Consider the following 72089-nt stretch of genomic DNA (forward strand, 5'->3'; position numbering starts at 1 on the left):
CAAGGAAATTCCATGGAGGAAAATGTTCCTCAGGATGAGCCTCAAATGAGTGTGAAATCAACACCATGTTTGGAAGGTTCTGTTCGAGAGTGAAGATATCCTCTTCGAAACAGAAAACAAGTGGTAAAGTTAAATTTGTAAATGTGTATAAAAATGAAGTTATTTATGATGTTTGTTATGATGGTTTTTTCATGAAGGAGGGAGAAGTGTGATGTCTGTAAGTGCTGTAAGCTTTTAACGCTTGTAGCTCCATACTACGGATGTGGACGTATTGTGTACTGCAGTTGATGAGTTATAATAAACAGACAGACAGCTTCCGGTAGCTTCCGGACAGAGAGCCTGCCATCTTAAGAGCTGTGTGTGTGTGTTCTGTGAAGATATCACACTGATTAACAAGGGATTTCTCCCTCCCACTGTCTGGGGCTCTCTCTGTGTCCGGAGAGACAACAATGAAGATCCAATTCGCTCTCAATTCCCGTCTGAGTATCCGCCACTTCTGGAGAGGGACCGCCCACCGTGTGTGAGGTCACAGCCCCGCCCCTGTAACCCGGGCAACTATCATGTATCTGCCCGTCACTCACACACCGGCCCCGCCCCTGTAACCCGGGAAACCATCCTGTATCTGCCCGTCACACACACACCGGCCCCGACCCTGTAACCCGGGCACTGCCTGGGGCTCAGTGCGGGGCCTCACTCTGCCTCCCGCCGGGCACTGCCTGGAGCTCAGTGCGGGGCCTCACACCCCGGGCAGTTTGACGCCGCGAGCCCGGCAGTGCGTGGGACATGGTCCGCATACCGTGTGTGAGGTCAGGGCTCCGACCACACAGAGTGCGGAACATGGCCCCGCGGAATATAAAGGGTTCGTTTTTAAGAACAAGATTAAAACTGTGGTAAACAAACGTAGCCAAAATCAAAAGAAGGATATGTCGTAAGAAAAAGCCAAGCTGGCCGATTGGCTCTGTACAAAGATGTAAACAGAAATTTTCCATAAATTAAATAATTTAACCCTCAAATAAATTTGGTAAATACAAGGAACAACTAAAGAAAACGAAGGCTGCTATTTGATCAGCAAAAACGCTCTGGAAATAAAAGGATTGTAGACAACTGGCAGCCATGGGCAGACCGTTTTCAGTTAAATAGAGAGTCCGAGAACTATTAAAGTCAGTATTGGGCCACTGAAGGGTGCACAAGGACAGGTTACACAGGGCTCACTGTGTATGGCGGAAATATTAGTGAGTACTGTGCATCAGTCTTCACCTTTTAACATCATACTCAAATATTAGAATTTAATGATATTATTTTTATCAGCTACATTAACATAGATCAGCATGTTATTTTTGAAAGCATTCAGAACTTAAAAATAGATAGAGGAGCCGAGCCGGAGGATATCCACCCGACGGTCCTCCGGGAGATGGATCATGTGCTGTGTGAGGGTCCTCTGGGAGATGGGACATGTGCTGTGTGAGGGTCCTCCGGGAGATGGGACATGTGCTGTGTGAGGGTCCTCCGGGAGATGGGACATGTGCTGTGTGAGGGTCCTCCGGGAGATGGGACATGTGCTGAGTGAGCCCTCCGGGAGATGGGACATGTGCTGTGTGAGGGTCCTCCAGGAGATGTGACATGTGATGTGTGAGGGTCCTCCGGGAGATGGGACATGAGCTGTGTGAGCCCCTCCGGGAGATGGGACATGTGCTGTGTGAGCCCCTCCGGGAGATGGGACATGTGATGTGTGAGGGTCCTCCGGGAGATGGGACATGTGCTGAGTGAGCCCCTCCGGGAGATGGGACATGTGCTGTGTGAGCCCTTCCGGGAGATGGGACATGTGATGTGTGAGGGTCATCCGGGAGATGGGACATGTGCTGAGTGAGCCCCTCCAGGAGATGGGATATGTGCTGTGTGAGCCCCTCCGGGAGATGGGACATCTGCTGTGTGAGGGTCCTCCGGGAGATGGGACATGTGCTGAGTGAGCCCCTCCAGGAGATGGGACATGTGCTGAGTGAGCCCCTCCGGGAGATGGGACATGTGCTGTGTGAGTGTCCTCCGGGAGATGGGACATGTGCTGTGTGAGGGTCCTCTGGGAGATCGGACATGTGATGTGTGAGGGTCCTCCGGGAGATGGGACATGTGCTGTGTGAGGGTCCTCCGGGAGATGGGACATGTGCTTTGTGAGCCCCTCCGGGAGATGGGACATGTGCTGTGTGAGGGTCCTCCGGGAGATGGGACATGTGCTGTGTGAGGGTCCTCCGGGAGATGGGACATGTGCTGTGTGAGCCCCTCCGGGAGATGGGACATGTGCTGTGTGAGAGACACTCCGGGAGATCGGACATGTGATGTGTGAGGGTCCTCCGGGAGATGGGACATATGCTGTGTGAGCACCTCCGGGAGATGGGACATGTGCTGTGTGAGGTTCCTCTGGGAGACGGGACATGTGCTGTGTGAGGGTCCTCTGGGAGATGGAACATGTGCTATTTGAACCCCTCCGGGAGATGGGACATGTGCTGTGTGAGGGTCCTGCGGGAGATGGGACATGTGCTGTGTGAGCCCCTCCGGGAGTTGGGACATGTGCTGTGTGAGCGTCCTCTGGGAGATGGGACATGTGCTGTGTGAGAGTCCTCCAGCAGATGGGACATTTGCTGTGTGAGCCCCTGGCTTGTATCTTTAATAGCTCACTGCACTCTGGAATAGTTACTACACTTGGGAAGGAGGCTCAAGTTAAAAAAAGGTGACATGGCAGACCGGGGTAATGAGAGGCCTATCATTTTAACATCAGTAATAGGTGGATGCTTGAAAGAATCATAAGGGATGCAATATATGAACTTGGATACGGAGGGACATATAAGGGAACCCCAACATGGCTTCATAATGAAGAGTTCATGTCTTACAACTCTGATTGTATTTTTTGAAGAATTTACAAAGTTGGTGGATGAGGGAAGCCCAGTAGACATTATATTTCCAAAAACCTTAGAACAAGGTACCGTACAAGAGGCTTCTCTATAAGATCGGAGCCTCTGGTATTCGTGAAATATATTGAGCTGGATGCAGAACTGGCCGGCAGGATGTAGGTAAAGAGCAGTTATAGATGGATTTGGATCTGTTTGGAGACCGGTCACCAGTGGTGTCCTGCAGGGATCAGTGTGGGACCGTTGCTTTTCCCTATTTTTATTTATGAACTGGATTTTGGGGATGGGAGCAAAATTTGCAAATTTTGTAATGATAGCAAGATCTGTGCGAGTGCTCGAACTGTAGAAGAGGCTCGGCTGATTCAGGCAGATCTTAAAGTGTTGGGAGACAGGCCTCATGACTGGAAAATGATGTATAACTTAGATACGTTCAGTGTTATGCATGTGGGCTGGGCAAATACTCAACATTCGTACACCCCCCAGGGATAGGCATTAAAGCTGATGGAGATAGAAAGTGATTTGGGCGTTCTAGTGACTACATCCTTAACGGTTCACGAGTAATGCGGTGCAGTGACATTTCGAGCAAATCGGGTATCCATAGGACAATTGATTATAAGACGAGGCATATGGTTTTGTCCGAGTACAAGACTTTTGTCAGGCTGCACTTGGAATACTGTGTCCAGTTTTGGTCTGCTCACATGGTGGGTGATACTGAGATTCTGTAAATGGCCACTAGACTAATTCCAAGTCTAAAGCATCATAGTTACCAACGTAGGTTAAAAGAGTTGGGACTCTTTACCTTAGAGCAGTGAAGACTTAGGGCGATATGATTGCGGTTTTTTAAGATAATGAAGGTGAAAGAGAATGTTCCAGCTGACTGTTTATTTCAATTAAGTTAGGCAGGACCACGGACACAAATTTCAGTTGTACAAGGCTAGATCTAGGTTAGACATCAGGAGGTGGTTCTTTTCCCAGAGAACAGTAGACCTCTGGAACAAGCTGCCCTTTCATGTGGTGGATGCAGACTCATTGAATTCCTTCAAGTAAAAGCTGGATTTGTTTCTGGCTGCGGCGGAGATTGACATTACAGAAGGTAGGTACTGCAGAGTGTTCATAGTGATCAAGCGGCCCAGCGACGCCGTGCCTCGTCGAATTGGGAGCGGGCTGACACCGCCGCCGCTTTCCAACGAGGTATGGCCGACTGCGGTCCGACACGGGACGGCGGAGAAATCCGCATTTCGGCCCCGGCCGCATTAGACAGCCAGAACTGGCCGACCGAACTTTTCCACCCGATCAAGTCTGCTTCCGAAGAAAAGCGCTCGGCTTAACTGCCAGCCGGCCGGCCGGCCGGCCCCGCCCCCGGGCCATCCACCTGCACCGACTGGCCGGCACAGGTTACAAGCCGCACCACCAATAACGCAGCAGCCACGCAGTGATCCATCCGCACTCGACCAGCTTCATGCCGCCTCTCACGCCCGCCCAACAATGACGGCGAACAGCACGACGACAGCAACTCTCACCTGAAACCTCCGCCCTGTCGACATGAATTTCAGAGCAACGCCGAAAATGCACCCTCCTTCCCGGGCTGGCGACGCTGAGGACAACCCCATTGGCATGCTTAGCACAGCACCAGAAATCACTCCGCCCCGCCGAGACTGGCCGCCGCTTCACGGCACCATCCTCATACTTTCCACGGTAAATCCTCCTCCGACCCCGGGCCCCGCACCACCCGCGACCACGGAGTGATGGAAGATAAATGGGGGCAGAAGCAAAAGGATGAAAGGAGATAAGGAAAGGTGGGGACCAGAGAAATGAAAGGCAAAAATCATAAAGGGCAACATGAGAACATAATTCTAAAAGGAAATACATCCAGGAGTATTCAATATTCAGGAAGGATAGACAGAAAGGAAAAGGAGATAGGGTAGCATTGCTGGTTACAGAGGAGATTAATGCAAATAGTAAGGAAGGACATTAGCTTGGATGTTGAAACTGTATGGGTTGAGCTGCGGAACACCAAAGGGCAGAAAACGCTAGTGGGATTTGTGTACAGACCATCAAACAGTAGTCGTGAGGTTTGGGATGGCATCAACCAGGAAATTAGGGATGCGTGCAATAAAGGTACAGCAGTTATCATGAGTGACTTTAATCTAAATATAGATTGGGCTAACCAAACTTGTTACAACACGGTGGAGGAGGATTTCTTGGAGTGTATAAGGGATGGTTTTCTAGACCAACATGTCGACGAACGAACTAGAGAACCAGCCACACTAGACTGGGTCTTGTGTAATGAGAGAATTAATTAGCAATCTTGTTGTGCGAGGCCCCTTGGGGAAGAGTGACCATAATATGGTAGAATTCTTCATTAAGATGGAGAGTGACATAGGTAATTCGGAGACGAGGGTCCTGAACTTAAAGAAAGGTAACTTCGATGGTATGGGATGTGAATTGGCTAGGATAGACTGGAAAATTATACTTAAAGGGGTGACGGTAGATAAGCAATGGCAGGCATTTAAAGATCACATGGATGAATTTCAACAATTGTACATCCCTGTCTGGAGTAAAAATAAAATGGTGAAGTTGGTTCAACTGTGGTGAACAAGGGAAATTAGGGATAGTATTAAATCCAAGGAAGAGGCATATAAAGTGACCAGAAAAAGCAGCAAACCCGAAGACTGGGAGAAATTTGGAATTCAGCAGAGGAGGACAAAGGGTTTAATTTGGAGGGGGAAAATTGAGTATGAGAGTAAGCTTGCAGGGAACATAAAAACGGATTGCAAAAGCTTCTATAGATATGTGAATAGAAAACGATTCATGAAGACAAATGTAGGTCCCTTGCAGCCAGAGTCAGGTGAATTTATAATGGGGAACATATAAATGGCAGACCAATTGAACAAATACTTTGGTTCTTTCTTCACTAAGGAAGACACAAATAACCTTCCGGAAATACTAGGGGACCAAGGTTCTAGCGGGAAGGAGGAACTGAAGGAAATCCTTATTAGTCAGGAAATTCAGTTAGGGAAATTGATGGGATTGAAGGCCCATAAATTCCCACCGTCTGGTAGTGTGCATCCCAGAGTACTTAAGGAAGTGGCTCTAGAAATAGTGGATGTATTAGTGGTCATTTTCCAACATTCTATAGACTCGGGATCAGTTCCTATGGATTGGAGGGCAGCGAATGTAACACCACTTTTTAAAAAAGGGAGAGAAAACCGTGAATATTGGACCAGTTCGCCTGACAGCGGTAGTGGGAAAAATGTTGGATTCAATTATTAAAGACTTAATAGCGGGGCATTTGGAAAGCAGTGACAGGATCGGTCCAAGTCAGCATGGATTTATGAAAAGGAAATCATGCTTGACAAATCTTTCAGAAGTTTTTCAGGATGTAACTAGTAGAGTGGACAAGGGAGAACCAGTAGATGTGGTGTATTTGGACTTTCAAAAGGCTTTTGACAAGATCCGACACAAGAGCTTAGATTGCAAAATTAAAGCACATGATATTGGGGGTAATGTATTGACGTGGATAGAGAATGGGTTGGCAGACAGGAAGCAAAGAGTAGGAATAAACGGGTCCTTTTCAGAATGGCAGGCAGTGACTAGTGTGGTGCCACAATGTTCAGTGCTGGGACCCCAGCTATTTACAATATACATTAATGATTTGGATGAAGGAATTGAATGTAATATCTCCAAGTTTGCAGATGATATTAAGCTGGGTGGCAGTGTGCGCTGTGAGGAGGATGCTTGGACAGGTTTGGTGAGTGGCCAAATGCATGGCGGATGCAGTATAATGTGGATAAATGTGAGGTTATCCACTTTGGTTGCAAAAACAGGGAGGCAGAATATTACCTGGTGACAGATTAGGCAAAGGAGAGGTGCAACGAGATCTGGGTGTCATGGTACATCAGTCATTGAAAGTTGGTATGCAGGTACAGCAGACGGTGAAGGCGGCAAATGGCATGTTGGCCTTCGTAGCGAGAGGAATTGAGTACAGGAGCAGGGAGGTCTTGCTGCTGTTGTACACGGCCTTGGTGAGGCTACACCTTGAATATTGTGTACAGTTTTGGTCTCCGAATCTGAGGAAGGACATTCTTGCTATTGAGGGAATGCAGCGAAGGTTCATCAGACTGATTTCCGGGATGACAGGACTGACATATGAGGAGAGACTTGATCAACTAGGCTTATCTTCACTGGAATTTAGAAGAATGAGAGAGGATCTCATAGAAACATGTACAATTCTGATGGTATTGGACAGGTTAGATGCAGGAAGAATATTCCCGATGTTGAGGAAGTCCCGATCCATTGGTCACAGTCTAAGGAAAAGGGGTAGGACATTTAGGACCGAGATGAGGCAAAAGTTCTTCACTCAGAGAGTTGTGAACATGTGGAATTCTCTTCCACAGAAAGTTGTTGAGGTCAGTTCGTTAGATTATATTCAAAAGGGAGTTAGATGTGGCCCTTATGGCGATTCGGATCAAGGGGTATGGAGAGAAAGCAGGAATGGTGTACTGAAGTTGCATGATCAGCCATGATCATATTGAATGGTGGTGCTGGCTCAAAGGGCCGAATGGTCTATTGTTGCACTTATTTTCTATGTTTCTTTGTTTCTTTGATGATGATGACCCAGAATTGGACATAATACTCCAGTTGAGGCCGAACCAGTGTTTTATGCTGGTTTACCCTAATATCCACACTTCTGTATTCTATATCTCAATTCATGATCCCGTAAGTCTTTGTAACTGCTTTCTCAACCAGCGCTGCAACCTTCAGCAAATGGTGCACATATACTCCTGGGTCTCTCTGTTCACGCACCTCTTTACAATTGTACCCTTTAGTTTCTATTTCCTCTACTCTTTCTTCCGACCAAAATGTATCAATTTTGAACTTTTCTACGTTAACTTTCATCTGCCGCATGTCTGCCCATTCCATCAGCGTGTCTATGTCTTTCTGAAGTCTATCACCATCCTCCTCACTGTTCACTGTACTTCCAAGTTTTGTGTCATCTGCAAATTTGGAAATTGTGCCCTGTACACCCAAGTCTAATCATTAATATAGATCAGGAAAAGCAGTGGCCCCAGTACCGACCCCTGGGGAACACCACTCCTCCAGTCTGAAAAATAACCGTTCACCACTACTCTGTTTGTGTCAGTTAGCCACTTTCATATCCATGCTGCCACTGTCCCCGTTATTCCATGGGCTTCGATTTTGCTGGTATTGGTAACACGCCTGGGATCAGTAAACACAAAACCCAGTCTATTAATCACTTTCAGCTACTGGAATTAGCATGTACCCCACAGCATCTCTTCTACCTTCAATATGTGAACAGAGCATCACACCTGCAAAACTGGTTTAAGTTTATATCCACTTAGCAAATCTAATTAAGAAAAGCCTGCAGGCCAATGAGACACTGTTAAGGTGCCAGTGTGCTGCTGGTTTGCTTGGCATTTTGCCTGCAATGGACTCCGTATTTTGGTCTCCATATTTACGAAAGGATTTACTTGCATTGGAGGCTGTTCAGTGAAGGTTCACTAGGTTGATTCCAGAGATGAGAGGATTGACTTATGAAGATAGGTCGATTAGATTGGGCCTAAACACACTGGAGTTCAGATGAATGAGAGGTGATTTTATCGAAACATAAGATAATGGAGGGTGCTCGACAAGGTGGATGCAGAGAGGATATTTCCACCCATAGGGGAAACTAAAACTTGGGGACATAGTCTTAGAATAAGGGGTCACCCAATTAAAACTGAGACGAGGAATTTCTTCTCTGAGGGTTGTAAATCTGTGGAATTCTCTGCCCAGGAGAGCTGTGGAGGCTGGGTCTTTGAATATATTTAAGGCGGAGATAGACAGATTTTTGAGCGATTAAGGTAATAAAGCATTTTGGGGAGCGAGCAGGGAAGTGGAACTCATGCCATGATCAGATCAGCCATGATCTTATTGAATGGCGGAGCAGGCCCGGTGGGTTAAATGGCATACTCCGGCTCATATTTATTATGTTCTCATGTTGTAACTGAACATTTCTCCCAGTGTAACCTTGTCTATAATGAAATATGCGTCATTTACTAAGCCTCAGGTCCTTGCTCATGTCTGCTGCAGATTCCAGAGTTGATTCCGGAGATGAGGGGATTGACTTATGAAGATAGGTTGAGTAGCTTGGGCTTATACACATTGGAGTTCAGGAGAATGAGGTGAGCTCTGTGTGGCCCTGAAAGACTGTGTCCAGGCTGAAGTTCTGTTCCCCCTGTAAGATCCTCCCCACAGATTGTCCTTTCTCAGCTCCAGTCAGGTGATGCCAAACCCTCAGGTGGGAAAGACAAAAATCCACAGCAATGTGTTGAAAGCAACACTAATTTATGTGTCTCTATCTCAAATATTAAACTCCAATCCAGTTACAGGAGTTATTACCATCAGAGTTACAGGATTTATAAATCCCAACTGTCAGAATGAACACAATGCAGTCCAGGATATGATTACCAGCACAATAACAACAGAATCCAACCCTTGCAGTCACTTGTGAACACGCTGGTGTCTCAGCAGGTTGACTGACAGAGAGAATCCCTTCCCACACTCAGAGCAGGTGAATGGCCTCTCCCCAGTGTGAACTCGCTGGTGGCTCAGCAGGTGGGATGACTGAGTGAATCCCTTCCCACACTCAGAGCAGGTGAACGGCCTCTCCCCAGTGTGAACGCGCTGGTGTGTTAGGAGGTCGGATGAGGTCGTGAATCTCTTTCCACAGTCAGAGCAAGGGAACGGCCTCTCTCCAGTGTGGAATCGCTGGTGTCTCAGCAGGTGGGATGATTGAATGAATCCCTTCCCACACTCAGAGTAGGTGTACGGCCTCACCGCAGTGTGAAATCGCTGGTGTGTCAGCAGGGGGGATGAATTAGTGAATCCCTTCCCACATTCAGAACAGCTGAACGGCCTCTGCCCAGTGTGAACTTGCTGGTGTATCAGGAGCTGGTGTTTGTTTTTAAAACTCTTCTCACAGTCAGAACATTGAAAAGGTCTCTTCCCAGTGTGAACTCGCTAATGTATCAGCAGGTGCTGTTTTCCATTAAAACTCTTCTCACAGTCTAAATATTTAAAATGTCTCTCCGCAGTGTGAACTCGCTGGTGTGTCAGCAGGCTGGATGATGCAATGAATCCCTTCCCACAGTCGGAGCAGGTGAATGGCCTCTCCCCAGTGTGAACTCGCTGGTGTATCAGCAGGTGGGATAACTGAGTGAATCCCTTCCCACAGTCGGAGCAGGTGAACGGCCTCTCCCCAGTGTGAACTCACTGGTGTATCAGCAGGTGGGATAACTGAGTGAATCCCTTCCCACAGTCGGAGCAGGTGAACGGCCTCTCCCCAGTGTGAACTCACTGGTGTATCAGCAGGTGGGATAACTGAGTGAATCCCTTCCCACAGTCGGAGCAGGTGAACGGCCTCTCCCCAGTGTGAACTCACTGGTGTATCAGCAGGTTGGATGATGTAATGAATCCCTTCCCACAGTCGGAGCAGGTGAACGGCCTCTCCCCAGTGTGAACTCGCCGATGTGTTTCCAGCTGGGACAGGTCGTTGAAACGTTTCCCACAATCCCCACATTTACACGTTTTCTCCCCAGTGTGACTGCACTTGTGTCTCTCCAGTTTGGATGATCGACTGAAGCCTTAACCACACACAGAGCACGTGTACCGTTTCTCCCCACTGTGAACGGTGCCTTCTGCTTCCATGGTCAAAAGCTGATGATATTCCAGTCCCGATGTACCGAGTGACTGTCAGATCTTGAGGTGATGTTTGGTTTGAGCTTCGAGTCTACAAATCCTCCCCTTTTAACATCCTGCAAAGTGAATTTCAAACAGGAAAACGTGAGTGTGAGAGAGAACCCACAAAAACACAAAGGCAGGTTGTGAAATGGAGCTTAATGAATCTGGTCATTTGTGGGGCCGGCACTAGAAATAAGTGACCATGAAAGCTGCTGGATTGTCATAAAAACACATCTGGGTCAGTACTGTCCTTCAGGGAAGGGAACCCACCTCCCTGGACAGGCCCACATGGGAAATTGTTGTTCCCACTGGGCCCAGAAGTACTGGGGGTGAAACCCAGCAGATTCTCCCCCCTCTCCATCCAGCTCAAACTGATGTAACCAACAGACCCACACAGGAGGCCAGTGAGTGACTTCCACATCCAGCGCCCACCTGATACAGAGCGGCTGGGAATTGCTGGGCCTGCTGTATAAATGTAAGTTGTTGTTTTCCTGGTGTGGGGGAGGTGCTGCCTCCGGAGGTTGCAGGGGCAGGGCCCGGTGGCTCTGACTCAGGCTCCGAGAGCCGCACTCGGTGTTGCCCGGGGACTGAGAGCCACACTCGGTGTTACCCGGGGACTGAGAGCCACACGCGGTGTTGCCCGGGGACTGAGAGCCGCACTCGGTGTTGCCCAGGGACTGAGAGCCAAACTCGGTGTTGCCCGGGGACTGAGAGCTGCACTCGGTGTTGCCCGGGGACTGAGAGCCGCACTCGGTGTTGCCCGGGGACTGAGAGCCATTCTCGGTGTTGCCCGGGGACTGAGAGCCGCACTCGGTGTTGCCCGGGGGCCGAGAGCCGCACTCGGTGTTGCCCGGGGACTGAGAGCCATACTCGGTGTTGCCCGGGAGCCACACTCGGTGTTGCCCGGGGACTGAGAGCCGTTCTCGGTGTTGCCCGGGGACTGAGAGCCGCACTTGGTTAAAAAGGAGGCAGACAAAAAGCAGGAAACTATAGACCAGTTCGCCTAACATCTGTGGTTGGGAAAATGTTGAAGAGTGCATTCTTAAAGAAGCATTAGCACGACATTTGGAAAAGTATAATTCGGTCAGGCAGTCAGCATGGATTTATGAAGGGGAAGTTAAGTTTGACAAATTTGCTGGAATTCTTTGAGCATGTAGCTAACAGGGTGGATAAATTGGGTGTGGTGTACTTGGACTCCCAGAAGGCATTTGACAAGGTGCCACATAAAAGATTACTGCACAAGATAAAAGTTCACGGGGTTGGGGGTAATATATTAGCATGGATAGAGGATTGGCTAACTAACAGAAAACAGAGAGTCGGGATAAATGTTCATTCTTGTGTTGGCAATCAGTAACTAGTGGGGTGCCGCAGGGATCAGTGCTGGGACCCCAACTATTTACAATCTGTATTAACGACTTGGAAGAAGGGATCGACTGTAACGTAGCCAAATTTGCTGACGATATAAAGATGGGAGGAAAAGCAATGTGTGAGGAGGACACAAATAATCTGTAAAAGTACACAGATAGACTAAGTGAGTGGGCAAAAATTTGGCAGATGGTGTATAATGTTGGGAAGTGTGAGGTCATGCACTATGGCAGAAAAAAAATCAAAGAGCAAGTTATTATTTAAATGGAGAAAGATTGCAAAGTGCTGCAGTACGGCGGGACTTGGGGGTACTTGTATATGAAACACAAAAGGATAGTATGCAGTTACAGCAAGTGATCAGGAAGGCCAACAGAATCTTGGCCTTTATTGCAAAGGGAATGGAGTATAAAAGCAGGGAAGTCTTGCTACAGTTATACAAGTTATTGGTGAGGCCACACCTGGAATACTGCGTGCAGTTTTGGTTTCAATATTTATGAAAGGATATACTTGCTTTGGAGGAAGTTGAGAGAAGGTTCACTAGGTTGATTCCGGAGATGAGGGGTTGACTTATGAGAAAAGGTTGAGGAGGTTGGGCCTCTACTCATTGAATTCAGAAGAATGAATGACAGGTGATTTATCAAAACGTATAAGATAATGAGGCAGCTTGACAAGGTGGTAGCAGAGAGGATGTTTTCACTGATCGGGGAGAATAGAACTAGGGGGCATAATCTTCGAATAAGGGGCCCCCATTTAAAACTGAGGTGAGGAGGAATTTTTTATCACAGGGTTGTAAATCTGTGGAATTCGCTGCCTCAGAGAGCTGTGGAAGCTGGGACATTGAATATATTTCAGACAGAGATAGACAGTGTCTTAACCGATAAGGGAATAAGGGGTTATCGGGAGCGGGCAGGGAAGTGGACCTGGGTCCATGATCGGATCAGCCATGATCGTATTAAATGGTGGAGCAGGCTCGAGGGGCCGTATGGCCTACTCCTGCTCCTATTTATTTTGTTCTTATTTTCTTACATGGTGGGTGTCTGGTACAGGAGTGTGGATTTGACTCTGTATCTGTCCATCTCTGGTATGTGGATGAGGGTTTTACTCTGTATGTTAGTTTCTGATACGAGAGCATGGATTTTATCCTGTACCTGTCAAATTCTGGTAATTGTCTGTGGGTTTCATTCTGTATCAAAAAGGGCCACATTAAAACATAATTCTTAAAGGACAAGGATTGTTAAAAAAAACAAGCCTGAAGGCTCTGAGACTCAAAACGAGGATCATTCGTAATAAGGTGGACGAATTAACTGCACAGATAGCTGTTAACGATATGATGTAATTGGGATTACTGAGACATGGCTCCAGGGTAACCAAGGCTGGGAATATAACATCCAGGGGTATTCAATATTCATGAAGGATAGCCAGAAATGAAAAGGAGGTGGGGTAGTGTTAATGGTTAAAGAGGAGGTTAATGCAAGAGTAAGGAAGGACATTAGCTGGAATGATGTGGAACTTATATGGGTCGAGCTGCGAAACACCAAAGGGCAGAAAACGTTCGTTGGGGTTGTGTACAGACCATCAAACAATAGTAGGGAGGTTGGGGATGGCATCAAACAGGAAATTAGTGACGCGTGCAATAAGTGTACAGCAGTTATCATGGGTGACTTTAACTTACATATTGATTGGGCTAACCAAACTTGCAGCAATACTGTGGAGGAGGATTTTCTGGAGTGTGTAAGGGATGGTTTTCTAGACCAATATGTCGAGGAATCAACTGGAGAGCTGGCCATCCTAGACTGGGTCTTGTGTAACGAGAGTGGATTAATTAGCAATCTGGTCGTGCGTGACCCCTTGGGAAAAGTGACCATAATATGGTAGAATTCTTCATTGAGCTGGAGAGCGACACAGTTAACTCAGAGACTAGGGTCCTGAACTTAAAGGAAACTTCGATGGTATGAGATGTGATTTGGCTAGGATAAACTGGCGAATGATACTTAAAGGGTTGACGCTGGATAGGCAATGGCAGACATTTAAAGATCACATGGATAAATTACAACTATTGTACATCCCTGTCTGGCATAAAAATAAAACCGAAAAGGTGGCTCAACCGTGGCTAACAAGGGAAATTAGGGACAGTTTTAAATCCAAGGAACAGGCATATAAATTGGCCTGAAAAAGCAGCAAACCTGAGGACTGGGAGAAATTTAGAATTCAGCAGAGGAGGACTAAGGGTCTAATTAGGAGGGGGAAAATAGACTATGAGAGTAAGCTTGCAGGGAACATTAAAAACTGACTGCAAAAGCTTCAAGAGGTATGTGAAGAGAAAAAGATTAATGCAGACAAACGTGGTCCCTTGCAGTCAGAATCAGGTGAATTCATAATGGGAAACAAGGAAATGGCAGACCATTTGAACAAATACTTTGGTTCTGTCTTAACTAAGGAAGACACGAATAACCTCCCGAGGATCTAGCGGGAAGGAGGAACTGAGGGAAATCCTTATTAGTCAGGAAATGTTTGCAGGGAAACTGATGGGACTGAAGGCCGATAAATCCCCAGGGCCTGATAGTCTGTATCCCAGAGTAGTTAAAGAAGTGGCCCTGGAAATAGTAGATGCATTGGTGGTCATTTTCCAGAATTCTATGGACTGTGGAGGGTAGCTAATGTAACGCCACTTTTTTAGAAAAGGAGGGGGAGAGAAAACAGGGAATTATAGACCGGTTAGCCTGACATCGGTGGTGGGGAAAATACTGGAATCAATTATTAAAGATATAATAGCAGATCATTTGTAAAGCAATGTCAGGATTGGTCCAAGTCAGCTTGGATTTATGAAAGGGAAATCATGCTTGACAAATCTTCTAGAGTTTTGTGAGGATGTAACTAGTAGAGTGGATAAGGGAGAACCAGTGGATGTGGTGTATTTGGAATTTCAAAAAACTTTTGAATAGGTCCCACACAAGAGATTAGTGTGCAAAATTAAAGCACATGGTATTGGGGGTAATGTATTGAGGTGGATAGAGAATCAGTTGGCAGACAGGAAGCAAAGAGTAGGAATAAACGGGTCTTTTTCAGAATGGCAGGCAGTGACTAGTGGGGTGCTGCAAGGTTCAGTGCTGGGATCCCATATATTTACAGTATATATTAATGATTTAGATGATGGAATTTGTTGTAGAGAGTGGAAAGATATATATAGACTTAGGCATTAGGCACCAGCTGGATATTTAAAACTCACATAAGCTTAAATGGACACACACATAAAATGGCTGCCCAGGCATGATGGGAAATCAGGTAGTCAAGCTGTGAACTGTTGAACGTTCACTGACCGAGCAATAACCCTGTGAGGCCCACTGTAGGAATGCCTGGGAAGACAGAGATAAGAAGGAAACCATCTCCTGTGAACAAGGTCATAAACCAATTAATTCCCCAGGAAGAAAGATAAGAGGGAAACCATTTGCTGTAAACAAGGCTATAAACCAATTATTTCTCCCAGATGAAAGAACTAGGGAGAGAACCTATAAAGTCATCGATCAGCCCAAGCTGACAATAACCGAACATATGGTTCCCTGGATACTAGGGGAATTCTATTGGGTTAAAAGAACCTATATGTAATCTATAATCGTTGTGATTGGCTTGTGTCCAGCCGTGATGGGCTGTGTAGCTGTAGTAAACTGTTTTGTAGCTGTAGTAAACTGTTTTGTAACTGTTGTGAAACATATAAAGGTACATGTAACCCTTTGTTCTGTGGAGAGAAACCTGGATACGGTCCTGAGTGTTTCCTCCCCGCTGAGCGTTATAAAAGCTGCATCAGCATTGGAACCGACTCTGAGTGTTGAGTGATTCTTCTGAGAAAACACTAACGCTAACAGAATTGAAGGTAATATCTCCAAGTTTGCAGATGACACTAAGCTGGGTAGCAGTGTGAGCTGTGAGTAGGATGCTCAGAGGCTGCAGGGTGATTTGGACAGGTTAGGTGAATGGACAAATGCAAGGCAGATGCAGTATAATGTGGATAAATTGAGGTTATCCACTTTGGTGGCAAAAACAGGAAGGCAGATTATTATCTGAATGGTGACAGATTAGTAAAATGGGAGGTGCAAAGAGACCTGGATGTCATGGTACATCAAGTCACTGAAGGTAGGCATGCAGGTGCAGCAGGCAGCAAAGAAAGCAACTGGCATGCTGGCCTTCATCGTGAGAGGATTTGAGTCGAGGAGTCGGGAAGTCTTACTACAGTTCTACAGGGCCTTGGTGAGACCACACCTTGAGTACTGTGTGCAGGTTTGGTCTCTTAATCTGAGCAAGGACGTGCTTGCTATTGAGGGAGTGCAGCGAAGGTTCACCAGACTGATTCCCGGGATGGCAGAACTGACATATGACGAAAGACTGGATCGGCTAGGCTAACACTCACTGGAATTTAGAAGAATGAGAAGGGATCTCATAGAAAGATATAAAACTATGACAGGACGGGACAGGTTAGATGCAGGAGAATGTTCTCGATGATGGGGAAGTCCAGAATCAGGGGTCACAGTCTAAGGATAAGGGGTAAGTCATATCGGACTGAAATGAGGAGAAACCTTTTCACCCAGAGAGTGGTAAACCTGTGCAATTCTCTACCACAGAAAGTTGTGGAGTCCAGTTCGTTGGATATATTCAAGAGGGAGTTAGATGAGGTCTTTACGGCGAAGGGGATCAGGGGTATGGAAAGAAAGCGGGAGTGGGGTACTGATGTTGCATGATCAGCCATGATCATATTGATTGGCAGTGCAGGCTCGAAGGGCCGAATGACCTGCTCCTGCACCTATTTTCTATGTTTCTATGTTTCTTTCCATTCCTGGTGTGTGAGTGTGTGTTCTGTGCTGTATCTGTCCATCTCTGTTATGTGAATGTGAGCTCTACTCCATACCCGGCATTCTCCAGTCTGTTGATATTGTTTTACTGTGCACCAGCAATTCCTGATAGAGTATTGGTTTTACTTTCTAACTATCAATTTGTGTTATGGAGGTGAGTTTTATGCTGAATCTGTCGGTCCTGGTAAATGAATCAGAGTTTTACTCTGTATCTCTCTGTCTCTGGTATGTGAGTGTGGGCCTTTCTCTGTATCTCTCCATTTCTGTTATGGGAGCCTGGGTTTTATTTTGTACCCGTCAAGTTCTGACATGTGATTGTGGGCCTTACTCTATAACTGTTAGTTTCTGTTTAATTGTGAGTGGACTTTCCTTTGTACCTGTCAGTTTCTGGAATGAAAGAGAGGTCTTTACCCTGTACCTGTCAATTACTGGTTCGTGAGTATGGGCATGTCACTGTATGTCAATTTATGTTATGGGAATATGGATTTTAATATGTCAGCCTCTGATATGTGAGTATGGGTTTTATACTGTATCTCTCAGTCTCTGATATGCAAGTGTGTGTATTTTTCTGTAACTGTCAGGTTTTGGTGTGTGGTGAGGTTTAATCTGTGCCTCTCAGGTTCTGCGATGGTAGTCTGGGTTTAATCTGTATTTGCCAGTCTCTGGTATGTGAACGTGAGAATCAATTTAACTTTTTAACCTGTATTTCTCTGATATATGAATGAAGATTTTGCCTTCCCCGTGTCATTTTTCAGATGTGTGGGTGTTGGTTTTACTCTGCCCCGATCAGTTTCTGCGATGCAAGTAACAATTTTACTTACTGTCTTTCAGTTTTCCGATATGTGCCCATGGGATTTACACTTCACCTGTCACTCTCTGGTATGTAAGTGGGGATTTTATTCTGTTACTGTCACTTTCATATATGTGGTGTGTGTTGTATACTGTATCTGTCAGTCTATGGTCTGGGAATGTGGGTTTTATTCTGCACGTGTCATCTTCTGGTATGTTCGGGGGGGTTAAATACTGAATCCGTCAATTTCTGAAACACAAATATGGCTTTTGCTCTGTACCCATCAGCTTCTGATATGCGAGTGTGGTTTATACTACCTGTTTGACATTTTTTCTGATCGATGATTGTATTTTATTCTCGACCTGCCAGTTTCTGGCAAGTGAGTGTGGGTGTTTAATGTACCTGTCAGTGTGATCTGTTTCAATGGTGAAACAGCATCTGATTCTACTGCTCCATGTGGCTGTAAGATTCACAATGTATCTCTGCCACTTCGGATCACTGTGGGACTGACAGCTTCTGCTGTCTGTGACAATAGGATTGAGGCCAGTTCTGTGTGTCTGCGCTCTGTGAGTGATAATCTACTTACTGTGTGTGAGAAGGAGCTGCCTGCACTGTTCCTTGTGTTCCGGGTGGAGGAAAGATCACATTTGGTTTGGCTGAAGAATTTTGCTCTGAGATTAATAATACGAGAACATTATTAGTTCTAAGATATGGATGCGGGGACAATACGATGTATCTGAGGGAGTGACAATGTATCTCTCGACCATCAGCAACATGGTTCTGGGGAACTCAGCTCATCGAAACAATATAACCCGTCTTTAAAATATCTTCCTCCACACTCCTTTCCTGATGCCTGCAATAGATGCACTTTGTGAAACTCCTCACATCCTCACTGTCAGGCTGTGTTTCCACTGCTCACTGCCCAAGAACAACAGACACGGTAAGATTGGAACTGAATCAGGAACATTCACTACTGATTTGGGGAAAGAAAGCAGCAATGATTGGAAAGAGCGAGGTTGTTTACTTTCTCTGTTACCTTACACTGTCCACACACAACCCGAGAATGGCCTCTTCCTTCCCCCACTCACATCATGTCCCGGAACTAGTTCCTGCTCCACTCTGCCTCTTACACACAGCCCCCAATGGATCTAAACCAGGAACGTTCACTACTGGTTTGGCGAGAGAAAGCAGCAGATTGTAAATTGATAATTCTGAACATTCTGTCTCTCTTACCCTGGACACACACTGTCCACACACAGCCCAAGAATGGCCTCTCCCTTCCCTGACTCATACCACGCACTGACACTGGTTCTTGGTCAACTCTGCCTCTTACACACAGCTCTCGACTCCCCCTGAACTCCCCGTGGACTCAATGCCGATCTCTGAGCCCATCTGCGGACACGCTCCCAAAGCGCTGCGCTGCTGTAAGGAGGCTGCTGCTCGCTGCCTTACCCCGGGGTCACGGTATCTCCATTCCTGGCTGTTTTAAACCATCTTCTTCCACTCACTGAGTGAAAGGTGATCACAGGCAGGGCTGGGGTAGGGGAGGGCGCATGTGCTCTTCTGCTCACTTGAAATTGACACAGGGGGCTGGGCTGAACAGCGCATGCGCAGCTCTCTGCAATAATTCAGCCTGCAAAAATCAAAGTGCACTTTTCCCAATTTACTTTTATCAGAATCTGAGCAAAGGAACTGGGCCTGGGGGGAAAGGACAGATAATGATTAAAGATGGGAGCGTTGTCCCTTGGAGATGCTCAATTTGGGATCATTCCGTGCAGGGTGTTTCTCTCCATGAGCCCGTCTTCACAAAGCAATTCTGCAGAAACATCAGAGGGACGAGGGAGTGGGACTGTTTGCTGGGACCGTGCAGGAGTTAATATCTGACAGAAACAATCTGAGATCAGTTTAATTACAGTAAAACACTCGGTCACTGAGAGTAACACTGAAGTGGATAATCAAGGGGCTATAGTGTGGGAGTAACTTAATACAATCACTATTCATAATAGTACTCAGAAAAATAATGGGACTAAAGGCAGACAAGTCAACTTGCCCTGATGGATAACCTCGTAGGGTCTTAAGAGAAGTGGCTGTAGAGATAGTGGACACATTGGTTGTAATCTATCAAAATTCCCTGGATTCTGGGGCGGTCCCAACAGATTGGAAAACCGAAAATATAACGCTTCTATTTAAAAAAGGAGGCAGACAATAAGCAGGAAACTATAGACCAGTTAGCCTAACATCTGTCATTGGGAAAGTGCTGGAGACCATTATTAAGGAAGTAGTCGTGGGACATTTGGAAAAGCGTGATTCAATCAAGCAGAGTCAGCATGGCTTCATGAAAGGGAACTCATGTTTGATAAATTTGCTGGAGTTCTTTGAGCATATATTGAGTAGGATGGATAAGGCAGAACCAGTGGATGTGGTGTATTTGGATTTCCAGAAGGCATTTGATAAGATGGCAGATAAGAGGTTACTGCACAAGATAAAAGCTCACTGGGTTGGGGGCAGTATATTAGCATGGATAGAGGATAGGTTAACTAATAGAAAACAGAGAGTCGGGATAAATTGGTCTTTTTCTGGTTGGGAAATGCTGACTAGTGGGATGCCGCAGGAATCAGTGCTAGGTCCTCAACTATTTACAATCTATATTAATGACTTGGAGAAAAGGAACGAGTGTAATGTAGCCAAGTTTGCTGATGATACAAAGGTGAGTGAGAAAGAAAATTGAGAACACAAAAAATCTGCAAAGGGATATAGACAGGCTCAATGAGTGGGCAAAAATTTGTCAGATGTAGTATAATATGGGAAAATGTGAGGTTATCCACTTTGGCAAAATAATAGAAAAGAAAATTATAATTTAAATGGAGAAAAATTTCAAGTGCTACAGGACAGAGAGACCTGAGGCTGTTTGTGCATAAAACACAAGTATGCATGTCCAGCAAGTAATCAGGAAGGCAAATGGAATGTTGGCATTTATTGCAAGGGGGATAAAGTAAAAAAGCAGAGAAGTCCTGCTACAACTGTACAGGGTATTGGTGAGACCACACCTGGAATACTGCATGCACTTTTGGTCTGCGTATTTAAGGAAGGATATACTTGCATTGGAGGCTGTTCAGAGGTTAATTCTGGCGATGAGGGGGTTGTCTGATGAGGATATGTTGAGAAGGTTGGGCCGATGCACATTGGAGTTCAAAAGAATGAGAGCTGATCTTATTGAAACATATGATAATGAGGGGACTGGACAAGGTGGATCCAGAGAGGATATTGCTACTCATAGGGTAAACTAAAGCTAGGGTGTATAGTCTCAGAATAAGGGGCCACCCATTTAAAACTGAGATGAGGAGAAATTTCTTCGCTCAGAGGGTTGTAAATCTGTGGAATTCTCGGCCCGAGAGCTGTGGAGGCTGGGTCATTGAATATAGTTAAGCCAGAGATAGACAGATTTTTGAGCGATAAGGGATTAAAGGGTTATGGGGAGCGGGCAGGGAAGGAGGTGAGTCTATGATCAGATCAGCCATGATCTTATTGAATGTCAGAGTAGGATCCAAGGGCAAAATGATCCACTCCTGCTCCTATTTATTATGTTATTCTGTTCTTTTGAGATAATAACCCTGGGACTGTACATGGGGACTTTAACCCTGGGAGTGAACATGGGGACTCTAACCCTGGGACTGTACATGGGGACTCTGACCCTGGGACTGTACATGGGGACTCTAACCCTGGGACTGTACATGGGGACTCTAACCCTGGGAGTGAACAGCTCTGGGCCTTTCCTGTTACAATTGTCTGGGATGTAACCAGAAGCTTAGCACTGAGCAGCGCCTCTCGGAGATGGTGAGAAATACGAGGTGTCGAGAATAAAATAACTCAGCTGTTACTTTACCAAGATGGCCGCGCATGCGCTTTGCTTCTCACTGAACCAAGATGGCGGAGGACTGACCCTGACTTCCTGTACAAATATGGCCGCCGTTACCCTGGGCCTGTGACCGGGAGAAAGCCTCGAGGCTGCAGTCGCCGATATTCCGGTTGTTATTCCAAGCTTCCGGCGGGCACCAGTTGTTTATGAAGCCACGGCGCCTATCCGCTGGTCCATTACTCACCTCCGCCCCGCTGAAATTGTGCTGTTTTGCGGAGCACATTTCACGATCCCTGCTCCGCCATTACACGCACCACGCATGCTCCGATTACAGCCATTCCCGCGCCTGCGCACTGGGCCCCTGTTGTCTGGGGTCGGCACATTCTCCTTCGCGGGGAATTCTGGGTAAATACCCAAAATCACTTCAATGAATGGGACAGGATTTACTGGGCCCCCATTGGGCACTGAACCATGTTCATTCTGGCACTTAGACTTTGTTTCTGCTGCTCTGAATAACCCTGTACCTGAGCTGGAGATTAATGTCTGCAAAAATATTGAATAAATTAGCTTGTTTCAAACACCGTGTGTCGAATGTTTGATTTCTCCCTAACCATCATCATCATAGGCAGTCCCTGGAAACAAGGATGACTTGCTTCCACGCCAAAAAGGAATGAGTTCACAGGTGTTTTAATGAAGGACCCAGTATTCCAGATTCCGAGCTACATCTTGAAGGGTGGAAGATGCCTACGATTGGATTTTTTTAACGTGTGATGGCCGTTGCACACCAGCCACCACACTGGCTTGACAGAGCTCGGTCTTGGTCCAGTGACAAGGATTACCCCAGACGACTGGAGACCAGCTCTGCTGTACGGACTGAGCACATCCAAAAAGCAGTCTGGGCTGGCCCATGCCGCCCCCTCGGCCCTTGCCCCTTCTGGGTCCCAGACTCATGCCTCTCCTGGGCCCCGGTCATGTCCTTCTATAATCTCTTGCCGCTCCTTCGCCCCTCCTGCTGTGCCTGCCCACACTGCAATTAGCGACGTGACTTTGCAGCCGTCACCATCGTACAATGGAATGCCACCGCCGCACACTGCTCCCTCTGATGGCCGCGACCTGCTGATGGTCATATAGGCCGGGACCGTGCCGCTGCACGGGAGACTAATTCATGTTCCCTTCCCTTCCATTTTGGGACTTTTCTTACTCTAGATCATTTCACTTCTCAAGCAGTTCATCTTTTGCCACATCAAATCCCAAGCTTTTTTCGTTTGAGAATACGGCTTGTGGCTGTCATACACTGAACCGGCGTGCCTCACTTTACACACATTTGACGTTCATTGAAATAACTATCTTGCTTAAGACTGAAACTCTCTTATTTTCTATATTGTTTAACGATTTTTGAATGTGGTTAATAGATCTCCACACATAATGCATGTGATCGCCTTTGAAATGTTCTGGTCTTTGTAACTGTCTTTGCTAATTTTGATGGATTAGTTGATTATAATCACTTGTTACAAGCATACGTTGCAGCATTTTTTTGCATCAAAACAATTGTTTAAATACTTCCTTTATCAGGTCTTCAGCTTCCCCACTGATCTCTGTTTCCTCTTGTGGGGGGAATCTAGAACTAGGTGGCAAAGTCTGAGCATAAGGTGTCACCCATTTTAAACGGAAATGAGCAGGAATTTCTTCTCTCAGAGGGTTGTGAATCTTTGAAAGTCTCTGCCCCAGAGAGCAACGGAGGCTGGATCATTGAATATACTTAAGTTGCAGATAGACTGAATTTTGAAAGGTAGGGGAGTCAAGGGTTATGCGGAGAGGGCAGGGAAGTGGAATTGAGTCCACGATCAGATCAGCCATGATATTATTGAATGGCAGAGCGGGCTTAAGGGGCTCGATGACCTACTTCTGCTCCTATTTCTTATGTTCTTATCGTTGGTTAGGGGCTCGGTTTAGATGTAGGTTTAGTGGTTAGTGGGTGTGTTTTGTGGTTATTTGTTAGGATCGGGATTAGTGATTGGGATAGTCAATAGGGAATTCGGCTTAGGATATAGTGATTAATGTAGAAAGCATGATTGGCAATGTAAGTGTCACTGAACTTGCCCTTTTCCATTTCATGTTTTTAACCTCACAGAGACGAGTCACGGCCTGACAATGTTTTAATTCAAGGAACCTTCATTGCTGCGCAAGCCTCATTTCCTCCCTTCTTTTACATCTCGACATTTCTCACAGAAAAATGTATTAATAACGTTAGATTTCGGGATTTTGTGACAATAACAGATGGATGCAGTTGTTGCGCTGGTTACCTCTAATCATCAGCCTGCTTGAAAAGGGTTTTTGACAATAATCTGTCACCAGACCTCACCAGTCGCAGTCTGATTCCACCATCATATATTCATTCATTACCAACCTTTCGCCCTAACTAGAGCTGCTTTCACCGGCATGGCCATTCCCCATACTGAAGCTCTCTAATTACCGAGCAGAGCATGAACACCGGCATGGACTGATTAGTCCAAATGGCCCATTTCTGTGCCCTATATCTGATGTAATTTTATAGTCTCAGTGTAAGTGGTCCAAGGATTTGGTGCCTCAGTGTTACTGGTCCCTGGATTGTTGTCACAGTATTAGTAATCCCTCAATTTGGTATCACGATGTAATTCATCATGGATTTGATGTTTCATTGTAACTGGTCCCTGGATTTGGTGCCTCAGTGTAAGGGGACCCTAGATTTGATGTCTCAATGTAAGTTGTCCCTGGATTTGATGCTTCAGTGTAAGGGGTCCCTGGATTTGATGCTTCAGTGTAAGGGCTCCCTGGATTTGATGCTTTAGTGTAAGGGGTCCCTGGATTTGATGCCTCAGTGTAAGGGGTCCCTGCATTTGATGCTTCAGTGTAAGTCGTCACTGAATTTGAAGCCTCAATGCAAGTTGTCCCTGGATTTGTAGTCACAATGTATGTGGTCCCTGGATTTGGTGTCACAATGTAAGTTGTCCCTGGATTTGTAGTCACAATGTATATGGTCCCTGGATTTGGGTGTCACAATGTAAGTGTCCCTGGATTTGGTGTCAACAACACTCGTCACTGGGACTGAAGTCAAACCCACCGCCCAGCCACGCATTCAGCACAGAATGATCCCACTCAAATCTATTCCCAATTAACATTGCCTACATTAATTCACCAATCCAGTGCCTGCAAGGAACTGCAGCCCCACGTGTAACTTCAATGAAACACACTATACAAAACATTTTAAAGGAAAAATAAACCCCATCAGAGTTCAACAAAGGGCTGTAAATCCCACTCACTCATACAACTTCTTCGCCCCTAATCGCCACCTCCCCCTCCCCCTCCCCAACTACTCTTTCAAACCAAATCTCGAACCCCTCACTCCAACTCATCTATCACCGCATTTCTCTCATACCCTCACCTCAACTTCTCTTTCAACCAAACTCTCCAACCCCTCACCCCAACTCATCTATCACCGCATTTCTCTCATACCCTAAGGTCTGAGGATAAGGGGTAAGCCATTTAGGACCGAGATGAGGAGAAACTTCTTCACCCAGAGAGTGGTGAACCTGTGGAATTCTCTACCACAGAAAGTAGTTGAGGCCAATTCACTAAATATATTCAAAAGGGAGTTAGATGAAGTCCTTACTACTCGGGGGATCAAGGGTTATGGCGAGAAAGCAGGAAGGGGGTACTGAAGTTTCATGTTCAGCCATGAACTCATTGAATGGCGGTGCAGGCTAGAAGGGCTGAATGGCCTGCTCCTGCACCTATTTTCTATGTTTCTATGTTTCCACAGTCAAAGGCCGATGATGTTCATCATTTCCAGCTTACATGTTTGGGTTCAGACCTGCACCCGCTGTGTGCAGAGTGAGAATAAAATCAATGCGATGATGATTTTCTCTGCTGGTCACTGGCCCTTTTGTGCCGGCCCAATAGGGTGAGCCTGAGCTGGCCCAATAGGGTGAGACCGGGCTGGCACAATAGGATCAATACTGTGCTGGCCCAGAAGGTTGAGCCCGGGCTGACACAATAGGATCAGTCGGGCTGGCCCAATAGGGTGAGACCCGGCTGGCCCAATAGCGTGAGCCTGTGCTGGCCCAATAGGATCAGCCTGTGCTGGCCCAATAAGGTAAGCCTGGGCTGGCCCAAAAAGTTGAGCTCGGGCTGACCCAATAGGATCAGTCGGGCTGGCCAAATAGGGGTCAGACCCAGCTGGCACAATAGCGTGAGCCTGTGTTGGCCCAATAGGCTGAGCCCAGGCTGGCCCAATAGAGTGAGCCTGTGCTGGCCTGACAGGGAGAGCCTGGGCTGTCCCAATAGGATGAGCCCGGACCCAGTGTTACCAGACAAAAATCAGAACAACAACACTCCCTTTCAGGGGTCACTGACCTGGGCACAAACATGTGACCAATCAAACCGAAAGACACCCTTAAGTCCCGCCCACACTTTGTCCCTGCCCAAAGAGCCCTGCATGTGCCGGCAGACGCGTACTGACCTAGTTGGCGGGAGCTGAGCCCGTTCCCCTGGGCGCCCTGCCCAAGATGGAAGCCATTGAGCCTTCTCCCACCGGCGGGGAAAACATTTACGGCCAAGAAAGGCGCCAAGTGTCCACCAGTGTCTGCACCCACTCCTCCCTCAGTGTCTGCACCTCCCCTCCCCCAGTGTCTGCACTCACCCCTCCCCCAGTGTCTGCATCCACCCTCCACCAGTGTCGGCAGCCACACTTCCCACAGTGTCTGCACCCACTCCTCACCCAGTGTCTGTACCCACCCTTCCCCCACTGTCTGCACTCACCCCTCCCCCAGTGTCTGCATCCACCATCCCCCACTGTCAGCAGCCACACTTCCCACATCGTCTTCACACACCCCATCCCAAATCTCTGCTCCCTCAAGCCCCCGTGTCTTCACCCACCCCTCCTCCTGTTTCTGCACCAAGCCCTCCCCCAGTGTCTGCACCCACCCATCCCCCAGTGTCTGCACCCACCCTTCCCCCAGTGTCTACACCCACCCCTCCTCCAGTGTCGGCACCCATCGTTTCCCAGTTTCTGCACCCACTCCTCCCCGAGTGTCTGCACCCACTCCTCCCCGAGTGTCTGCAGCCAACCCTCCCCCAAGTTGCTGCACCCAAACCTCCCCCAGTATCTGCATCTACCCTTCCCCAGTTTCGTCACCCCTCTTCCCCCAGCTTTTGCACCCACCCCTCCCCCACTTTCTGCACCCATCCCTCCCCCTGTTTCTGCACCCACCACTCCCCCAGTTTCTGCACCCATCCCTCCCCAGTTTCTGCACCCACCACTCCCCCAGTTTCTGCACCCATCCCTCCCCAGTTTCTGCACCCACACCTCCCCCAGTTTCTGCACCCACACCTCCCACAGAATGAGTGACCTACAAGATTAGGGACAGAAGAGTGGGCGGTTTGGGATTAAGCACAGCCGCTGTGTCAAAGAGCCAGCAGAGGCACAATTGGCGTTCGGCTGCAACTTGGTGGTTTTTGAGGAGATCTGTCCTCTGTGGCATTTGAATTCAAAATGGATCGAGTTACACTTTGGAAATCCTTGGGGTGGTTCCAGTTACACATTCCAGATGAACTACTGGGTGTGGCTCAATCCTCCAAGGCGACCAATCAGCAATAGATCATGTGATAATGGAGAGCCAATCAGAGAAACGGCTGCCTTTTTCAGTTAGGACAAATAAATGCATCAGTCAGAAAAAGCCTCCCGCCAAGAAGACCAAGGCCCCCCAAAAGACCAACGCTGTAACGTTAAATGCCAAAGCCTCAGAAAGCAGCCAGAAGCCCCAGAAAGAAGTAAAATAAAAGATCGCAACTTGCAAACACCTGAACTGAAACGTTCTTTTCAGAGCCACCAAAGCCTCTCTGGAAAGAGCGGAGACAGAGCCGGGCTCCTTCTCCACAGAAATCAGTCACAAATAAAGAGACGAGGATGTCTGGCAGAGTCAGTGTGAGACGCTGCAGCGGATCTCGGGCCTGATCTACGAGGAGACCCGCGGGGTGCTGAAGGTTTTCCTGGAAAATGTGATCAGGGACCCGGTCACCTACACCGAGCCCGCCGAGGGCAAGGCAGTCACTCTCCTGGATGTGGTGTACACTCTGAAACTCTCTATGGATTCTGCGGCTGAACAACTCGATGCTTTCGCGCAGAACACAACAGCCACCCACCGCCTCACAGAGAGAGCAGTGACCTGGGACCGGGGATAGAGTGTGGATACACGTTGTGTTGGGTTTTGATATTTTAGTACAAAGTTGCACTGGGTGTGGAGTAGAGAGCGCCTACTTTATGCTCTGAATAACTATATGGCCTTGCTAGACTGAGAGAGGATGATAGGCGCTCTCGGTTTTTATGATGGTGGCAGGATGCTTAGGGAGTATAGAGGGAGGGTGGACCAATTGGTGGGTTTATGATGATTAAAGGTGTTGATGTGGTAGATACAATTTCCTCGGATTGTGGAGTACAGAACCTGCAGGCATAACCTTAAGAGCCCGTTGATGCGGTGAGGGGTCCCGAGGATTCTGTGGGAGGAAGGGTTAGACAGCAGTGGCCCCATCTCTCTATATTGATACATGTTCAATGTTTTTGTTAAATCGGTCAGTCCTGCAATGAAATTGACAGATTTTTAAAAATGATGCTCAATCTCAGCTCAGCCAATCAGAGGCCAGTACTTTCCACCGCTTCGTTCCCTCATATTTGATTGGATTGAAGCTGGACGGGCGTCCGGCGCCAGCCAATCACTGCTTGAGGCGGTCCCTCACAGTTTAAAATGGCAGGGTTTGATCCAGATTTAAATGTGAATGGGATGCCCAATATACCGATAGCTCCCGCCCAATGTGGGCGGAAACTATCAGTGGGATATCTGATCGTGAATTGATCCCACTGCACATATCTAAATTCTGTATCTCACCTTTAACTCAGCTAATTGGGGGACAAGTGGGATACTCTTTGGAATATTTTGAATTAACCAGAGCTGCAATTCTGGTTCCCTCCTGTATGCAAATTCAACGGCGAAAAGTCTGCATGGGTCACTGTGTTCAGGATGTATATCCTTCAGCCTATGGAATTACTTCCCCAATAATGGACGGAGAGCCCATTAACCGTTCATTCCCTTTATACTCGGCTCTTAACATCCGTTCATATTCGGCTCTCCCAACAACGTGCTCAATGACGGGCGGTCTCATGTTCAGGTCCTGCCGGTTGTGTTTTCCTGAAGCCAGTCCCTCTCTATATTGATTCACTGATCTGAAGATCCGCTGCAGTGTTTGGCGATCTAGATTTCTACATTTTCATCACGTTTATAACTGTGATTATCTGTGGCTAATTTCTGATCAAGAAATTCTCGGCGTAATTACAGAGATATAATATGTTAAATTAAATCTGGGACAACTGAGATGCATAGAACAGTAACCAGCCCTTTCACAGATATTGTTAGAGACTTTGAAAAGAGCCTTTGGGTTATTAGATTAAATCCTGTCCGCTTTATTTGCTCTTGGACACACTGGTGGTTTCTGTGGGCAGCAGCACAGCCTGGATATTAGGCAGCATCCCGCCCTGAGTGATGGTCACCTTTCTCAGCAGCTAGTTGAGCGCCTGGTCGTTGCGGATGGCCAGCTACAGGTGTCTGGGGATGGTGCGGGTCTTCTTATTGTCGAGGGCCGCTTGGCCGGCTAGCTCCAGGATTTCAGCCGGTCAGATATTCGAGCACAGCAGCCATGTAGACCGGGGCTCCGGCACCCACACGCTCAGCGTAGTTCCCCTTCCGCAGGAGCCTGTGAACACGGCCCACAGGGAACTGCAGTTCGGCCCGGGAGGAGCGAACTTGGCTTTGGCCCGAGCTTTGCCGCCGGTTTTTCCTCTTCCAAACATTTGTACAATCTACACGTTCAGAGAAAGAATGAGAAATTCCTCCCACATCTGCCATTCTTATACCGTACATCAGCAGGCCTGGACCATTAGATGGAGCAGCGTGCGGGGGCATCCCACTGCAGGGAGCAGCGCTTGCTGCTGCAGGAGGGCTGCTGTGAAGCCAGGTCGCTGATTGCAGTGTGGGCAGGTACAGCAGGAGGGACAAAGGAGTGGCCAGAGATTGTAGAGGCTTGTGATCGGGACCTGGGAGAGACATAAGCTCAGGGCCCAGAAGAGCCGAAGGCCCAGGGGCAGCACGGGCCAGCCCACAGTGAGATAAGTGTGCGCACTAGGTCTGTGCAGCAGAGCTGCTCTCCAGGTAGTCTTGGGTAATCGTTGCCACTGGACCAAGACCTAGTTCTGTCAAGCCCGTGTGGTGGCTGGTGTACAATGGTCACCACACGTTCAATTAATCCACGCACAGGCATCTTCACCCTTCAAGATGTAGTTCGTAATCTGGAATATTAGGTCCTTCATTGAAACACCTGGCAATTTTTCCGATGACCAATTACTATCTCCAACAGTCAGAAGCCAACGTATTTTTAATTTCAAAAAACCCGCCAAGAAATAGCGGATTAATAAAGTCAAGATTAGTCAAAGAATTCGCAACACGTTTTAATTCCTTTTTATTCCATACTTCCCTTGCAAGTTCCTGGCTGTTACAATCAGGATTATATTCTACTTCAACCTATCTCTAATGGGCGGGAATCAATTCCCACTGATTCTGTAATGGGACACATTCCAGCTCAATCTTTCTAAAAGTGGGCTTTCATAGATTATCGATCGATCCCCCGGAAAGGCGGGAGTGAGAGCAGAACTGGGTGTCCTTCTGTGAAAAGGGAAGAACGACAGAGTGTTCAAACTGTCCCGGTTCTGGTCTTTGTAAGAACTCTCATTTTGGTTTGTTACACTGCGGGGAGTGTCGGGTTAATAAATGGTTTGACCTCTAATAAGAATTTGTTTAAATTAAAGGGGGCATGAGAGAATGATATGGCTAAAGTCTTGGGTCTCGCCCCTAAAACAAGCTCTGAATTCACCGGCAGGCGGTGTAAATGAATGGGTCTGAGAGCAAAGGGAAAGCGCGAGCAGGGACCATGTTTGTAGTTTGGTGGGAAATACAACAGCGACGCTAAGATCGACCTGGACAGTGAAGCTGCTGATCTGATAATTCAAATCTACAGCTGGAACTTCAAAGATTGTCAAATACACTTGCTCGGTAAATAATTATTGTAAATCGATTTCAAAGGTTGTGGTAGTTCATGTTTGGGGGGTTTGATCTCTCAGGACAGCGTGTAGTTTTACTTGGAGCTAATCTACCAAAATTCTCTGGACTCTGGGGAAGTACCATCGGATTAGAAAGCAGCTAATGTAACACCTCTGTTTAAAAAAGGGGCAGACAAAAGGCAGGTAACTAAAGGCCGGTTAGTTTAACATCTGTAGTGGGGAAAATGCTTGAAGCTATCATTAAGGAAGAAATAGCGGGACATCTACATAGGAATAGTAAAATCAAGCAGACGCAACATGGATTCATGAAGGGGAAATCATGTTTAACTAATTTACTGGAATTCTTTGAGGATATAACGAGCATGGTGGATAGAGGTGTACTGATGGATATGGCGTATTTAGATTTCCAGAAGGCATTCGATAACGTGCCACACAAAAGGTTACTGCAGAAGATAAAGGTACGCGGAGTCAGAGGAAATGTATTAGCAAGGATCGATAATTGGCTGGCTAACAGAAAGCAGAGAGTCGGGATAAATGGGTACTTTTCGTGTTGGAAATCGGTGGTTAGTGGTGTGCCACAGGGATCGGTGCTGGGACCACAACTGTTTACAATATACATAGATAACCTGGAAGAGGGGACTAAGTGTAGTGTAACACAATTAGCAGATGACACAAAGATTAGTGGGAAAGCGGGTTGTGTAGAGGACACAGAGAGGCTGCAAAGAGATTTAGATAGGTTAAGCGAATGGGCTAAGGTTTGGCAGATGGAATACAATGTTGGAAAATGTGAGGTCATCCACCTTGGGACAAAAAAACAGTAAAAGGGAATATTATTTGAATGGGGAGAAATTACAACATGCTGAGGTGCAGAGGGACCTGGGGGTCCTTGTGCATGAAACTCTTTTTGGGAGTAAACAAAAAACATTAAACGGTGCACCCCCCAAACTGGGGGAAACACCAACCATTTACAAGGCTTCTTTTTTTCCTTTTTTTCTTCCTCCAAGTTCCCCCTATCAAAGGGGAGGGGGACACTAAAAGCACCGGCAATTAAAACAAATTAACTTAAAAACATAAAATCAAGTTAAAATTTGGTTGCCGGGCCCACCTCTCGCGGAAGGCCGTGAGCGTACCGGTGGACACCGCGTGCTCCATCTCCAAGGACACCCTGGACCGGATGTATGCGCGGAAGAGAGGCAGGCAGTCTGGCTGAACGATCCCCTCGACCGCCCGCTGCCTGGACCGGCTGATGGCCCCCATGGCCGTGCCCAGGAGCAGTCCTACGAGGAGGCCCTCGGACCTACCCGCTCCCCTCCGCACAGGGTGCCCGAAGATCAGGAGTGTGGGACTGAAGTGCAGCCAGAATTTCAGTAGCAGCCCCTTTAAATAACAAAACAGGGGCTGCAACCTCGTGCATTCAATAAAAACATGGAACACGTACTCTTCCAGACCGCAGAAATTGCAGGCGGCCTGGGAGCTCGTGAACCTGCTTAAATATTTATTGCACGGCACTGCTCCATGCACCACCCCCCAGGCCAAGTCCCTGATAAATAGAGGGAGGACCCTGCGTAGAGTGCCCTCCATCGGGGTCCCCCGTCTCCTCCGGACGGCAATATGGTACGCCATGGCATGTCCGGATGGCAGGCGAGGATGGCAAAGTTGAGAGTGTGCAGGAGCAGCCCGTACAGGAAACCCCTCCGCACGGAACTGAAAGGCACGGAGGGGATATCCCCGAGGCGGCTCAGGTTGTGAGGCGCCGGCCCCCGAGGGAGGTTCCAGGGTTTGGCGAAGATGAGGAATTCCGTCCGGACGGGGGTCATTTCGGACGGGATCTCCCCACGTGCTTGAGCCTCCTCGATGCACCCAACGGAGTCGGGGCCCAGAGCTCTTTTTAGCGACTCGATGGCATCGGCCACGTGGCGGACGTTGGCAGAATTTAGGCGCTGCGCCAGCGTGTCTGGCGCCATCCAGCCCACTCCTCCACCATCGAGCAGGTCCCTGACCCTGGTCACCTCACCAGCCACAGCCCTCTCGTCCGACCGCCACAAAAAACCTCAGTCATGGAGGTACGGATTCCCGAGCAGCGGCTCCTGCAGGACGGCCGCCACTCCAGCCGGTGGAGAGCTGCGCTTGGTGGAGACGTTGTTCCAGACCCTGATGAGTTCCTTGTAAAAGGCAGGCAGCTCCCGGAGGGCGGTCCTGACGCCCCCCCCAAGCTCATAAACAGGTGCTGCGTGTCGTAGTTGCGGCAGTGCTGCTGGCATAAGAAGTATATCGCCAGAGCATGCCACCTAGGAGGGGGCTCGACATAACGGTATGTCTGCAGGGTCTGAAGACGGAAAGTCGCGATCTGGGCGCTGACGCACACCAACGACTGACCGACCTCCCCAAGCGGGAGACTCAAGACCGCGGCAGAGACCCAGTGCTTCCTGTTGTTCCAGAAGAAGTCCACCAGCTTCTTCTGTATCTTGACGACAAACGCAGGGGGAGGGGTCAAAGTGACCAGCCGGTACCACAACATTGCGGCCACCAGCTGGTTTATGACTAGCGCTCGACCCCTGTAGGACAGCACGCGGAGCAGTCCTGTCCAGCGGCCTAGGCGAGCGGCGACCTTGGCATCCAGCTCCTGCCAGTTCGCAGGCCAGGCTTCCTCGTCGGGGCTAAGTTAGACTCCCAGATAGAGGAGATGGGTCGGGCTCCAGGCAAAAGGCCTGAGCTCCTATGGCAGGGAGTCCACCCGCCACTGACCCACCAAGAGTCCTGAACATTTCTCCCAGTTGATTCTGGCGGATGATGCGGCCGAGTAAATCTCCTGGCACTCACGCATCCTCCGTAGGTCAGCGGGATCCTCTACCGCGAGGAGCACGTCATCGGCGTAAGCCAAGAGGACGACCTCCACGCCCGGCCCTTGCAGAGCCAGTCCCGTCAACCTCGTCTGCAGGAGGCGCAGGCAAGGCTCCACGCAGACGGCATATAACTGGCCGGACATGGGGCATCCCTGGCGTACACCTCTCCCAAAGCGAAAGGCCGCCATCAAGGACCTGTTAACCTTAATCAGACACTCCGCAGCGGTGTACAAAAGTCGGATCCGGGCGACGAAATGCGTCCCGAACCCGAAAGCGCGCAGAGTTCCGAGCACAGTCGTGATTCACCCTGTCGAACGCCTTCTCTTGATCGAGGGATAGGAAGGTGACCGACAGACCAGCCTCCTGGGAGTAATGGATGAGGTCCGGGACTAGATGGATGTTATCGTGGATTGTCCGGCCCGGGACCCTGTAGGACTGGTCGGGGTGGATCATGTGGTCCAGCACGGCGCCAATGCGAGCAGACATCGTCGTGGCGAAGATTTTGTAGTCCGTGCTGAGGAGGGAGACCGGGCGGCAGTTCTTAAGGAGGCGGAGATCGCCCTTCTTAGGCAGCAGGACGATGACTGCCCTGCGCCAAGAGAGGGGCATCTCCCCGGTCGCCAGACTTTCCCCCAGGACCCGCGCGTAGTCGCCCTCAGAACGTCCCAGAACGCCCTGTGGAACTCCACGGTAAGCCCGTCCAGCCCCGGGGCTTTTCCCCTCGAGAGCCGGTCGAGGGCGCCGGTCAGCTCTGCCAGGCTTAGCGGAACTTCCAGATTTTCGGCGCCATCTGGGCTGACCTTCGGCAGGTCCTCCCACAAAACTCTATGCGCTTCCTCGCTGGACGGCTCCGGAGAGAACAGAGCCTCGTAATATTCACGGGCCCTGTTGTTGACGCCCCCTGGATCCGAGATGAGAGAGCCGTCGTCGGCCAGCAGCGTCAAGAGCTGCTTACGGACACTATTCCTTTTTTGCAGCGAGTAGAAGGGGGAGCCGCGGTCCAGATCCCGCAGGAACCGGATCCGCGACCTCACAAATGCGCCTCGTGACCTGACGAGCTGCAGGTCCTTTAGCGCGGCCTTCTTCGCTTCGTACACCGTCCGCAGGGCCGGGTCCCCGACGACTTGCCAGAGTCGGGACTCCTGGTCGAGCAACTCTTTTTCTAGGCGCCCGACCCTGGCCGCCCGCCTCTTGGTCGACCCCCTCGCGTACTCTTGACAGAAGACGCGGACGTGAGCCTTGCCCACGTCCCACCATTGCCTCAAGGAGGGGAAGCCTCCCTGCTTCCTTTTCCAGTCGGCCGAGAAACGATGGAACGAGTCCTGGAACCGCACGTTCTCCAGCAGCTGGTTGTTAAAATGCCAGTACGCGGACCCCGTCCTCGCGCGGAGCGAAGCGAGCTCCGCCCACACCAGGTGGTGGTCCGAACACGGCACCGGCCGCATGGAGGCCGCCGGGACGCAGGAAACGTACGCCCGAGACAAGTAAAGGCGGTCGACTCTGGACCATCCTACTCCAGGCCTCACCCAAGTAAAGGCGCTGGAGTCGGGATGGAGATTTCGCCAGACGTCCACCAAGTCGAAGGACCCGACCAGGTCCCTCAACTTCTCCATTGCCGTCATGCTCTGCGGGGCACCGGAGCGGTCCCTCGCCTCGAGGGTTCAGTTAAATTCCCCCCCGAGGACAATGCAGTCGCTGACGTTGACGGAGCCAAGAAGAGCGGACACCTCTTCGAAGAAGCGCGTTTGCTGCGGGCCGGGCTGAGGGGCATACACGTTTACGAGATGGAGCGGCACGTCCCCCAGGCGAACCGTGACGTGCAGCAAGCGGCCTGGCATGGGCTCCTCGGCCCCCAAGATCTCCGGCTGAAAATGCGGGGCCAGCAAGATGGCCACCCCACTAGAATTGGCGGTGAGGTGGCTCATGCGGACCTCTCCTTGCCATTCCAGGAGCCACGTGGCTTCGTCTCCTGGAACGGTGTGGGTTTCTTGCAGGAAGGACGCCGCATATTTCCCCTAATGCAGGAGCGAAAAATTGTTAAATCTATGTTGTGCCTCTCTGCCGCCGTTGATGCTGAGGCTGGCTATGGTTATCTTCATGACAAGAGCATAGTGCAACCTCTACCTAACCTATTGTGGCGGGCGGAGTGGAGTCGTTTGTTGACTTCCACTCCTTCAGCAGCCCAGCGAGGAACTTTTTGAGCCGGCGCAGCTCAAAGCCTTGCGCCTTTGATAAGGGCCCGCCCGCGGCCATGGTTTTAGCGGCAGCGCGGACGGAAGCGACGAGCAACACCGGCTCAGACCATCTTTCCAGGGCCAGACGGGCTTGGTCGCCGCGACCCCGGCTCTGGACAAAAAGTCCCAGAGTTCCTTTGCAGGAATGAGGAGGGTCTCAGCAGCGGACGCGAGTAGATCCACCGCCTCACTGGCGGTGGACTCTAGATCTTCTCCCGCGTCCCCCACCGAGTCCCCGTCCTCCCCCGGGAGGTCACCGCTAGCAGCTGGCCCGTCGACCGCACGAGGTACGGCAAACGGCCCGGCCAACAGCCCGGCCGCTCCATCCGGCCCTGGCTCTGCGCTGATCCCACCCCGAAGATCGGCGGCAGAGGAGTCCCCACTGGGCTCTTTTAAAAGTGGTGCTGGGTCAGGAAGCGACAGCGGAAGGGGTCCCTCCTCCACCCCAGGAGCCGGGGAACACGGAGAGACCAGGTTTACGAAATTCTCCAGGTCCACCAAGTCCCTCAGCTCCAAAGTAGGGGGCGAGGGTTGTTGTTCTTCCCCCTCCCCTCCGCCACCCCCCGGCCCAGCGTGTGGATGTTCTGTGGATTTAATCATATTTTCAGTTTCCGCCGAGTCGAACAAATCCTGGGGGAAGTTGGATATTGGCTGGGCGGGCTCAGGTTCGGCCTTTTCGGCCCCGCCCGCCTCAGTCCCCGAGACGCTCGACCCGGTGGCTACCCATTCTTCCGCTGGCCCCGCGCCCCCCACGACAGGCAGATCTTTCACGCCATCCCCGGGAGGCAGCGGCTGGGCAGCCTCGACTGCCTCACCCTCCCCGGGGACAGATTCCTCCCGCCTACAGCGCAGTTTGGGGGCGCTGGTGGGAGACGCGGGACATGCGGCGGGCACCGACTACTCCGCGGAGGGATGTTGTTCCCCCTCCGCCTCATTGGAGCGGCGCCTCCTTTTGTTCCTGGGGGTGCGCGGAGACAGGGAGACCCCCATGTCTGCCGAGGCCTCCCGCTCCGCCCCCCCTTTTTCTTATCGTGCCCGCGCCCGAGCCCCTCTGCAGTACTGGTCACGGGCTCGGGCACGGGCTCAGGGCACCCCGCGCTCGCCGATGACTGGGTTGGGCTGAGCGCGTTGGTCAAACTTTCTGGTGCACTGAGGGGACCCGCCTCGAGATGATTCGCCTTCCTCCGCGCCTTCTTTCCGATCGGACGCTCTCCCTCCCCTCCGCCAGAGGCTGTGAAAACAAAGGCCCCCGACGATGCCCGCGCACCTACGGTTCCCGGCACACGGACACTACTCGGGGGAGGGGTGGCGGCGGCGCCAGCCTTGGCCGCCCTCGGTGGTTTGGCGGCCTTGGAGTCGGGTTAGTTCTTGCGAACGTGCCCCACCTCCCTACAGGCATGGCACTGCACGGCGTCCGACGTCCAGAAGTCAAGATAGGCAATCCCCTCGTGCACCACATTAAAATTGCCCTCCGTCGTCTCCTCCCGCGCCAGCCGGACAAAGAGCTGGTGGCGGAAGGAGAACACATGGCGCTGGCTGTTCTCCCTGAGGCCGAGCGGTATGGGGTTAATCCCCGACCTTACCTCCCCCAGTCATGTAGGTGAGGGAGGAGCAGCTCAGCGGGAACAAAGGGCGGGATGTTAGATATGATGACCCTCTGCGCAGTGGCCTCGAGAGGGTCAACCTGCAGGAACGCCCCGCCCACCGTGAGCCACTTTTCAATGGCCAGGGACACCGCTCGCTCCGACCCCAGGAAGAACACGGCCTTCCCAGACATCTTGGAGGCTGCGACAATGGCCGAGGGGCTGACTACCCCAGCCATCGCCCGCACGCACTCCTCGATGCTCATTGTGGGGTGAGTGTAGCCCTTGACCCCGTTTTTCTTAGTAATTAGTTTGAATGGTGGCAGGGCAGCAGGAGGCGCAGGAGATGTGGACACCGCCTGCGCATAAGTCCTAGCTGGGCCTGCCACCGGCGTGGATGGAGTCGCCATCACGGGGTCCCTTTAAGGGCTACAACCACCCCAGAGTCACAGGCCTTAATGATCTTAAATTGGCCTCGTTTGAATTTATGAGCAGAGGGAGCTCTTAATGGGGCACACCTCTCCCATAGTTAACGAATGGTGAGGGGCCTTGTTCCATCTGCTCAGTTGTCTTAATTAATTTTAATTTAAGAGGAAAGGGGCTCTCAGAGAGAGAGGGGAGAGACAGAGAGAGTGAGCGAGAGAGAGTGAGCGAGAGAGAGTGGGGTGGGAAAGAGGGAAGCTGCGATGGCAGGTCTCCTCTCACAGCGATGTTTGGGCGTTTTTCTGCGGTGCACTCCCCAGATGATGGAAAAAAAAACAAGACACAGTCCTTGGAGATGGTCTTCGGGTGGGGGGAGATGTCTTCACCTGGGGCAGCTGGACCCACCTGGGCACAAACTCCCAACGATCTTAAATAAGGTGATTAGTAATACTTCAGCCAGGTAGCTCCAGCTATCCCAGGCTAGGCAAGGGGGGAGGGGTGTTTCAGTGGTGTGTGGGGTCTAGCTGTAAGCAAGACCTCCACACACACTTCCAGACACACACACCCCCCGCGATATTCCGGCCCTCAAGATGGTCTTCTTTCCTCCCCCCACCGATACAACAAAGTCTTTCGGGGAATGCACCCAAACACACCCACCTGTCGAAGATTGTAGAAATGGCTCTCCCTCCTTCCACACTGGATGGTGTTTTCTCAGATTATTATTTTACTCCTCTCTCCAACTCTTTGTAAAAGTAATAATGATGTTGAATTTTCTGCTCTCCTCCTCTCCCTCTGGATGAATTGGAATTGTAGTAAGCCCCTTCCTCCTCTTCCTGGGCTGTTTCACAGTGCTCACTCCAGGTCTTCCAGGCAGCAGCAACAGCAGGGAGATTCTTCTATCACTGTTCCAGGCTCCAAATGATCATGCCACGCCTCCAAAGCTCCACCATTGGTCCACAGATCCCTGAAAGTAGCAGGCTTGGTGGATAAGGTGGTTAAGAAGACAGACTGAATACTTGCCTTTATTGGCCAAAGCACAGAATACAAGAGCAGGGAGGTTATGCTTCAATTGTATAATACTCTGGTTAGACCACAGCTGGAGTTCTGTTGTGTATTATAGGAAGGATGTGATTGTACCAGAGAGGGTGCAGAGATTTACTAGGATGCTGCCTGGAATGCAGCATCTTAGCTGTGAGAACAGATTGGATAGGCTGGGTTTGCTCTCATTGGAACAGTGGAGGCTGAGAGGAGACCTTATTGAGGTGACAACATTTTGAGAGGCCTGGATATAGTGGATAGCAAGGGTCTATTTCCCTTGGTGGAGGGGTCAATTACGAGGGGGCATGGTTTTAAGGTGGTTGGTGGAAGGCTCAGAGGGGATTTGAGGGGAGGTTTCTTCACACAGAGGGTTGTGTGGGTCTGGAACTCACTGCCTGGAAACATGGTGGATGCGGAAACGCTCACCACATTTAAAAATGCTTGGATGGGCACTTGAAGTGTCGTAATCTGCGGCGTTATGGCCCTCGAGCTGGTAATTGGAATTTGACTGGATAACCTCCTGTTGGCTGGCGCAGATACGATGCTATGTACTGCAGCGAATCGAGTATGGCCAGGGTAATCTCCTGGACTAGTTTCGATCGCTGAAAGGGTCAGAGAGGAATTTTTCCAGATTTTTTTCCCCCAATTGGCCTGGGTTTTTATCTGTTTTTTGCCTCTCCCAGGAGATCACATGGCTCCGGTTGGGGTGGAGTGTAGAATGTTTCAGTGTAAGGGGTGCCGCAGTTGTTTGAGGCGGACTGGTTGTCCCGGGTGCTCTTTACCTTTCCGCCATTGTTCATTGCTCATAGGTTTTAAATTTAACCTTCAGGGCTGCTGACCGAGGGCCATGCGGCTCTTTATCGGTCGGCGTGGACATGATGGGCCGAAATGGCCTCCTGCGCTATAAATTTCTACGTTTCTACCAATTACTTTAAATCTATGCCCCTAGTTATTGACCCCTCTGCTAAGGGGAATAGGTCCCTCCTATCCACTCCATCTAGGCTCCACATCATTTTTATAAACCTCAATAAGGTCTCCCCTCAGCCTCCTCTGTTGTAAAGAAAACAACCCCAGCCTATCCAATCTTTCTTTATATCTAAAATTCTCCAGTCCAGGCAACATCCTGGTAAATCTCTTCTATACCCTCTCTTTTCTGTAATGTGATGACCAGAATTGCATACAGTATTCTAGCTGTCGCCTAATTAGTGTTTTATCCAGTTCAAGCTCTTCTATTCTAAGCCTCGGCTAATAAAGTCTAGTATCCCGTATGCCTTCTTAAGCACTTTATCGACCTGTCCTGCTACCTTCAGGGATCTGTGGACAAGCATTCCAAGGTCCCTCTGTTCCTTTACACTTCTCAGTGTCCTACCATCTATTGTGTATTTCCTTTCCTTGTTAGCCCTCACCAAATGCATTACCTCACACTTCTGCGGATTGAATTATATTTGCCACTGCTCTGCCCACCTGACAGGTCCATTGATACCTTCCTGCAGTTTACAGCTTTCTTCTTCATTAAACCACACGGATAATTTTCGTATCATCTGCAAACTTCGTGGTCATACCCCTTACATTCAAGTCTAAATCATTGATGTATCCCAGAAACATCCTTCCAGTCACTAAAACACCCATTGACCATTAACCTTTGCTTCCTACCTCAGCCAATTTTGGATCCGAGTTGCCACTTTGCCTTGTATCCCATGGGCTGTGACTTTCATGAGCAGTCTGCCATGTGGGACCTTATCAAAAGCCTTGCTAAAATCCATATACACAAAATGTCAAACACAACACCGTCATCGACCCTCCGTGTGACCTCCTCAAAAAATGCAATCAGATTAGTCAGACACGACCTTCCATTAACAAATCCGTATTAAATGTCCCTGATTAATCCCGGTCTTTCTGAATGAAGGTTTATCCTGTCCCTCAGAATTTGTTCCATTAATTCAAAGTCCAAATTGGGGGAACTGAATTTTATTTTGTCATGCTATTGAGATTGGGGCCAGAGGGACAATAAATAATAACAAATAAATTATTTTAAAAATCGGTGATCAGACCTGCATTGTGATCAAAATCTCCAGATGACGCCAAAAATGGGGAGCGTGGGCTCTGTGAAGAGGACTGTAAGTGAGCTCAGTCTGAATGCATATGTTTGTAAATGGGCTGGACGGATGGCAGATGCAATTTAGTGCAGAGAAATCTGATGCAAAACATTTTGGAAGAAAAATGGAGGAAAAGTACTTTATATGGTAACATTTTAAAAGGAGTGGAGGGGTAGAGAGATTTGGGGATGTAAAAGTCGAGCTAATCCCTTGTCTTATTAATTTGCAAGTTCCAGAGTCCAGTGTCACGAACTTTAATACCTTAATAAGAAATATAAGATGAGCAGTTTCTCCGTCATCCACCGTATCTTATACTGATCCACCAATCAGAGTAAAGATGCAAGTCCCGCGTGTCCACAGTAACTGACACCAGGTCAGCCCACTGGATGGAACCACGGGCGCCCTGAGCTTGATCTCCGGTGTCTCCAGTCGCCACTGCCCCCTTACATCAGTCTCCCCTCACTTTTATACCTTGCACTGATCCACCTCTGTCACCGGACTCTTCTTTGTCTTCCCTGCTGGGTTTGGGCAGGAAGTGAGGAAAAGACAGCTGGAATTTCTCTAATCTGTGATTTACAAGGACACTTACCCTGGTTCCCAGAAGTTACTTTTCTTCAGTAATTTTCTCATTCTCCCTAAACTCTCCTGCTTCCTGTTAGTTCTTATAGTTTCACAATAATCGGTACAAATATCTCACATTATAACCTAATCTATTCTATTACTCACACTGGTTTAAGCTTGGAAGAAGCACTGAGGGTAGCAAGGGCACAGAATGCACTCTGAGTGGAGAACTTCAATGTCCATCACCAAGTGTAACTCGGTAGTACCACTACTGACTGAGCTTACTGAGTCCTGAAGGACATATCTGCCAGACTGGGCCTGCAGCAGATGGTGAGAGAACCAACAAGAGGAAAAAACCTACTTGACCTGGTCCTCACCAATCTACCTGTCGCAGATACGAACAATGACGGACAGGTAAAGACCATCGGGTACATCAAGCCTGTCCCACAAGGAGCTGCATCTTTCTATGACAGCATTGGTAGCAGTGACCACCGCACACAGTCATTGTGGAGACAAAGTCACACCGAACACACTCTCAAATGTGTTGTGTGGCACCATCACCGTGCTAAACGGGATAGATGCAGAACAGATCGAGCAGCTGAAAACGGGGCATCCTTAGGGTGCTGTGGGCCATCAGCAGCAGCAGCATTGTATTCCACCACAATCTGTAACCTCATGGTCTGGCATATCCCTCACTCTAACTTTACCATCAAGACTGGTTCAATTAGGAGTGCAGAAGAGCATGGCAGGAGCAGCACCAGGCGTACCGAGAAATGAGGTACCAGCCTGGGGAAGCTGCAAAACAGGGCTACATGCATACTGAGCAGTGGAAGTAGCATGGTATAAACAGGGCTAAGCAATCCCAAAATCAATGCATCAGATCAGAGCTCTGCAGTCCTGCCACATCCAGTCGTGAATGAACACAAGAACATATATAAAAACTAGGAGCAGGAGTAGGTCATTCGGCCCCTCGAGCCTGCTCCGCTTTCAATAAGATCACGTCTGAGTTTCTACCACAGCTCAAATTTCCTGCACTATCCCCATATCCCTCGATTCCCTTAATATCCTATGCTGGGTTCAGTTCTACACTCACTGGTTCTCCTCCCTAGAAGGTATTGTCTCTGGCTGGGTTCAGTTCTACACTCACTGGTTCTCCTCCCTAGAAGGTATTGTCTCTGGCTGGGTTCAGTTCTACACTCACTGGTTCCCCTCCCTCTCCTCCCCTGAAGGTACTGACTCTGGCTGGGTTCAGTTCTACACTCATTGGTTCCCCTCCCTCTCCTCCCCTGAAGGTGCTGACTCTGGCTGGGTTCAGTTCTACACTCACTGGTTTCTCTTCCTCTCCTCCCCTGAAGGTGCTGACTCTGGTTGGGTTCAGTTCTACACTCACTGGTTCCCTTCCCCTGAAGATACTGACTCTGGCTGGGTTCAGTTCTACACTGACTGGTTCCCTTCCCCTGAAGATACTGACTCTGGCTGGGTTCAGTTCTACACTCACTGGTTCCCCTCCCCTGAAGGTGCTGACTCTGGCTGGGTTCAGTTCTACACTCACTGGTTCCCCTCTCCTGAAGATACTGACTCTGGCTGGGTTCAGTTCTACAATCAGCAGTTTCTCTCCAATGTGTGACCCATGTGCCCAAACGCCATGTTTGAACCTCGACAGTGAGTGTCGACTGGCTATTCCACTGTCCTCACCCGAGGCCTCACACGTGCATTTTCCAGCAGGGCCACCGGACCCTCCTCCCAATGGCTCAGTGGATAAAGGCATGTAGGATCTATTCCCCACCCCACCTCCCCAACTGTAAAATGGATTGTGGAATGGAATATAAAAGCTACAGATGGTGGGAGGGGTTAATAAAAAACAAACCTCAGTACAAACACCGAGAGGGTGGGCTATACAGTAAGGGGTTCATTCAAACATTGCAGCAAAACGATCACTCATTGAGAGACTGGAAGGACATCCTCACAGACAATGATACAGGATACCTGCCATCGATCTAATCAACACAGGCAATAGCACCAGACGCCGGCCATGGACACCTTGAATGGTCCCTGGTCCCTGTCAAGAAGGAAGAGGGACATTCACACATTCCTCAACTGTGGAGCCACATCTGTTCCCAAGGAAGGTTTGCATTGTACTACACAGCAGGAGAGCTGATCGCGTCCCTGTCTGGGCCAGGGAGTGGAATACACTGATGATCAAGAGGTTATTGACCATCGGAAGAGTCGACAGGGGAACAGCAGGAAATATGTTTGATGCTGTGATTATGAAGCCCCATAAAAAGAGGACTACTTCGGAGCGAAGGCAGTGCAGTGAAGGAGGATGCAGGGTGGTCACCTGGTCCCGGCCTACAATCCACACCACAACCACCAACTGTGTGGGTGATTATAAGTTTCAGGCAAACCGTCAGGGAATTTGTCCGAGTCGTTTTATAATCGCAATCAAATTGCGGAAGGGTGTCAAACTGTGACATTTCCTGTTAGGTTTCAGGTAACCTTGTGCAGGTGGTTTGTATTATGGGTTCGGTGTTATTCCGGTCGGAATCTCTGGGAGGTTGTGTACTGGGGAATAACACAAATTCAATAAACATACAAGTTTAAGGTTGAGCCAAAAACCTGTGCCGAGTGTATTTTGTTCTTATAAACGCTGAAGTCAAGAACTGTTGGTGAGGGTTTACCGAATCTCTCACAGGCACCACCCAGTGTGACTGAGTCATAGTTCCACCATTCAATTAGATCGTGACTGATCAGTATCTTTACTCCGTCTACCTGCCTTGGTTCCATCACTCTTAATACCCTTGCCCAAGAAGAATCTATCAATCACAGTTTTGGAATTTTCAATTGGGCCCCAGCCTCAGTTTTATGGGGAACAGAGTTCCAGATTTCCACAACCTTTAAGAACATAAGAAACAGGAGCAGGAGTAAGCCATACGGCCCCTGGAGCCTGCTGCACCATTCAATAAGATCCAGGATGATCTTGTACTTCAGCTCCACTTTCCCGCACTATCCTCATATCCCTCGATTCCTTTAGTGTCCAAACAGCTTTCTATCTCAACTCTGAATATACTCAATGACTCAGCATCCACAGTCCTCTGGGGGAGAGAATTATAAAGATTCACGACTCTCTGAGTGCAAACATTTCTCATAAGCTCAGTCCTAAATGGCCGAGCCCGTATCCTGAGACAGTAACCCTTAGTTCTAGACTCTCGAGCCAAGAGAAACAGATTCTCACCATTTGTGTGAGGAAGTGCTTCCTGACATCACCCCGGAACCTGTGGAGGGAAAATTATTGGAAACAAATCCTGAGGGACAGGATAAATCTTCACTTGGAAACACATGGATTAATTAAGGACAGTCAGCATGGATTTGTTGAGGGAAGGTCGTGTCTGACTAACTTGATTGAATTTTGAGAGGAAGTAACCTTGAGGGTCGATGAGGGTAGTGTGTAGGATGCAGTGTATATGGATTTCAGCAATGCTTTTGATAAAGTCCCACATGGCAGACTGGTCACAAAAGTAAAAGCCCATGGGATCCAGGGCTAATTGGCAAGTTGGAACCAAACTTGGCTCAGGCTAGAAGCAAAAAGGTCATGGTACATGGGTGTTTTTGTGACTGGAAGGCTGTTTCCAGTGGGGTTCTGCAGGGCTCAGTGCTGGGTCCCTTGTTTTTTGTGGTATATAATCAATGACTTGGATTTTAATGTTGGAGGCATGATTAAGGAGTTTGTAGATGACACTAAAATAGGCTGTGTGGTTGAGAATTAAGAAGAAAGCTGAGGACTGTAGGAAGATATCAATGTACTGGTCAGGTGCGCAGTAAAGTGGCAAATGGAATTCAATCCGAATAAGTGTGAGGTAATGCATTTGGGGGATCCAACAAGGCAAGGGAATATACATTAAATGGTACAACACTGAAAATTGTAGAGGATCAAAGGGACCTTGGAGTGTAAGTCCACAGATCCCTGAAGGTCGCAGGCAGGTAGATAAGATGGTTAAGAAGGTATATGGAATACTTACCTTTATTAGTTGAGGCATGGAATACAAGATCTGGGAGGTTATGCTTGAACTGGTTAGGCCACAGTTGGAATACTGTGTGCAGTTCTGGTCACCACATTACAGGAAAAATGTGATTGTACTGGAAAGGGTTTCGAGGAGATTTACAAGCATGTTACCTGGACTGGAGAATTTTGGCTCTGAGGAAAGATTGGAGATGCTGGGTCTATTTTCTTTGGAACAGAGGACACTGAGGGGAGACCTGATGGAACTCTATAAAATTATGAGGGGCCTGGATAGAGTGGATAGGAAGGACCTGTTTCCCTTGGCAGAGGGGTCAACAAGGGGGCACAGATTTAAAGTAATTGGTTTAGAGGAGATGTGAAGGGAAATTCCTTCACCCAGAGGTTTGTGGGGGTCTGGAACTCACTGTCTGAAAGGGTGGTCGAGGCTGAAACGCTCACCACATTTGAAAAATACTTGGATGTGCACTTAAAGTGACATCACCTACAGGGCTACGGACCAAGAGCTGGAGAGTGGGGTTCGGCTGGATAGCTGTTTGTCACCCGCTTCGGACACGGTGGGCTGAAATGGTCTCCTGCCATGCTGTAAATTCCGATGATTTTATGATTAATGACCTAGATGAAGGGACCGAGTATAATGTATCCAAATTTGCTGATTATACAAAACTAGGTGGGGCAATAAGCAGGGAGAACACAAGAGTCTGCAAGATATATATAGATAGACTATGAGTGGGCAATAAGGTGGCATCTGGAGTATAATGTAGGGAAATGTGAGGTTATTCACTTTGGTCGGAATAATTTAAAAAAGCAGAATATCTTTTAAATGATGAGAAACTTTTAAACATCGGTGTTCAGAGAGATTTGGGATGTCCTCGTGCAAGACACACAGAAAGTGAGCATGCAGGTACGCAAGCAATAAGGAAGGCAAATGGTTTGTCCTTTATTGCAAGGGGGTTGGAGTATAAGAGTAAGGAGGTCTTGCTACAATTGCACAGGGCCTTGGTGAGACCACACCTGGAGTATTGGGCACAGTTTTGGTCTCCTTATCTAAGGACGGAACCACTTGCCTTGGAGACGGTGCAACAAAGGTTCACAAGATTGATTCCTGGGATGAGAGGACTGTCTGATGATGAGATAGTGTGTAGAATGGGTCTATACACTCTCAAGTTTAGAATAATGAGGTGTGATCTCATTGAAACATACAAGTTTCTGAAGGGGACAGACAGATTAGATGATGACTGGTTGATTCCCCTGGCTGGACTGTCTAGAACTAGGGGCACAGTCTCAGGATATGGGGGAGACCATTTAAGACAGAGATGAGGTTTAATTTCTTCACTCAGACGGTTGTGAATCTTTGGCATTCTCTTCCCCAGAGGGCTGTGGATGCTCAGTCTATTCAAGGTTGAGATAGATAGATTTTTGGACTCTAGGTGAATCAAGGGATAGGGAGATCAGGCAGTAAAGTGGAATTGAGGGCGATGATCAACCATGATCTCATTGAATGGCGGAGCAGGCTCGAGGGATCTTATCGCCTACTCCTGCTCCTATTTCTTAAGTTGATATCCAGGGGGCTCTAGATTTATCAGTTGCACCCTTTTCCTTTAAGGTAACATACTTCCTCTGACCCCTCATTATCTCCTCCTTGAATGCCTCCTACTGCTCTGAGAGTGATTTAAATTCAACATAAGAACATATGATTTCAGAGCAGGAGTATGCCATTCGGCCCCTTGAGCCTGCTTTGCCATTCAATGAGATCATGGCTGATTTTCGACATCACCTCCACTTTCCTGCACTATTCCATATCCCTTGATTCCCTTAATGTACAAAAATCTGTCGATCTCTGTCTTAAATATACTCAACGAAAGAGCCTACACAGCCCTCTGGAGTAGAAAATTACAAAGATTAATGAGTGAATAAGTTTCTGCTCGTCAGTCCCAAATGGCCAACCCCTTATTTTGAGACTGTGACCCCTGGTTCTAGACTCTTCACCAGAGGAAACATTCTCCCTGCACCTATCCTGTCAAGCCTGTAAGCATTTTGTATGTTACAGTAAGATCATCTCTCATTCTTCTAAACTCTAGAGAATACATGTCCAGTCTACTCAGTCTCTCCTCATAGGACAATCCTCCCATCCCAGGAATTAAGTTTGGTGGACCTTCCTTGCCATCCTCAATGATAAGTACATCCTTCCTTAGGTAAGCAGCTAAAACTGTACACAATACTCCACGTGTAGTCTCAACAGGGCCCTATATAATTGCAGTAAGACGTCTTTACTCTTGTACTCAAATCCTCTTGTAATAAAGGCCAACATTCCATTTGATTTCTTCATTACTTGCTGTACCTGCATATTAACTTTCAGTAATTCGTGTACAAGGACACCAAGGTCCCTCTGAACACCAACATTTCCCAATCTCTCACCATTTCAAGTAGCTTGTTCCAGTCCTCTTTGGCTAAACCACATCTCAGCTTAGTAAAATTGGCTTTTCCTCAATTGAGAACTTTTATTCCTGGCCTATCTTTATCCTTTTCCATAACTACCCAAGATCTAACTGAATTATGATCACTAGCACCAACATGTTGTCCCACTGATACCCCTTCCACCTGCCCAGCTTCAGTCCCTAATACTAAGTCCAGAACTCACACCTCTCTTGTTGGGCTTGCTACGTACTGGCTAAAAAGTTCTGCTGGTTGCTGACCCCTCTGTGAAGGGAAATAGGTCCTTCCACTCCACTCTATCTAGGCCCCTCATAATTTTATTCACCTCATTAAGGTCTCCCCTCAGCCTCCTCTGTTCCAAAGAAAACAAACTATTAAGAGGGTTGGTGGGCTGGAAGAGGTTACTGAGAATGGGAAGGGTGAGACCCTGGAGAGATTTGAACAAGAGGATGCGTATTTTAAAGGCTGATGGCACCAGCCATCTCGCCCAGCACAGAATGTAACTCACTACCAACAGGAAGGATGTTACTTTAACAACTAAAGATGCATAATGTGGGGAAATCAATCTGTCCCTTTAACTTACAGCGACATGGAAAAGGGGAAATGAATGACCTTTAAACACCTGGTGCACTTGGAACTGAAGTGTCTGAAACTCATAATAGGAACTCCAGTTAAACAAAATACTGACAAATGTTAAACTGTTTTGTTGACAAAAGAAATCTCAATTTAACTTTTAAAAGATAAATTGTTTAACAGGGGTTGACACATACTCACCTGATAGGCTGAATCAGGATCCACTCCTCAAGCACCACGATTGGTTGCAGAACACACTGCTCCCTGGGCTCTCCGGCCTCTGAGCTCTCTTCATGTTGGTTCCCAGGGCAATCAATCACCACTCGCCAACATTACGCTGCCAGATTAAGTTGAGGAAGAAATAAAAATAGACCGTAACCTGAGTTAAGAAATAAAATTAGAAAATCATGATTAAATGAACGAGGAGAGACAATATAAACTAAAGGGTACAATCCTAAAGGGGGTGCATGAACAGTGAGACCTGCGGGTATATGTGCACAAATCGCTGAAGGTGGCAGGACAGGTTGAGAAAGCAGTTAAAAAAGGTTACAGGATCCTGTGCATCACAGAGTACAAAAGCAAGGAGGTTATGATGAACCTTTGTAAAACACTGGTTTGGTCTCAACTGGAGCATTGTGTCCAATTCTGGGCACCACATATTAAAATGTGATGGCCTGAGAGAGGATGCAGAAAAGATTGACAAGAATGATTCATGAGATGAGGGACTTCATTACGTGGATTGACTGGAGAAGCTGGGGTTGTTCTCTTTGGAGCAGAGAAGGTTGAGAGGAGAATTGATCGAGGTGTTCAAAATCATGAGGAGTCCGGACAGAGTAGATAGAGAGATACTGTTCCCACTGGTGGAGGGGTCGAGAACCAGAGGAGACGGATTTAACGTGATTGGCAGGAGAACCAAAGGTGACATCAGAAAAATCTATTTTATGCAGCGAGTGGTTAGGATCCGGAAAGCACGGCCTGAAAGGGTGGTGGACGCAGACTCACTCACAGCTTTCAAAAAAAAGTTGGATAAATATTTGAAAGAAAACATTTGCAGGGCTGGGGGAAAGGGTGGGGCAGTGGGACTAGCTGGGAGCCGGCAAGGGCTCGATGGGCCGAATGGCCTTCCGTGCTGTAACCATTCTCTGATTGTGTGAGCAGAACCACTCTGTTCCTGACTCAATCTAAAGCCTTCCTGATTGTGAGCACCTCTGTTAAACCTGTCCTGCACCTTCACTGCTCCAAGGAGAACCACCGCAGATGATGCAGCCATCATCTTATTGAATGGCGGCAGGCTCGAGGGGCCAAAGGGTCGACGCATCTCCTATTTCTGATGTTCTCATGTGTTCTTGTCACCAGCCCACCAAACGCGCTGCTCCGCGCCAATCAGTAGTCCCTGAAGGTACTGACTCTGGCTGGCTTCCGTTTTACACTCACTGGTTCCCCTCCCCTGAAGGTGTTGACTCTGGCTGGGTTCAGTTCTATATTCACTGGTTCCTGTCCCCTGAAGGTGCTGACTCTGGCTGGGTTCAGTTCTACACTCACTGGTTCCCCTCCCCTGAAGGTACTGACTCTGGCTGGTTTCAGTTCTACACTCACTGGTTCCCCTCCCCTGAAGGTACTGACTCTGGCTGGGTTCAGTTCTATATTCACTGGTTCCCCTCCCCTGAAGGTGCTGACTCTGGCTGGGTTCAGTTCTACAATCACTGGTTCCCCTCCCCTGAAGGTACTGATTCTGGCTGGGTTCAGTTCTATATTCACTGGTTCCCCTCCCCTGAAGCTACTGACTCTGGCTGGGTTCAGTTCTATATTCACTGGTTCCCCTCCCCTGAAGCTACTGACTCTGGCTGGGTTCAGTTCTATATTCACTGGTTCCCCTCCCCTGAAGCTACTGACTCTGGCTGGGTACAGTTCTACACTCACTGGTTGCCTTCCCTGAAGGTACTGATTCTGGCTGGGTTCAGTTCTACACTCACTGGTTCCCCTCCCCTGAAGGTACTGACTCTGGCTGGGTTCAGTTCTACACTCACTGGTTCCCCTCCACTGAAGGTACTGACTCTGGCTGGGTTCAGTTCTACACTCACTGGTTCACCTCCCCTGAAGGTACTGACTCTGGCTGGGTTCAGTTCTACACTCACTGGTTCCCCTCCCCTGAAGGTACTGACTCTGGCTGGGTTCAGTTCTACACTCACTGGTTCCCCTCCCCTGAAGGTACTGACTCTGGCTGGGTTCAGTTCTACACTCACTGGTTCCCCTCCCCTGAAGGTACTGACTCTGGCTGGGTTCAGTTCTACACTCACTGGTTCCCCTCCCCTGAAGGTACTGACTCTGGCTGGGTACAGTTCTACACTCACTGGTTCCCCTCCCCTGAAGGTACTGACTCTGGCTGGGTTCAGTTCTACATTCACTGGTTCCCCTCCCCTGAAGGTACTGACTCTGGCTGGGTTCAGTTCTACACTCACTGGTTCCCCTCCCCTGAAGGTACTGACTCTGGCTGGGTTCAGTTCTACACTCACTGGTTCCCCTCCCCTGAAGGTACTGACTCTGGCTGGGTTCAGTTCTACACTCACTGGTTCCCCTCCCCTGAAGGTACTGACTCTGGCTGGGTTCAGTTCTACACTCACTGGTTCCCCTCCCCTGAAGGTACTGACTCTGGCTGGGTTCAGTTCTACACTCTCTGGTTCCCCTCCCCTGAAGGGACTGACTCTGGCTGGGTTCAGTTCTACACTCACTGGTTCCCCTCCCCTGAAGGTACTGACTCTGGCTGGGTTCAGTTCTACATTCACTGGTTCCCCTCCCCTGAAGGTACTGACTCTGGCTGGGTTCAGTTCTACACTCACTGGTTCCCCTCCCCTGAAGGTACTGACTCTGGCTGGGTTCAGTTCTACACTCACTGGTTCCCCTCCCCTGAAGGTACTGACTCTGGCTGGGTTCAGTTCTACACTCACTGGTTCCCCTCCCCTGAAGGTACTGACTCTGGCTGGGTTCAGTTCTACACTCACTGGTTCCCCTCCCCTGAAGGTACTGACTCTGGCTGGGTTCAGTTCTACACTCACTGGTTCCCCTCCCCTGAAGGTACTGACTCTGGCTGGGTTCAGTTCTACACTCACTGGTTCCCCTCCCCTGAAGGTACTGACTCTGGCTGGGTTCAGTTCTACACTCACTGGTTCCCCTCCCCTGAAGGTACTGACTCTGGCTGGGTTCAGTTCTACACTCACTGGTTCCCCTCCCCTGAAGGGACTGACTCTGGCTGGGTTCAGTTCTACACTCACTGGTTCCCCTCCCCTGAAGGTACTGACTCTGGCTGGGTTCAGTTCTACACTCTCTGGTTCCCCTCCCCTGAAGGTACTGACTCTGGCTGGGTTCAGTTCTACACTCTCTGGTTCCCCTCCCCTGAAGGTACTGACTCTGGCTGGGTTCAGTTCTACACTCTCTGGTTCCCCTCCCCTGAAGGTACTGACTCTGGCTGGGTTCAGTTCTACACTCACTGGTTCCCCTCCCCTGAAGGTACTGACTCTGGCTGGGTTCAGTTCTACACTCTCTGGTTCCCCTCCCCTGAAGGTACTGACTCTGGCTGGGTTCAGTTCTACACTCACTGGTTCCCCTCCCCTGAAGGTACTGACTCTGGCTGGGTTCAGTTCTGCACTCACTGGTTCCCCTCCCCTGAAGGTGCTGACTCTGGCTGGGTTCAGTTCTACACTCACTGGTTCCCCTCCCCTGAAGGGACTGACTCTGGCTGGGTTCAGTTCTACACTCTCTGGTTCCCCTCCCCTGAAGGTACTGACTCTGGCTGGGTTCAGTTCTACACTCACTGGTTCCCCTCCCCTGAAGGTACTGACTCTGGCTGGGTTCAGTTCTACACTCTCTGGTTCCCCTCCCCTGAAGGTACTGACTCTGGCTGGGTTCAGTTCTACACTCACTGGTTCCCCTCCCCTGGAGGTACTGACTCCGGCTGGGTTCAGTTCTACACTCACTGGTTCCCCTCCCCTGAAGGTACTGACTCTGGCTGGGTTCAGTTCTACACTCACTGGTTCCCCTCCCCTGAAGGTACTGACTCTGGCTGGGTTCAGTTCTACACTCACTGGTTCCCCTCCCCTGAAGGGACTGACTCTGGCTGGGTACAGTTCTACACTCACTGGTTCCCCTCCCCTGGAGGTACTGACTCTGGCTGGGTTCAGTTCTACACTCTCTGGTTCCCCTCCCCTGGAGGTACTGACTCTGGCTGGGTTCAGTTCTACACTCACTGGTTCCCCTCCCCTGAAGGTACTGACTCTGGCTGGGTACAGTTCTACACTCACTGGTTCCCCTCCCCTGAAGGTACTGACTCTGGCTGGGTTCAGTTCTACACTCACTGGTTCCCCTCCCCTGAAGGTACTGACTCTGGCTGGGTTCAGTTCTACATTCACTGGTTCCCCTCCCCTGAAGGTACTGACTCTGGCTGGGTTCAGTTCTACACTCACTGGTTCCCCTCCCCTGAAGGTAATGACTCTGGCTGGGTTCAGTTCTACACTCACTGGTTCCCCTCCCCTGAAGGTGCTGACTCTGGCTGGGTTCAGTTCTACACTCACTGGTTCCCCTCCCCTGAAGGTACTGACTCTGGCTGGGTTCAGTTCCAGTGACATCATTCACTTTGTTCCTGCACTAAGATGGCCGCGCATGCGCCGTGCTACTCACTGAATCAAGATGGCGGATCACTGAACCTTCCTGTACGAAGATGGCCGCCGTTAGCCTGGGCCTGTGACCGGGAGAAAGCCCCGAAGCTGCAACCGCCGATATTCCGGTTATTATTCCGGGCTTGCGGCGGCACGGGTGGTTTATGAAGCCTCCCCGGCTCCCCGCTGGTCCCTTACTTCGCTCCCTCCCGCTGAAAACGACACTTCCGTGGAGCCTGTCCAAAACATGTCTACTCCGCCATTACACGCTCCGCGCCTGCGCACTGAGCTCCTGTATTCTGTGAGGCACTTTCTCCCCCGCGGGGCATGCTGGGTACAAAAGTCCAGGAGAAATCAGAGCAGGAGTGGGCCACCCGGACCCCCGAGCCTGCTCCCCATTCAATAACATTTGTTGGGACAGTCTCGGGGGAACTTTACTCTGTATCTCACCCGTGCTGCACCTGCCCGGGGAGTGTTTGATGGGACAGTGTAGAGGGAGCTTTACTCTGTATCTAACCCCCTGTACCTGCCCTGGGAGTGTTTCATGGGGCAGTGTTGATCGAGCTTTACTCTGTATCTAACCCTCTGTACCTGCCCTGGGAGTGTTTCATGGCGCAGTGCAGATGGAGCTTAACTTTGTATCTGAATCGGGATAAATGGGTCATTTTCGGTCTGGCAAACAGTGACTAGAGGGAAGCCGTCAGGATCCGTGCTGTGTCCTCAACTATTTACTATCTAAATGACTTGGATGAAGGGACAGAGTGTCATGCAGCCAATTTGCTGATTCCACAAAGATGGTCAGGAAAGCAAATTGTGGAGAGGACACAAAAAATCTGCAAAGGGATATAGGCTGGCTAAGTGACTGGGCAAAAATTTGGCAGATGGTGTATAATGTGGGAAAATGTGAGGTTATAAACTTTGGCAGAAAAAATAGAACAGCAAATTATAATTTCAATGGAGAAAAATTGCAAAGTGCTGCAGTACCGTGGGATCTGGGGGTCCTTGTGCATGAATCACACAAAGTTAATATGCAGGTACAACAATAATCACGGAGGCAAATGGAATGTTGGCCCCTATTGCCAGGGAGATAGAGTATAAAAGCAGAGAATTACTGCTACAACTGTACAGGGTATTGGTGAAGCCACACCTGGAGTACTGCATACAGTTTTGGTCCCTGTATTTAAGGAAGGATATACTTGCATTGGAGGCTGTTCAGAGAAGGTTCACTCGATTGATTCGGGAGCTGAGAGGGTTGACTTATGAAGATAGGTTGAGTTTGTTGTGTCTATACACATTGGAGTTCAAAAGAATGAGAGGTGATCTTATTGAAACATATCAGATAATTAAGGGGCTCGACAAGTTGAATGCAGAGAGGATATTTGCACTCAGAGGAAACTAAAATTAGGGGACATAGTCTCAGAATAAGAGGCCGCCCATTTAAAACTGATGATGAGGAGGAATTTCTTCTCTCAAGGGTTGTAAATCTGTGGAATTTCTACCTCAGAGAGCAGTGGAGGCTGGGTCATTGAATATATTAAAGGCGGAGATAGATAGATTTTTGATCGATAAGGGAATAAAGTTTATGGGGAACGGGCAGGGAAATGGAGCTGAGCCCAAGATCAATCAGCCATGATCTTATTAAATGGCAAAGCAGTCTCGAGGGGCAAGTGGCCTACTCCTGCTCCAATTTCTTATGTTATAATCTACCCTGTGCTGTACCTGCCCTGGGAGTGTTTGATGGCACAATGCAGAGGAAGCTTTATTCTGTATCTAACCCATGCTGTCGTTGTCCTGGGAGTGTGTTATTGGAGAGTGTAGAGGGAGCTTTACTTTGTATGGAATCCGTGCCGTACCTGCCCTGGGAGTGTTTGATAGGACAGTGTAGAGGGAGCTTTATTCTGTATCTAACCAATGCAGTATCTACTTTGGAATGTTTTGAAAGATTAGAGGGAGAAATACACCGTATCTAACCAGTGTTGTACCAGCCCTTGGAATGTCTGGTGTGACAGTGTTGAGGAAGCTTTATCTAAGAAAGGCAAGTATATCATTCCTTGGATTAGGCGACCAAAACTGTGCACAGTAATTCAGGTGTGGTCTCATCAAAGCCCTGTTGCGAAATTATAGAGAGAATTACACTCTATCTAAATTATGCTGTGCTTGCCCTTGGAGTTTTTATTTGCACAGTGTAGGGGGAGCTTCACTTAGTATCTTACCAATGCCGAACCTGCCCTGGGAATGTCCGGTGGAACAGTATAGAGGGAGAGTTAGGCTGTATTTAACCCATGCTGTACCTGCCCTGGAATGGTTGGGACAGGGTAAAAGGAGCTGTACCCCGTGCCTAACCTGTGCTGCACCTGCCCTGGGAGTGTTTGATGGGACAGTGTAGAGGGAGCTTTACTCTGTATCTAACCCGTGCTGCACCTGTCCTGGGAGTGTTTGATGGGACAGTGTAGAGTGAGTTTTACTCTGTATCTACCCCATGCTGTACCTGCCCTGTGATTTGATGCAACAGTGTATAGGAAGCTTTATTCTGTATCTAACCAATGCCGTATCTACCGTGGAATATTGGGACAGGGGAGAGGGAGATATACTCCGTATCTAACGTGTGTTGTACAGGCCCTTGGAATGTCTGGTTGGACAGTGTTGCGGGAGCATTGCTCTGTATCTTAGCAAGGCAGATATGTCTTCCTTAGATAAGGCGACCAAAACTGTGCACAATTTTGAGAGAGATTAGAGAGAGAATTACACTGTGTCTAAATTGTGCTGCAGCTGTCCTATGCGTGTTTATTTGACAGTGTAGTGGGAGCTTTCCTTAGTGTCTAACCAATGCAGTACCTGCCCTGGGAGTGTTTCACGAAACAGTTTACAGGAGATTTACTCTGTATCTAACCCGTGCTGTACCTGTCCTGAGAGTGTTCGATGGGATAATGGAGAAGGAACTTTACTCTATATCTAACCTCGTGCTGCACCTGCCCTGAGAATGTTTCTTGGGATACTGCAGAGCGAGCTTTACTCTATATCACCCGTGCTGTACCTGCCCTGAAAGTGTTTGATGGCACAATGTGGAGGGAGCTTTACTCTATCTAACGCATGTTGTACCTGCCCTGGGAGTGTTTGGGATATTATAGACTGAGATTTACTGTGCATCAACCCTGGTAGTGTTTGGGACAGGATGGAGTGAGATTTACTCTGTATCTAACCCCTGCTTTACTGGTAGTCCTGACATCAGTAGTTGGGAAAATTCTAGAATCTAATATTAAGCTCGTAGCAAGTAATAACAGGAATGGACAGAATCAACACAGATTAATGAAAGGGAAATTGTACTTGACAAATCTATTAGTGATTTTTGAAGTTTTAACTAGCAGGATAGATAAGGAGGGACCACTGGATGTGGTGTATTTAGATGTACAGAAGGCATTCGATGAGGTGCCGCATATGAGGTTATAAAATAAGATTAGGGCTCATGGGATTGAAGGTAATATACTAGCAAGGATTAAGGATTGGTTAACGGACAGAAAAGAGAGAGTAGGAATAAACGGGTGATTTTCGGGCTGGCAGACTGTAACTGGTGGGGTGCTGCAAGGATCGGGCCCCAGCTATTCACAATCTAGATCATTAATTTGGATGAGTGGACCAAACGTAATATATCGAAGTTTGCTGAGGCTATAAAGCTAGTTGGGAATGTAAGTGTGAGGAGGATGAAAAGAGGTTTCAAGGGGATACATACAGGCTCAGTGAGTGGGCAAGAACATGGTAAATGGAATATAATGTGAAAAAATGTTAAGTTAGACACTGACAGTAAAAATAGAAAGGCAGAGTATTTATTTTAAATGATGAGTGATTGGGAAACATTGTATTCAGAGGGACCTGGTTGTTATTGTCCACAAATCGCTAAAAGTTAATATGCAGGTACAGCAAGCAATTAAGAAAGCAAATGATATATTGGTCTTTATTACAAAAAGATTTGAGTATTTACATTTACTGCAATTATACAGGGCCCTGGTGAGACCACAGCTGGAGTATTGTGTACAGTTTTGGTCTCCTTACCTAAGGAAAGATAAACTTGCGATAGAGGGAGTGCAGTGAAGATTCACCAGACTGATTCCTGCGATGGGGGGATTGTCCTTTGAGAGATTGAGTAGACTAGGCCTATATTCTCTAGAGTTTAGAAGAATGAGAGGTGAGAGGCGACAGGCGACACACACATCCCAGGAACAAATTTTTAAAAAGTGATGTGAAATGTTTAACTTTGATCAAGGACACCAGCCAAATTGATAGAGACACTCTCTGCCCTGCAGGACCTGTGTCCAGGGGAGAAGGTGATGGTTAATCTGACCAAATTTGGGTTAAATGTTGTGCTCATCGAGCTGAGCACCTCGTGCCAGCATCAAACACTCTCCAGTCGGGCACAGCATGGGTTAGATACAAAGTTAACCCATCGGTCGCTCCCCGACACAGATACTGAGGGACAGGGAGTGTCCGGGACACTGACATTTCTCACTCAACAAGGTAGAAATTGATAATGTACCTCTACCCATTAATCCTGGGCTCCACACGGCTCGAATCCTGCTACTGTTTCCCTTTCTGTAACAGCACTGAGCTCAAATCAGCCCACAATTAGCACGGCTCAGGGATTTTGTTTGCTAGGCACTACAGTGATGTCATAAAGCAGGGCCATTCAGCCCAGCTGGTCCTCTCCTTGTCCCTTTAAAGGAGGAGAGCTGGGACATCCTGTCTCAACGCACATCCCCCTGTTCATACTGAGAATCCCCGGGGAAGGCCCAAGGGCCAGAGTGTGGAACACAACCAGGGTGGAAAAGAGGAGGAGAGAAGGGGTGGTAAATGAAGGAGTTGGGACCAAGGGCCACCGAGCTTCAGTTTTAGAGCCTGGAGACTTCAGGAGGGATAAGCAAGTTCTGTAGTTTCAGGATCCAGGGAAAGAAAAAGGAGCAGATGGGGAGACTGGTGTGGATTCCAGCACAGTGAGAATGTAGGGGGAGGGAGATTGTATCGGGCCAGGTATTCGGGATGTAGGAGGGACAAGAGAGGAAAGGTCAGAGGAGCAATTACTGCAGCAGTGTCCATCAATAGTGAGAGAGAGAAGGTGAGGTCAGAGTGGGCCCTGGACAGGCCGGTAAACTGTTTGTTTGCTGTGACCAGCTTTCCTTCTGTCACAAATAGTCTCCTGTAGCCCAGTGACACAAACAGCCCATTAAACGCCACCAATGAATGTCCTTTGGTCTGGTGATGTCTCCCTTTGTGAAACATCGGCAGTTGTTAAAGCTTCTCATTCTGACTCGCTCACAATGAGACAGTATCCACTGTCCCTTTTATTTCATGGGCTTCATCTTTGCTGGTATTGGTAACACGCCTGGGATCACTAAACACAGAACCCAGTCTGTTAATCACTTTCAGCAACTGGAGTTAGCGTGTGCCCCACAGCATCTCTCTCACCTTCAATGTGTGAATAGAGCATCACACCTGCAAAGCTGATTTAAGTTTATAACCAGGCAGCACATATATTTAAGAAAAGCCTGTAGGCTGATGAGACACTGTTCAGGTGCTAGTGTGCTGCTGGTTTGTCCGGCATTTTGCCTGTAATGGAAAATAACTGAACATTTCTCCCAGTGTAACATTCGCTGTAATGAAATGTGTCTTTTAATAAGCCTCACGTCCTTGCTCATGTCTGCTGCAATTGTGTAGAAAGAGGATGTGTGAAGTGATGGTGTTTGTATAGAGTTGTGAAACAAGGAAACGGTATCTGTGTGTGACAGTGACACAGCCCTTTGGTCACAGGCAGAAACATGCACCGATTTGCTTGTGCTTATGGTTTGAGCAGGGTCAGTTCATGAATGCTCAAGCGAAGAGGGATCGGGAGCAGAGGCAGTAAATACAATCTAAATGTAAATTCTGATGTAGTTTATCTTAATTTATTCCTATTTTAATAGCTTTTGCTGAATGTGGCCCATGCCAAGTGCCAGGATATTGGATCAGGCCCACCATAGAAAATTAGTTTAGCACCTTGAGGTAGACAATGTCACCCGGATTCCCCCATCCATCAACCTAACATCTTCTTTACAGACTCAAGCTAATTTGTAAGCTGTGACAATGTTTACCGGAATCCGTGTTCAGTATATGTAATGGCCCCTTTCCTTTCCCCATGATCGAAAACAGCATCTCTCAGGATCCCTTCAAGCACCTTCCCAGTAATCGAGGTCACGTTGATGGGCCTTCAGTTCCCGAGCTCTGACTTGTGCCCAATTTGGAAAATGGGAACTACGTGTGCTACCTTCCAATCTCAGGGAACAACCCATGACTCGACTGAGCTGTTGGAGATCTGGGCAAGGGGCGGACAGAGCACCCGTCCCAACTCTTTAAACACCCTTGGGTGGATATCATCTGCACCTTACACGTCAAGGTTAACCCGCACGGTGAATTTGCTGTCAGTGAAGAGTGATTAGAAAGAACAAAGTGCCGTTTGCCCCGCTTAGTGTGACCCTGAAGGACTGTGTCCATGTTGAAGTTCTCCCCCCATACGATATTCCCCCCAGATTGTCCTCACTGAGCTCCAGCCAGGTGATGCTAAACACACGGGTGGGAAAGATAAAAATCTACAGCAATGTGTTGAATGCAACACGAATTTATTTTTCTACATCCAAAATATTAAACTCCAGTCCAGTTACAGGAGTTATTAACATCAGCGGAAACAAACCCGAACTGCCAGAATGAACATGGTTCAGTCGGGATGTGATTAACAGCAGCAATAACAGCAGATCCCAACCCCTGCAGTCACTTGTGAAGTCTCTGGTGCCTCAACACATGGGATGACTGAGTGAATCCCTTCCCACACTCAGAGCAGGTGAACGGCCACTTCCCGGTGTGAACTCGCTGATGTGTTTCCAGCTGGGACGGGTAGTTGAAACGTTTCCCACAGTCCCCACATTTACAAAATTTCTCCCCAGTGTGACTGCAGTTTGTGTCTCTGCAGGTTGGATGATAGGCTGAAGCATTGTCCACACACAGAGCACGTGTACAGTTTCTCCCTGGTGTGATCGGTGCTTTTTGCTTCCATGCTCAAAGGCTGATGATATTCTGTTCCCGATGAATCGAGTGACTCTGTCAGATCGTAATGTGATGTTTGCTTTGAGCCTCCAGTCGACAAATCCTCCCCTTTTAATACCCTGTAAAGTGAATTTTAGACAGGAAAAAGGATTGGTGAGAGAGAATCCACAAAAACACAAAGGCATGTTGAGACATTGAGATTAATGAACTTGGTTATTTGTAGGGACAGCACTAGAAATAGTAACCATGAAAGCAGTCAGTTTGTGGTAAAACCCAACTGGTTCATTAATGTCCTTCAGGGAAGGGAACCCACCCACACTGACAGGCCCACATGGGGAATTGTTGGTCCCACTGTGCCCAGAATTACTGGGGGTGAAACCCAGCAGCTTCTCCTGAATTTCCTCTCCAGCTCAAACTGATGCAACAAACAGACCTACACAGGACGCCAGGTATCCAAAGCATCGCTCTAACATTTGCTGCATAGTTGAGAGGCGATCTGAACTAAATTGCCCCAGATTTGGAGATTTGAGAGTTTAGATTTTGCTTCGTACCAGAATCCAGGTCAGTGATTGGAGCATGGGCAGGAGCATCGGAACGGCCCATGTACAGCAGGCGATGTGGCAAGCAGCAGAGGAGTGGTAAGGTCGGGGTGGTGTAGCGGTGAGAGATCGGGGCTGAGTGTTTCGGGCCCAGAAGAGGCAAGGGCCCAGGGACAGAATGGGCCAGACTACACTGCGATCTATGGGCAGTAGGAGCATGTGCACCAGGTCTGCGCAGCAGAGCTTGGTCTCCAGTGGTCTTGTTTAAACCTTGCAACTGGACCAAGCCCTCGCTCAGTCCAGCCCGTGTGGTGGTTGGTGTGCAACGGACACACACGTTAAAAGAATCCACGCACAGGCATCTCCCACCCTTCAATATGTAGTTCGGGACCGAAATATCAGGTCTCTTATTGAAACATCTGTGAACTCATCCCTTTTTGGTGTGGAAGTGTTCATCCTCGATTCAAGGAACTGCCTAATACTATACTGTACAGGAGGACAGGGAGTGACTCCCCATCCAGCACCCACCCTGATACAGAGCGGCTGGGAAATGCTGGGCCTGCTGTATAAATGCAACCAGTTGTTTTCATGGTTTGGGGAGGCGCTGCCTTCGGGGATTGCTGGTACAGGGCCCGGATTTCTGACTCAGGGCCTCAGAGCCGCACTCGGTGTTGCCCGGGGCCAGAGAGCCACACTCGGTGTTGCCCGGGGACTGAGAGCCACACCCGGTGTTGTCCGGGGCCTGAGGGCCACACTCGGTGTTGCCCGGGGACTGAGAGCCACACCCGGTGTTGCCCGGGGACTGAGAGCCACACTCGGTGTTGTCCGGGGCCTGAGGGCCACACACGGTGTTGCCCGGGGCCTGAGAGCCAAACTTGGTGTTGCCCGGGGCCTGAGAGCCACACTTGGTGTTGCCCGAGGCCTGAGAGCCACACCCGGTGTTGCCCGGGGCCTGAGAGCCACACCCGGTGTTGCCCGGGGCCTGAGAGCCACACTCGATGTTGCCCGGGGCCTGAGAGCCACACTCGATGTTGCCCGGGGCCTGAGAGCCAAACTTGGTGTTGCCCGGGGCATGAGGGCCACACTCGATGTTGCCTGGGGTCTGAGACCCGCACTCGGTTTTGCCCGGGGCCGTGCCCGCTCCGCTCAGTCCCCGGGAGCCTCTCCGCGCAGGGAGGTGCTCTCTGGGAACCAGCGCTTCCCACGCGTTGCCTCCCTGCTAGTTGAGATAGGGCGTATTCCCGCGGGCAGAGCACTCTGGGTATAATCATTCGCCATTGTCAGGGAGTGGTACAGCGCAGAAGGCCATGCGGCCCATCCTGTCTGTGCCGGCTCTTTGGTGGAGCTGTTCAATGAATCTCACTGCTCTGCTCTTCACCCGTAGCTCGGTATATTTTTCATGGAAAGTATTTATCGAATTCACTTTTAAAAGTTACTATTGAATCTGCTTCCACCACCCTTTCAGACAGTGCATTCTGGATCGTAACATTTCGCTGGGTAACAAATGATCCCACATCTCACCTCTCGTCATTTTGCCCATCATCGGAAGTCTGACTCCTCTGGTTACCTACCCAAATACCACTGGAAAGATTTTCCATATTTACTCCATCTTCCAAATCATTCATAATTTTGTACATCTCCATCAAATCTCCTTTTACCCTTTCCTGTTCTCTGGAGAAAACTTCACCAGGCTCTCCACATCACGGAAGTCCCACATCCTGGCACCGATCCTTCTGTACCTTCTCTAAAAGCTGAGCATCATTCTGAACGTTTGGAGCCCAAACTTGAACACAATTCTCCAGCTGAGACCTAACCAATTTTTTATAAAGGTTTGGCAAACTAAACATCAAATGCTGATATTTCTCTGAGTGGGTTTAAAGGGCGAGGTCCATCCAGTCAGTTGGATGTGTCAATGAGACTGCGAACCTAAAGAAGCGCATTTGGAGTGGAGAACCAGGGACATGCTGTGTAACTGGGCGCAAACAGTCCTGCGCTCCCCACACATCACTTGTTTCCCATTTGGCATAAAAGTAACGGGCTGGTTGCAACAATTCATTTGATTTGATTTCAATAGTTTAGTATAGAAATTGAATTATGTTTCTATGATTTTTTTCCCCCAACTCAGATTCAAGGCCTCAATTTTTTTCTTCGACTGCGTACAGTCACAGGATTCCATCTCTGAAACTGTACATTGCAATTACAATCCTGGGACTGTACATGGGGATTCTAACATTGGCACTGCACAGACAGTTTCTAACCATGGCACTGTACAGAGGGTTTCTAACCCTGGCACTGTACATGGAGATTCTAACCCTGGGAGATTACACGGCGTTTCTAACCCTGGGAGAGAAAATGGGCATCCTACCCATGGGACTGTACATGGGGATTCTAACCCTGGCACTGTGCATGGGGATTATAACCCTGGGAGATTACACGGGAATTCTAACCCTGGGACTGTACATGGGGATTCTAACCCTGGCACTGCACATGGGGATTCTAACCCTGGGAGATTACACGAGTATTCTAACCTTGGCACTGTCCATGGGGATTCTAACCCTGGGAGATTACACGGGGAATCTAACCCTGGGACTGTACATGGGGATTCTAACCCTGGCACTGTACATGGGGATTCTAACCCTGGGAGATTACACGGGAATTCTAACCTTGGGACTGTACATGGGGATTCTAACCCTGGGGGATTACACGGGGATTCTAACCCAGGGACTGTACATGGGGATTCTAACCCTGACACTGTACATGGGGATTCTAACCCTGGGAGATTACGCGTGGATTCTAACCCTGGGACTGTACACGGGGATTCTAACCCTGGGACTGTACATGGGGATTTTAACCCTGGCACTGTACATGAGGATTCTAACCCTTGGAGATTACACGGGAATTCTAACCCTGGCACTGCACATGGGGATTCTAACCCTGGGAGATTACACGGTGATTCTAAACCTGGCCCTGGATATGGGGATTCTAATCATGGCACTGTACACGGCGATTCTAACCATGGAACTGTATACGGTGTCCAGGCACTCGGGCCCCCTTCGGAGATGACCAGGCCTCTACTTCCCTGCAGTGCTCCAGGTATGGTCTCGCCAGGGCTTTGTGCTGCTGCAGAGGGCCAGCAGCACCCATGGATAGTACCAAGGGAGGTAGCTTAGTACTGACTTTCATTTTAAACTTTAAATCAACTTGGGAAACTTATAAACAACTTGGGAACACTTTTTAAAAACTCCACAAGAAACTTTTAAAACTTCGGAAAAAACTTTTAACCAACGTAGAAGAACGTTCAAGAATGCGTTTCTTTAAAAAAATTTTTTATTGAGGAATTGAATACTTTCCCCCAATTTAACTACAAAATAGTTTGGTATGTTTTATTAGCATCATTTTCAGTCATCTGAAACCGGGTTTACACACGACGACGCCTGGCGAGCAGGTGTGCCTCCAACCAGGTGACATGGGCATCAGCGTCGCACCTCCTGACTCCCTCCAAAAGCGGAATTTCATCCATCCATTTATTTATTTATTTGTCAATATCCCAAATATTAAACTCCAGTCCAGTTACAGGAGTTATCATCAGCAGAAACAAACCCGAATTGTCAGAATGAATATGGTTGAGTCAGGATGTGATTAACAGCAGATTTCAGCACCTGCAGTCAATTGTGAACTCGCTGGTGTCTCAGCAGGATGGATGACTGAGTGAATCCCTTCCCACACTCCGATCAGGTGAACGGCCTCTCCCCAGTGTGAACTCGCTGGTGTCCCAGCAGTAGGGATGAGAGAAAGAGTCACTTCCCACACTCTGAGCAGGTGAATGGCCTCTCCCCCGTGTGAACTCGCTGGTGAACTGAAAGATCGGATGACTGGGTGAATCCTTTCCCACACACAGGTCCGGTGAACGGCCTCTCCCCAGTCTGACTGTGTCGATGAATTTCCAGTTCTGATGGCGATCTGAATCTCTTCCCACAGTCCCCACATTTCCACGGTTTCTCCATGGTGCGGGTATCCTTGTGACTCTCCATGTTTGGATGATCAGTTGAAGCCTCGCCCACACACCACACGTTTACAGATTCTCCCCGCTGTGAATAGTGTGATGTTTCTTCAGGCCGTGTAACTGTTTAAAGCTCTTTCCACAGGCAGTGCACTGGAACACTCACTCGGGTGTGTCTGTCTCGGTGCTTTTCCAGTCACACTGATATTTGCAATATTTTCTGTCAGGCAGAACAGACAAACATTTCTCCTTCCACTTTCAAAGGCCGATGATATTCAGGTCCTGATGAATTCATTGAATCCGTCAGATCTTGACGCGATGTTTGGTTTGTGTTTCCTGTCTGAAAATCTTCCCTTCTAATACATTGTAAAAGGACGTAACAAAACTCTTCACTATCAGTACAAGACACAAATTCAGGATAGACACATCTCGGGGCCAACTTTCGACAGGAGTTGCTTCTATTGTTTTGGAGTATCCGATAAATCACAATTCTCCACGTTAAGTTTGTTGCACTTTCAGTCTGTTAGTTCAGTTTCTTTTTTCAGTCACTGACGCCCGTTTTGGTCAGTTAAGCAATTTTATACAGCGAAAACTTACTCCAAACTAACTTAGGCCTGAGTCAGTGCCCACTTTTGTACGCTCAGAAAAAACTTGTGGACACTTTAGAAATCAGGCGCCGGTAGCCAGAGATGGCGGGCGGGGGAGGAGTTATGGAGGGAAGGGAAGTTAGAGGATTTTCCAAAAGCATTAAACACTTCACTTTTAAAAATAAATCACCATCATAAATCAATAAATGATCAATAACTCAATCAATAAATAAAATTTTAAAAGAAATTAAAAATCAATCAATAAATAAAAAATTAGACGTTGCTACCTCACCTATTGCAGCACCTATCCGTTCCAGAGCACTGCGAGCCCTCCAGCAGCACGCACAGCCCTGCCTGTCATCTTACATTTTCAAGATTGAAGAGTTCGGGTGGGGCCCGCCGCCGGGGAAGAGTTTGGACGGGGCGCTCCGCCGGGGAAGAGTTCGGGCGGGGCACCACCGAGGAGGTAGTTGGGCGGCCCGATCGCGGAGCTGGGTTTGGGCGGGCTGGCAGCGAGGCCTCGAGGTAAGAGCAGTGGCGACGAGTCGAGGCCCGAGTTCAGGCTGTGGCGAGGTGAGAGACGGTGAGTCGAGGCAAGAGGTGGTGAGGCGAGGCCCGAGTTTAGGCTGCGGCGAGGCGAGGCAAGGCAGGCCACTCGGCCCGGGCTAGGGGCAGCGAACATCGTGTTGTTCCTTCGGCCAGGGATAGGGTCGCCCAGAGCCACGACACGCTGGGAGGGCCAGGAGCTACTGTGTACACACGCAGACTCCACTGCACACACGGGCAGCTGCCGACACTCTTTTTAGCGCATGGCTGTAGCTCCGAACCCCGCTGCTTCTCTTGTGCTCAGTCCAAAGCAGACCAGATCACCGTGGAGAATCCCGAGGTAAGTACAAGGCTCACTTTTCCTTCTAGAAAGTCGGCGGACCTCTCGGAGGTGCACCGTTCTATGTGTCAGTCAAAACTTGGCCTCCTAGTTTTCGTGGAACATTCTTTCCTCTCTCGTTCTTGCAAAGCTGTAAATCCCTGTCCCACACATTGGCCCTCCTGCTGTGCTGAAATCCAAATCAACACACAATTCTAAACTGTTTCTCCACCACTCCCAGTTTTCACCACCAATTCTGACTGGGTTGAGAAATACACTTACTGGTACACTTCCTTCTCCAATAGGAGTGGACTCTGGCTGTGTTCACTTGCACATTAACTGGTTCCCCTCCCCTGAAGAGACTGACTCTGGCTGGGTTCAGTTCTACACTCACTGGTTCCCCTCCCCTGAAGGTGCTGACTCTGGCTGGGTTCAGTTCTACACCCACTGGTTCCCCTCCCCTGAAGGGACTGACTCTGGCTGGGTTCAGTTCTACATTCACTGGTTCCCCTCCCATGAATGTACTGACTCTGGCTGGGTTCAGTTCGACACTCACTGGTTCCCCTCCCCTGCAGATGCTCACTCTGGCTGGGTTCAGTTCGACACCCACTGGTTCCCCACCCCTGAAGGTGCTGATTCTGGCTGGGTTCAGTTCCACATTCACTGGTTCCCCACCCCTGAAGGTACTGACTCTGGCTGGGTACAGTTCTACACTCACTGGTTCCCCTCCCCTGACGGTGCTGACTCTGGCTGGTTTCAGTTCCACACTCACTGGTTCACCACCCCTGAAGGTGCTAACTCTGGCTGGGATCAGTTCCACACTCACTGCCTCCCCTCTCCTCCCCTGAAGATGCTGACTCTGTCTGGTTTCAGTTCTGCACTCACTGGTTAACATAAGATATAGAAGCAGCAGTAGGCCATGCAGCCCCTCGAACCTGCTCCGACATTTAATACGATTATGGCTGATCCGATCATGGATTCAGGTCGCCTTCCCTGCCCGCTGCCCATAACCCATTATCTTTCAAGAAAATGTATATTTTTGATTCAATTTATACAATGTACCAGCTTCCACAGCTCTCTGAGGCAGTGAATTCCACACATCCACAACCCTCAGAGAAGAAATTTCTCCTCATCTCAGTTTTAAATGGGGCCCCTTATTCTAAGATTATGCCCTCTAATTCTAGTCTCCCCCATCAGTGAAACATCCTCTCTGCATCCACATTGTCACGCCCCCTCATAATATTATATGTTTCGATAAGATCACTATTCTATCTTCTGAATTCCAATGAGTAGAGGCCCAACATATTCAACCTTTCCTCATAAGTCAACCCCTTCATCTCCAGAGTCAACTTTGTGAACCTTCTCTGAACTGCCTCCAAAGCAAGTATATCCTTTCGTAAATACGGAAACCAAAACTGCTCGCAGTGTTCCAAATGTGGCCTCATCAAAGCCCTGTACAACTGTAGCAAGACTTCCCAGCTTTTATACTCCATCCCCTTTGTAATAAAAGCCAAGATTCCATTGGCCTTCCTGATCACTTGCTTTACCTGCATACTGATCTTTTGTGTTTCATGCACAAGTACCCTCAGGTCCTGCTGTACAGTAGCACTTGGAAATCTTTCTCCATTTATTTAATAACTTCTTCTGTGATTTATTTTCTGCCAAAGTGCATGACCTCACACTTTCCAACATGGTACTCCATCTTCCAAATGTTTGCCAAATCACTTAGCCTGTCAATGTCGTTTTGCAGAATTTGTGTGTCCTCCTCACACATTGCATTTCCTCCCATCTTTATATCATCAGCAAACTTGGCTATACTACACTCAGTCCCTTCTTCCAAGTCGTTAATATAGATTGTAAATAGTTGGGGACCCAGCACTGATCCCTGCAGCAACCCACTAGTTACTGATTGCCAAACTGAGAATGAGCCATTTATCCCAACTCAATATTTCCTGATAAGTCAACCCTCTCATCTCCAGAATCAATCTCGTGAATCTTCTCTCAACTGGCTCTCCTTTCCTCCCCTGAAGATGCTGAATCTCTCTGGTTTCAGTTCTGCACTCACTGGTTCCACTCCCTCTCCTCTGTCCCCGCCCCTTAAGGTGCTGTCTCTGGCTGGTATCAGTTCTACACTCACTTGTTCCCCTCTCATCCCTTGAGGATGCTGACACTGGCTGGGTCCAGTTCTACACTCACCGGTTTCCCTCCCCCTCCTAAAGGACATGACTCTTGCTGGGTCCAGTTCTACACTCTCTGGTTCCCATCCATCTCCTCCACTGAATGTACTGAATCTGGCTGGGTCCAGTTCTTCACTCACTGGTTCCCATCCATCTACTCCCCTGAATGTACCGACTCTGGCTGGGTCCAGTTCTACACTCACTGGTTCCCCTCCCCTGAAGCTACTGACTCTGGCTGGGTTCAGTTTTACACTCACAGGTTCCCCTCCACTGAAGTTACTGACTCTAGCTGGGTTCAGTTTTACACTCACAGGTTCCCCTCCCCTGAAGGTGCTGACCCTGCCTGGGGTCAGTTGTATACTCAGTGGTTCCCCTCCCTCCCATTTTCCCCGTCCGTTAAGGCGCTAACTCTGGCTGTGTTCAATTCTACACTCACTGTTTCGCCTCCCTCCCCTCTCCAGCAGGCAGAGTTTAGGGAGCTTGGAATAAAAAGCAGTACCTCAATACTAGTAATCTCCGGATTCCTCCCAATGTCACGAACCAGTGTGTACAGAAACAGGAGGATAGAGCAGATGAATGCCTGGCTGGAGAGATGGTGCAGGCGGGAGGGCGTTAGTTTCCTGAGGCACTGGTGCAGCTTCTGGGGGAAGTGGGACATGGACAAACCAGACGGGTTACACCTCAACAGAGCCGGGACCAATATCCTCGCAGGGGGGGTTTGCTAGTGCTCTTGGGGAGGGGTTAAACTAGCTTGGCACCGGGACGGGAACCTGAAAATAGATGCAGTCGGGAGGGGAGTAAAGCTGGACTTTGAAAGCAAAAATAAAGAAAGTGAGTTTGAAGGAGAGAGGAAACAAGCAGGAAAAAAGTGTAAAAAGACAAATTTAAAGGCACTTTGTCTAAATGCACATAGCATTTGTAACAAAATAGATGAGTTGACGGCACAAATAGATACAAATGGGTATGATCTGATAGCCATTACAGAGACGTGGTTGCAAGGTGACCAGGACTTGGAATTAAATATACAGCGGTACTGGACAACCCGGAAGGACAGACAGAAAGGAAAAGGAGGTGGATTATTTCTATTGATAAAGAATGAAATCACTGCAATAGTAAGAAACGATATTGGCTCAAATGCTCAGGATGTTGATGCAGTTTGGGTGGAGATAAGGAACAATAAGCGGAAAAAGTCACTAGTGGGCGTAGTCTACAGGCCCCCGTAACAATAGCTACTCTGTTGTTCATCGCATAATCCAGGAAATAGTGGGGGCTTGTAAAAAGGGCACAGCAATAATCATGGGTGATTTTAACCTCCATATTGATTGGACAAATCAAATTGGTCAGGGTAGCCTTGAGGAGGAGTTCATAGAGTGCATAAGGGATGGATTCCTTCAGCAGTATGTAACGGAACCAACCAGGGGGCAGGCTATCTTTGATCTCGTCCTGTGTAATGAGACAGGATTAATAAACAATCTCCGAGTAAAGGATCCCTTGGAATGAGTGATCATAGCATGATCTGAATTTGAAATTCAGGTTGAGAAAGTTGGATCTCTAACCAGCGTACTGAGCTTAAATAAAGGAGACTATGTAGGTATGAGGGCAGAGTTGGCTAAAGTGGACTGGGGAAATATATTAAAGTGTAGGACGGTTGATGAACAGTGGTGTACATTTAAGGAGATATTGCACAACTCTCAAGAAATATATATTCCAGTGAGGAGGAAAGGGTGTAAAAGAAAAGATAGCCATCCGTGGCTAACTAAAGAAATGAAGGATAGTATCCAATTAAAAACAAGGGCATACAAATTGGCCAAAACTAGTGGGAGGACAGAAGACTGGCAAGCATTTAAAAGCCCGCAAAGAAAGACAAAAATAAATGATTAAGAAAGGGAAGATAGACTATGAAAGTAAACTAGCACAAAATATAAAAAGAGATAGCAAGAGTTTCTATTGGTATATAAAAAGGATCAGAGTGGCTGAAGTAAATGTTGGTCCCTGAGAGGACGAGATCAGGGAATTAGTAATGGGGAATATGGAAATGGTACAAACACTGAACAAATATTTTCTATCAGTATTTACGGTAGAGGACACTAACAATATCCCAACAGTGGATAGTCAAGGGGCTACAGGGGGGAGGAACTTAACACAATCACTAAGAAGGCGATACTCAGTCAGATAATGGGACTAAAGGCGGATAAATCCCCTGGACCTGATGGCTTGCAACCTCGGGTCTTGCGAAGTAGCAGCAGGGATAGTGGATGCAATGGTTGTAATTTACCAAAATTCCCTGGATTCTGGGGAGGTCCCGGCGATTGGAAAACTGCAAATGTAACGCCCTTATTTAAAAAAGGAGGCAGAAAAAAAGCAGGAAACTATAGACCAGTTAGGCTAACTTCTGTGGTTGGGAAAATGTTGCAGTCCATTATTAAAGGAGAAGTAGCAGGATATTTGGAAAAGCAAAATTCGGTCAGGCAGAGTCAGCATGGATTTATGAAGGGAAAGGCATGTTTGACAAATTTGCTAGAATTCTTTGAGGATGTAACAAACAGGGTGGATAAAGGGGAACCAGTGAGTGTGGTGTATTTGGACTTCCAGAAGGCATTTGACAAGGTGCCACGTAAAAGGTTACTGCACAACATAAAAGTTCACGGGGTTGGGGGTAATATCTCAGCAAGGATAGAGGATTGGCTAACTAACAGAAAACATAGAGTCTGATAAATGGTGCATTCTCTGGTTGGCAACCAGTAACGAGTGGGTTGCTGCAGGGATCAGTGCTGGGACCCCAACTATTTACATTCTACATTAAAGGACTTGTAAGAAGGGACTGAGTGTAACGTTGCCAAGTTTGCTGACGATACAAAGATGGGAGGAAAAGCAATGTGTGAGGACGCATAAAATCTGCAAAAGGACATAGACAGGCTAAGTGAATGGGAAAAAAATTGGCAGATGGAATATAATATTAGAAAGTATGAGGTCATGCACTTTGGCAGAAAAGAATCAAAGAACAAGTTATTATTTAAATAGAGAAAGATTGCAAAGTGCTGCAGTCGAGCGGGACCTGGGGGTACTTGTGCATGAAACACAACAGGACAGTATGCAGATATAGCAAGTGATCAGGAAGGCGAACGGAATCTTGGCCTTCCTGATCCATGTTTATGAAAGGATAGACTTGCTTTGGAGGCAGGTCAGAGAAGGTTTCGGGGATGAGGGGGATGACTTATGAGGAAAGGTTGAGTAGTTTGGGCCTCTACCCATTGGAATTCAGAAGAATGAGAGGTGATCTAATCGAAACGTATAAGATTATGAGGGGGTGGGACAAGATGGATGCAGAGAGGATGCTTCCACTGATGGGGGAGACTCAAACTAGAGGGCATGATCTGAGAATAAGGGGCCACCCATTTAAAACTGAGATGAGGAGGAATGTCTTCTCGCAAAGGGTTGTAAATCTGTGGAATTTGCTGCCTCAGAAAGCTGTGGAAGTTGGGTCATAGAAACATAGAAAATAGTTGCAGGAGTAGGCCATTCGGTGTTTTTGTGACTGGAAGCCTGTTTCCAGTGGGGTTCTGCAGGGCTCAGTGCTGGGTCCTTGTTTTTTGTGGTATATATCAATGACTTGGACTTCAATGTTGGGGGTATGATTAAGAAGTTTGCAGGTGACACTAAAATAGGCTGTGTGGTTGAGAATTAAGAAGAAAACTGCACACTGCAGGAAGCTATAAATGTACTGATCAGGGGGGCAGTAAAGTGGTAAATGGAATTTAATCCGGATAAGTG

At 48.5% G+C, this 72089-nt stretch overlaps 1 pseudogene; it reads right to left on the reverse strand.

Annotated features, from left to right (window-relative positions):
• Window positions 1-8797: 8797 nt before the first annotated feature.
• LOC139257293 (zinc finger protein 256-like) lies at window positions 8798-53288 on the reverse strand (annotated as a pseudogene).
• Between the last annotated feature and the right edge of the window lie 18801 nt (window positions 53289-72089).

The sequence above is a fragment of the Pristiophorus japonicus genome, unplaced genomic scaffold, assembly GCF_044704955.1.
Source record: "Pristiophorus japonicus isolate sPriJap1 unplaced genomic scaffold, sPriJap1.hap1 HAP1_SCAFFOLD_82, whole genome shotgun sequence".
NCBI lineage: Eukaryota > Metazoa > Chordata > Chondrichthyes > Pristiophoridae > Pristiophorus > Pristiophorus japonicus.